This window comes from Bufo bufo, chromosome 8 (assembly GCF_905171765.1).
Source record: "Bufo bufo chromosome 8, aBufBuf1.1, whole genome shotgun sequence".
Lineage (NCBI taxonomy): Eukaryota > Metazoa > Chordata > Amphibia > Anura > Bufonidae > Bufo > Bufo bufo.
This window is the reverse complement of record NC_053396.1, coordinates 11,591,337-11,651,807: the sequence shown is the minus strand read 5'-3', so window position 1 is coordinate 11,651,807 and position 60,471 is coordinate 11,591,337. Positions and strand designations below refer to the sequence as shown.

The following is a 60,471-nucleotide window of genomic DNA, read 5'->3' as shown; positions in this document are numbered from 1 at the left end:
CTGCACCCACTAATGTCCCCACACTCAGTGTGGTACCTGCACCCACTAATGTCCCCACACTTGGCACTGTACCTGCACCCACTAATGTCCCCACACTTGGCACTGTACCTGCACCCACTAATGTCCCCACACTCAGCGCTGTACCACTAATGTTCCTACACTGGGTGCACAGTGCCTGCACCCACTAATGTCCCCACACTCAGCACTGTACCTGCACCCACTAATGTCCCCACACTCAGCGCTGTACCTGCACCCACTAATGGCCCCACACTAAGCACTGTACCTGCACCCACTAATGTTCCCACACTCAGCACTGTACCTGCACCCACTAATGTTCCCACACTCAGCACTGTACCTGCACCCACTAATGTCCCCACACTCAGCACTGTACCTGCACCCACTAATGTCCCCACACTCAGCACTGTACCTGCACCCACTAATGTCCCCACACTCAGCACTGTACCTGCACCCACTAATGTTCCCACACTCGGCACTGTGCCTGCACCCACTAATGTCTCCACACTCGGCACTGTACCTGCACCCGCTAATGTCCCCACACTTGGCACTGTACCTGCACCCACTAATGTCCCCACACTCAGCGCTGTACCTGCACCCACTAATGTCCCCACACTTGGCACTGTACCTGCACCCACTAATGTCCCCACACTCAGCGCTGTACCACTAATGTTCCTTCACTCGGCACAGTGCCTGCACCCACTAATGTTCCCACACTCAGCACTGTACCTGCACCCACTAATGTTCCCACACTCCGCGCTGTACCTGCACCCACTAATGTCCCCACACTCAGCGCTGTACCTGCACCCACTAATGTTCCTACACTTGGCATTGTACCTGCACCCACTAATGTCCCCACACTCAGCGCTGTACCTGCACCCACTAATGTCCCCACACTCAGCGCTGTACCTGCACCCACTAATGTTCCCACACTCAGCACTGTACCTGCACCCACTAATGTCCCCACACTCCGCGCTGTACCTGCACCCACTAATGTCCCCACACTCGGCACTGTGCCTGCACCCACTAATGTTCCCACACTCAGCACTGTACCTGCACCCACTAATGTTTCCACACTCAGCACTGTACCTGCACCCACTAATGTCCCCACACTCAGCGCTGTACCTGCACCCACTAATGTTCCCACACTAAGCACTGTACCTGCACCCTCTAATGTCCCCACACTCAGCACTGTACCTGCACCCACTAATGTTCCCACACTCAGCACTGTACCTGCACCCACTAATGTTCCCACACTCAGCACTGTACCTGCACCCACTAATGTCCCCACACTCAGCACTGTACCTGCACCCACTAATGTCCCCACACTCAGCACTGTACCTGCACCCACTAATGTCCCCACACTCAGCACTGTACCTGCACCCACTAATGTCCCCACACTCAGCACTGTACCTGCACCCACTAATGTTCCCACACTCAGCACTGTACCTGCACCCACTAATGTCCCCACACTCAGCACTGTACCTGCACCCACTAATGTCCCCACACTCAGCACTGTACCTGCACCCACTAATGTCCCCACACTCAGCACTGTACCTGCACCCACTAATGTCCCCACACTCAGCACTGTACCTGCACCCACTAATGTTCCCACACTCAGCACTGTACCTGCACCCACTAATGTCCCCACACTCGGCACTGTACCTGCACCCGCTAATATCCCCACACTTGGCACTGTACCTGCACCCACTAATGTCCCCACACTCAGTGCTGTACCTGCACCCACTAATGTCCCCACACTTGGCACTGTACCTGCACCCACTAATGTCCCCACACTCAGTGTGGTACCTGCACCCACTAATGTCCCCACACTCAGTGTGGTACCTGCACCCACTAATGTCCCCACACTTGGCACTTTACCTGCACCCACTAATGTCCCCACACTCAGCGCTGTACCTGCACCCACTAATGTCCCCACACTTGGCACTGTACCTGCACCCACTAATGTCCCCACACTCAGCACTGTACCTGCACCCACTAATGTCCCCACACTCAGCACTGTACCTGCACCCACTAATGTTCCCACACTCGGCACTGTGCCTGCACCCACTAATGTCTCCACACTCGGCACTGTACCTGCACCCGCTAATGTCCCCACACTTGGCACTGTACCTGCACCCACTAATGTCCCCACACTCAGCGCTGTACCTGCACCCACTAATGTCCCCACACTTGGCACTGTACCTGCACCCACTAATGTCCCCACACTCAGCGCTGTACCACTAATGTTCCTACACTCGGCACAGTGCCTGCACCCACTAATGTCCCCCCACTCGGTACAGTACCTGCACCCACTAATGTTCCCACACTCCGCGCTGTACCTGCACCCACTAATGTCCCCACACTCAGCGCTGTACCTGCACCCACTAATGTTCCTACACTTGGCATTGTACCTGCACCCACTAATGTCCCCACACTCAGCGCTGTACCTGCACCCACTAATGTTCCCACACTCAGCGCTGTACCTGCACCCACTAATGTCCCCACACTTGGCACTGTACCTGCACCCACTAATGTCCCCACACTCAGCGCTGTACCTGCACCCACTAATGTTCCCACACTCAGCGCTGTACCTGCACCCACTAATGTCCCCACACTTGGCACTGTACCTGCACCCACTAATGTCCCCACACTTGGCACTGTACCTGCACCCACTAATGTTCCCACACTCAGCGCTGTACCTGCACCCACTAATGTCCCCACACTTGGCACTGTACCTGCACCCACTAATGTTCCCACACTCAGCGCTGTACCTGCACCCACTGTTTCCACACTGTTAATTCTCTCCCTGTGAAGACAGTACTTGTTCCAGACCTTCTGTATATTAAGCCCCCAGTCTTTACAGCAACGTCTCTTTGATTTGCAGTGTATGTACTAACCATGCACCTAACCTGCTTTATGTGACTCTCAGCTGTGCCCATGTTCACCCTGCCCTGGGGTCCGCTTTCTAAGTAATGATGTAGCCTCTTATCTTGGCTCTTATTCAGGCTCATTTATTCCACACAATAAGAAGCCACTCAGAGCAGGAGTTTGCCAGGCCAGGGCCGGGGGCTGCTTACAGCCTATTAATTCTGGCCCATCATCGTCGTGGCTGTTATTACTGCCTCAGTGCCTACTGTAAGAACCTATGAAAAGTCAGTCCTCCCCCTAAGACACCTCTTGAATATTTCTTATGAAGTCTCTTTTCCTTATTTCAGATCTCTCAATGCAGGAGAGTGGAGGCTGGCCGTGTGTGCTATATGTGCCGATTTACAACAGATGCCCATGTCCAGTCTTAAGGAGTAAGGTATTTCACTATTTCTTATGTAGGGCATGGCTCTTCCTTCAGACAGTTCTTTCGAATTCCAATTCCTTACATCCTTGTATCCGCTATATGTCCCCTATGTGGTGGTCACTTTTAGATGCAAAATCTTACCTGAACCCCCATTATAATCCCGTTACCTCACCTGTCCTAGTGCCCCCATTATAATCCCTATACCTCACCTGTCCTAGTGTCCCCATTATAATCCTGTTACCTCACCTATTTTAGTGCCCCCATTATAATCCTGTTACCTCACCTATTTTAGTGCCCCCATTATAATCCCTATACCTCAACTGTCCTAGTGCCCCCATTATAATCCCTATACCTCACCTGTCCTAGTGCCCCCATTATAATCCCGGTACCTCACCTATTTTAGTGACCCCATTATAATCCCTATACCTCACCTGTCCTAGTGCCCCCATTATAATCCCTATACCTCACCTGTCCTAGTGCCCCCATTATAATCCCTATACCTCACCTATTTTAGTGCCCCCATTATAATCCCTATACCTCACCTGTCCTAGTGCCCCCATTATAATCCCTATTCCTCACCTGTCCTAGTGCCCCCATTATAATCCCTATACCTCACCTGTCCTAGTGCCCCCATTACAATCCCTATACCTCACCTTTCCTAGTGCCCCCATTATAATCCCTATACCTCACCTGTCCTAGTGCCCCTATTATAATCCCTATACCTCACTTGTCCTAGTGCCCCCATGATAATCCCTATACCTCACTTGTCCTAGTGCCCCCATTATAATCCCTATACCTCACTTGTCCTAGTGCCCCCATTATAATCCCTATACCTCACTCGTCCTAGTGCCCCCATTATAATCCCTATACCTCACTTGTCCTAGTGCCCCCATTATAATCCCTATACTTTACCTGTCCTAGTGCCCCCATTATAATCCCTATTCCTCACCTGTCCTAGTGCCCCCATTATAATCCCTATACCTCACCTGTCCTAGTGCCCCCATTATAATCCCTATACCTCACCTGTCCTAGTGCCCCCATTACAATCCCTATACCTCACCTTTCCTAGTGCCCCCATTATAATCCCTATACCTCACCTGTCCTAGTGCCCCCATTATAATCCCTATACCTCTTTTGTCGTAGTGCCCCCATTATAATCCCTATACCTCACTTGTCCTAGTGCCCCCATTATAATCCCTATACCTCACTTGTCCTAGTGCCCCCATTATAATCCCTATACCTCACCTTTCCTAGTGCCCCCATTATAATCCCTATACCTCACCTGTCCTAGTGCCCCCATTATAATCCCTATACCTCACCTGTCCTAGTGCCCCCATTATAATCCCTATACCTCACCTGTCCTAGTGCCCCCATTATAATCCCTATACCTCACTTGTCGTAGTGCCCCCATTATAATCCCTATACCTCACTTGTCCTAGTGCCCCCATTATAATCCCTATACCTCACCTGTCCTAGTGCCCCCATTATAATCCCTATACCTCACCTTTCCTAGTGCCCCCATTATAATCCCTATACCTCACCTGTCCTAGTGCCCCCATTATAATCCCTATACCTCACTTGTCCTAGTGCCCCCATTATAATCCCTATACCTCACCTGTCCTAGTGCCCCCATTATAATCCCTATACCTCACCTGTCCTAGTGCCCCCATTATAATCCCTATACCTCACCTGTCCTAGTGCCCCCATTATAATCCCTATACCTCACCTGTCCTAGTGCCCCCATTATAATCCCTATACCTCACTTGTCGTAGTGCCCCCATTATAATCCCTATACCTCACTTGTCCTAGTGCCCCCATTATAATCCCTATACCTCACTTGTCCTAGTGCCCCCATTATAATCCCTATACCTCACCTTTCCTAGTGCCCCCATTATAATCCCTATACCTCACCTGTCCTAGTGCCCCCATTATAATCCCTATACCTCACTTGTCCTAGTGCCCCCATTATAATCCCTATACCTCACCTGTCCTAGTGCCCCCATTATAATCCCTATACCTCACCTGTCCTAGTGCCCCCATATTTGTATTCACTATCCCTCCTGTGCCCCAGCACATCCATTCTTATGCCCATACCTCTTCTGAATCCTCTATATCCCTTCCTTGAAGCCATTTTCTCTAAGATCAGTGTGAACCCTTCAACATAAAACATATTTTGTGCCGCCTCTCCTATACCTGTGGCCATTTCTACCTGGGCTTTACCCTCAGCGCCTCTTCTGCATTTTACTGCACCCCCCACCATTTTGTTGTCATCCATGCCGCTGCCCCTGGCTGGAATATAATGGAAAAACAGCAGCTTTTGCCTATGGTAAATCTGTGCAGCTTTTAAAGGATTTAGTGGCACTCAAATCGTAAAGTGACCTCAGAGGGGGGGGGGGGGGGAGTGTGCACTCACATCCACAGCCCAGGATGTCAGCGCCACTCGGATGAATGGGAGACTCTGCGAGAGGGAGACAGGCGAAGAGAGGGGCACAGGGATGAGGGCAGACATCTAAAAGAGACATGAATAGAAAGCACAACCTAGAACTAGATTGAAAGCTTAGATATTTAGATTGTGGCGAATAGGAAAGGGTTATGTTAACCCATGCAAGTAAGGGGCCTGTTTTTATAAGGGGGTTAATAGAGATACTTCTATTTATTAGGAGCATCCTCCTATTGTCAGACTGAGAAATCACAAACTTGCCATCGTTCCCTAAACTTTCCAACATCTCCTGTAAGTAAAACTCAGGTACATGTGTTTATTGTGTTTATTGTGTATATTTGTATATTATATTGCATTGTGAGTTTATAATATGTACCACGTTCCATATTACCACTTAGATTAGATGCATTTTGTACATACTTGCATTGTATTTAGCATAATGTTGTAGATTTTTTTACAGACCTGTGTCTATTGTGTGCGTGTGATACACAGCCAGTGTAAAAACTGCAATATTTCCGAATTTTATTTTAAAGGGCTATGATCAGACCTGAGATGCTGATGACAAATGCTAGTTTTGTAAAAAAAAATACTTTCTGTGCCTATTTCTTAATGTTTTCAAGATCTCTGCTAGCTGTCACTCAATAGAAAACGGTATTGTTTACTTCCAGGGCATAATAATCTGTCCTGTCATCTGACAATCACACAGGTGGATGGCTTGTTCCAACAGATAAGCGGCATGTACTGTAACGAGCCCTGCATCTCCGTCCATGACCAGGAAGTAAGCAATGAAGGTTCCTAGTGAATGAATGCAAGCAGAGATCATGAAGGTATATTCTATTCATTTTCACTATACAGGTTTATTTTAGGCGGGAGATTAGGTTTGTAGCAGCGATAGATGTGGCTTGTGTGATTTTATTAACCCTTGTGTCTTATGGATATATATATTGCACCAAAGATGCCCTAAACGCTGATGGAAATTGCATGTTCATGATGTATTTATCATTCATATCTATAGAAATCAGCTCCCATTACACGGTCCCCACTTACTGCTTACATATCCATCTATCGACGTGCCTGTTATTTTGAGGCGATTGTACTTTCTCTGTTTGGTGGGCAATGCATTCACATTCATTAATGCTCTGAATTAGCAATGCTCGGACTGATGATTACTAACCTCAGCAGATAGAAATTACTCCTAAAATCCAGAAATCACCAATTTTCAGCCATTTTTCATCTGGTTATTAGTAAGTTGGTGACACCCACTGTCGCTTAGACATTTAGCTTTCCGAGACCCTTGAAATATATATATATATATCTTGCAAGTTATGGAACAAAGATATTTTGCAATAGGGTAAGGCTACATGCACACGAACGTTTGTTTGTTTCCATGTCCGTTCCGTTTTTTTGCGGATAGGATGCGGACCCATTCACTTCAATGAATGTGCTGTCCGCATCAGTATGTCCTATTTTTTCTAGTTTGCGGACAAGGATAGCCATTATTACAATGGATCCGCAAAAAAAAAGGGTGCCATACGGAACGTCATCCGTTTTTTTTGCTGATCCGCAATTTGCGGACCGCAAAACAGATATGGTCGTGTGCATGTAGCCTTAGTAAGGGATTTATCACTGATAACTAGATATTGGGAGTTTCCCACAGCTTGATAACAGACTCTATGGGAGCTATAATGGTAGCCATATTGGCAGCAGTGGCTGGCTCAGTGGTTAGCACTGGCGGCTCAGTGGTTGGCATTGGTTGCTCAGTGGTTGGCACTGACGGCTCAGAGGTTGGCACTGGGGGCTCAGTGGTTAGCACTGGCGGCTCAGTGGTTGGCACTGGCGGCTCAGTGGTTGGCACTGACGGCTCAGTGGTTGGCACTGACGGCTCAGTGGTTGGCACTGACGGCTCAGTGGTTGGCACTGGAGGCTCAGTGGTTGGCACTGGCGGCTCAGTGGTTGGCACTGACGGCTCAGTGGTTGGCACTGGCGGCTCAGTGGTTAGCACTGGTGCCTTGCAGCGCTGGGGTCCTGGGTTTGAATCCAACCAAGGACAACATCTGCATGGAGTTAGTATGTTCTCCCCGTGTTTGCGTGGGTTTTCTCCGGTTTCCTCCCACACTCCAAAGACAGATTGATAGGGACCTTAGATCGTGAGCCCCATTGGGGACAGCGTGGCGCTAATGGCACTATAGCACTGTGGAATATGTCAGCGCTATACAAGTGCATAAAATAAATAAGCATTATTTTTTTCTATGCTTTCCTAAAAATAGGTATAAACCGGGGAAAAAAATGGTTGTTTGAGAAAGATGCAGATTTACTAATAGTGTAAGCTGAGACCAGGCAGTCTAACTATGTACCTGAATGAATCACTGTATTTCATGCTGTATGGGGCAACGCTATTGTCTAACTTCACACACCCAATGCTTGGCATACTTTGCACCAAAATGTTGGTGCAAGTTGGGCCAATTTAAGCCACACCCCTTCCCCTATAAGCCACACCCATTAATAAAACAAGGGGGCTAAAAGTGTCTAAAGCACTGAACAAATGTGGTGTGGGGCAGATCCAATTCACAGCGAAACAGGATTCTAGCACGGTGAGATAAGTAAGACTTCCTCCTCCACTGACTTTTATTGACGGGCAAGTTTTATTATTTTTATTTTAGAGAGAAATGGCCCCTGTCCAATACACCTAATAACCAGTGTCTTCTTAATACCTGCAGTACTGCAACACAAAATGAGACAATTCTGTCATGAAGCCAATTTGGTGGTAACATTTAGAAGTAAAGATTGTATCCACGTTTCCAAATATTGTCACTAAGAGTCAGAGGAGTTATTTTACGAATGTTTGGTGTCCTGCATAAGTATCTATATTCAGTGTTGTGCAGTATTTCTGATTAGGATGCCTGTTGCTAATGGGAAACCGTCAACAATCAGCTTTTGGGTCTGGCATTATTAGGCTTGTGGTGTGGTGTTCTGAATGGTTTATAGGTCTCATTGCCTCATTAACAGCTTTAATATCTCTGTTCAGCTCGTTAATGTTGGAGAAGCATTCCTGATGAACCAGGAGGACCAGAGTCACAGATCAGATCATCTGCGGCCTTTTCAGCCATAATTCTTCTTACGTTCCTGAACACATGCCGTCTTAGGCCTCATGCACGCGGCCGTTCCGTGCATTGGGGACCGCAATTTACGGCCTGGGACGGATCGAGACCCATTAGACTTGAATGGATCCGTGATCCGTCCGCACCGCAAAAAAATGCCGCAAATCTTTGTGGACTGCAAAATACAAACGGTCACGTGAATGCACCCTAAGGCTGGGTTTCCATGCTCACACACGGCAGACTTAAATTACCTTAATGTAATTCATATAATTCAGTTTTACTGTGTGTTTTCCCTTCTTTTATATTTCCACGTCCTTTCGAATCCACTTCTGGCTTTTGCTGAAAAACCCTGCAGGGAAATCTGTCTCATAACCTCCCATGAAGCACTCTATGTGAACCTACCCTTAGCGAGAGCTTTATAGTTTAAGAGTTAAGTGACAAATCCAGCTCTGCTAGATCTGTATGTCGTGCTCTCTTTATTACAGCGCTGCAGTGACATTGGAAATATTTAAAGGGCTGTATATGTCCTCTCTGTACATATCAGAGGCTATATGTGTCCTGTGTCACATTGGTGGACTCATCAGGGGCTATAGATGCCCTCTATGATGTGTTCCTCTTGCAGTGTATATGCAGTTTTTCCATTGCATCCTGTTCTCTAGGAGATGTACATTTTTGTTACTAGATTTCAGATGAGCACTGTGTAGAAAGCTGTGCAGTCTGTGGGTTCTCTTAGTTATAAATAGGATTTAAAGAATAGATGCAGAGATGGCCTCGGGCACACTGTCACTGGCAGGACTTTGAACTGACTGTACGGCTCTCTCTACCCCCTCTTTCTGTATCCTCTGAAGGTTCGGATACATTTATTTTCATATTTTCCTCCATTTCTTTCCCTTTTTTCCCCATCTACTCATTCTTCCTACTGTCGAGACTTCACATGACCCCTGCAATTTTAATAACAACCCCCATCAGTCATCATCACATCTCCCTATCGAGTCCAGTTCATCATTTAGCCTAAAAACCCTTGTTTTGCAAATGTGAAGGACCTTCTTCAATGCTCATCTCTTTGTTCTCCGCAGACAGCTACCAATCGTACGTTATTGGATATAGCCTGAATGACAGATACAACAGGATTTTCAGTCCTCCTTGGAGGGGATCTCGGAAAGATATGGGACCGCCACCATTGCCCAGAGCACTCTTCTTTTTCTTCCTCTTGCAAAGGGTAGCTGAGGCCCAGCAGAATACTCAGCCTCACTCAATTAAGATAGATGGGGACATCACATTAGGAGGTCTGTTTCCAGTCCATGCAAAGGGACCTGCCGGAGTCCCATGTGGAGAAATAAAGAAGGAAGCCGGAATTCATCGAATGGAAGCTATGTTATATGCACTGGATCAAATTAATGGGGATCCCGAACTCCTTCCAAATTTGACACTTGGCGCACGTATCTTAGATACGTGCTCTCGGGACACCTACGCTCTGGAGCAGTCACTAACATTTGTTCAAGCTCTGATCCAGAAAGACACTTCCGACATTCGATGCTCCAATGGAGAACCTGCCATTCTCAGCCGTCCGGAGAGGGTTGTCGGAGTTATCGGAGCCTCTGCCAGTTCAGTCTCCATCATGGTGGCCAACGTGCTGAGACTGTTTGCTGTAAGAAATTCTTCAAAATTCTCTTTTGTTAGATCCAATTCAGCAGCTGAATGAATCAGTTCTGTTCTTTAAATTTGTTATACCTATACTATAACTTTTAGAAGGCCAGTGAATGCATAGCCATACGTCAGTGAATTACTGTAGATACCCATAGACCTCCTGTTGTATGCAAATAAAGCTTTAAAGGGCTATTTCCACCGTACTAAATGATTTATCAGTGAGTGTCCATCTGCTGGGACTCCTGGTGATTCCTAGAACTAAAGTGGCAGTAATTGTGTTGCCCTTCTCTGCCCCTGGTAAGGAATGGCTCTGCACATAGGAAAAGCTAAAGGTACTGCAGCCCCTTTAGGGTTCAGGGGGATCACACTTGGGGCAGTCAGATAGTAGTGATATATCGCAGTGATATACTATTACTTAGTTTGGTATGAAAACCGTTTTTCATCATTGTATAATGAAATTTAATTTGGGGGTCATTCATTAAGACCGTCGTTTTAGGCGCCAGTCTTAATAAGGCCCTGCGCTGGCCGTGGATCCGCTGAAGTTATGTGGAGGTGCTGGCCTTAACATGACTTCAGTGGATCCACCGCCACTTCTAAATCTACGCCAGCTCCCCTGCTGGCGTAGATTTAGACCATTTTCTATGCCTAAAACAGGCGTAGGAAATGATGAATGAGATGAGACGGGCCTGCTGGCCTTTTCCCACGTCGCGCCCACTTTTGTAGACCTGGCGTGAGCGGGGAAAAGAACCTTTGCGGCCCAAATCTGCACCAGAAATACACCTAATATAGACGTATTTCCGTTAGTACATAGCCCCCTTTGTGTTTTAACTTTTTGCTACTTACAGAATTGTTGCTTGCTGTCAGTGAATGTCTCCGGCTGAAAATGTACAAAGGCACATAGCTGAGATGGCCATATACAGTAATTGTCTCCAGTCTAAACCATGTTCTGTGAGCCATCCCAACCCAAACAGATCTTGAATATGATGAGGGACTGAAAGGCAAAGTATATAATGAATTTGCAATACAGCTATGGCAATTTTTTTTATTATACATGAACTACAAAACCCATGACATTGATCAAAACAAAGCAGAAGGAACAGTAGACGCACTTCTTCTTCTGACCAATTATGATGGTTTATTGACCGCATCTGCACAATGAGCCTTGAGAAAGGATCATTGTGGAGCCAAAATGTTGTGGAAAAGATTCGGATGATAAATTTTTGTACATGTGATACTAGATCAGCAATTATTTTTTTTTTAAATGCCCTTGTGGCACGGGTTATGTTGGGCAAACATCCCGATCGATGAAATTCACTGAATGAACATAAGTCAGCTCTTAAAGTATAGAAAGGAAAGAAGGTAAAACTGAACAACAAAAAATGGAAATATGGCGAAACCACTGTTATGAAACATTTATGGGAGAAAAAACACAATGTTAGTGAACTGATATGGCAGATATTAGAGCATATAGACTGCTGTGATGACGAAAGAGTTAACTCTAAGAAATTATTGCAGAGGGAGGTATTTTGGATTCGAAAGAGCCTAAATGAGATCTGTGATTTTAGTGTTTTCCTGACATTTAGTATCCATATTCACCCATATACTGTATATGTGACATTACTGTTATTTTTAAATATATATACATACACCATATTTTTCGCTTTATAAGACGCAACAGATGTATCCCAGGTTTTAGAGGAGGAAAATAAGAAAACATTTTTTTTATCAGACCTCAGATCAGGATCAGACCCCATAAATATCAGGACATCACATCAGACCCCCATATGAGACCTTATATCAGCCCTCCATGTCAGAACTCCATCAGACCTCAGATCAGCCCTCAATGTCAGACCTTATATCAGCCCTTATATCAGACCTTTATGTCAGACCCCCATCAGACCTCAGATCAGCCCTCAATATCAGACCTTATATCAGCCCTTATATCAGCTCTTTATGTCAGACCTTTATGTCAGACCCCCATCAGACCTCAATGTCAGACCCCCATCAGACCCCATCAGCCCTCAATGTCAGACCCCCATCAGACCTTATATCAGCCCTTTATATCAGACTCCCCAATCAGAGTTCCTTGCTAGAACACTATCAGACCTCAGATCTGATTAAAATAAAAAAAACTCCTCTCACCTCTCCTGCGCCCTCGGCTCCTCTCCACATCCGGTGGTCTCTGGAGAAGTCGCGTTCCCCTGTGTTCTCCAGCCGCTGTACACGGTCAGGACAGTGCAGCGCCGGCCCCAGGAAGGAAGACCAGGGTGGGTGAGCACCGGGCTCCTGGCCCCTAATGCGTGCTAGTGAGCTCTTCCATAATGGAAGCTCTCACTAGTATTCGCTTCATAAGACACACGGCTATTTTCCCCCCACCATTGGGGCCAAAAAAGTGTGTCTTATAAAGCGAAAAAACTATATATATGGTGTGTATATATATATATATATATATATATGTATATATTTTTAATATACTGAGATACGTCACCCAAGAGGGTATTTAAATATGCATGAAACCTAGTGATAGCATAAGCTTGATAAAGGGGGCGTGGCCCTTGAAGCGTTGCATGGCGAGGTGCGGTATCCTGCTCCTGCATGTGTGAACTGAGCTCAGAGACAGAACACCAGCCAAGTGCACATGGATGTAAATGCATGATAACGCGGCAATCCTAGAAAGAAGTTCGGACAAAGTGAATGGACCCGGGTTTTATTTATTATTCTTATATCTGTTGTGATTTAAAACTTGATTGGTGAAATTAAAGAGAAGTGTATAATAACATTTAGTGGCCCCAAAAAATTGGAATGGTGGATGTCCAGTGTATAGGGGAATAATTAGAGCCACTGCCGTACGTTCTGAGACGAAATGTTGCTCATTTGGTGAATAAACCGGCAAAACTGTTCAGAACAAGAAGTGTATGTGCAGATCCCTTCAGGAGACTGATCCATCAATGGAGATTGCTGTATTAATTCTTTTATTTGGATTTGCTCGCTATAACGGGGTAGCGTGCCTGGACTTGTTATGTGCTGTTTTGCCAGTATGGGAGGTGGATGAAGCTCTGTTCTGGGTATATTTTGGGTGTATATGTCAAGAGTATTTCCCCTGGTTTATACCTATGATGTACACCACTCTATAGCCATACAGTGGCATATGCTGTCCATTAGCCACAGTGGCAAAAATGTATACTGCATGGTAAAAAAAAAATTGTGGTGGACCACTGTATAGGAAGCAGTCTGCTTCACTTTTATATACAGTAAAATAAATGGTATTGGCATACATGTTAGTAAATTTGCCAGGGCCGTAGTGCGACTTAATACACGGCCAGTCAAAAAGAAGATTGCGACTATCTATAAGTCTAATTAATAGTCAAAAGTCCCTTGATAAATAAGCCCCAACGAGGGTAGCTTTAGACCTCTATCGTTCATTACGTCATGTTCTTTGTCTGCTATATATTTGGGCCTGGTTTTGTTGCTTTTAGAAGCCTCTGGTGCTTTGCTTGGATCGAGTCCTACAGGAAAAAAAGCAAACAAACATTTTTTTTCTGTGTCGATTTTGCAACTTGGCTTTATTGATTTTTATACATCATATCTTTTCCCTTCATTAACAACACAAGAGCAAGAAGCTGTTTTCTGTACAGAAAGACTAAAATATGATATTATTCCTTGAAGGGGTTCTCCGGGAAGTAAGAAAATGAAAATATTTAAATATTACTTTATTATAAATATATTCCCAAATATCTTTCATTAGTTATAATGGCTCGATCATTAGGTGAAATAAAATGGCCGCCGTCCCATTAGTACACACAAAACCAGTCCTAATCACACAGGAGGACAAGTTACCTCAGAGCACTGAGCTAAAGCGCTGCCTCATCCTCCTCTCTGCTTGTCAGGGATTATGATCCTGAATACAGTTTAATATGATCTTCCGCTGAATCTCTGTAGGAATGGAGTTCACGAGGAGACATGAAGTACAGAGAGGAGGTGGGGAAGTGGCTGATGAGCAGCAGCACTTGTATGCAGTCTCCATTACCACCGCCTGTCCTGCCCGTCCTCTCTGTACTTCATGTCTCCTCATGAGCTCAAATCTTACAGAGATTCAGCTGAAGATCTTATTAAACTGTATTCTGGACCATAATCCCTGACAAGCAGAGCAGAGAGGAGGATGAGGCAGCTCTTTATCTCAGTGCTCTGAAGTCACTTGTCCTCCTGTTTGATTAGGACTGGTTTTGTGTGTAATAGGATGGCAGCCATTTTATTTCTTCTAATGATCGCTCCCTAGATACAACGTGCCATTATAACTAATGAAAGGTATTTGGGAATATATTTATAATAAAGTTTAGACATCCAGCATGCTGGACATGTAAACGCAGCCTTAACGTGCACTTGGCTTGTAACATGCTGCAGTACAGCGGGAGCTAGAAATGGTCACAATACAGGAAATGGCGGTAAAGTCAAATTTGAAATTCTTTACATCTTTGTTGGACACATATGTCATTAGCCTCACTATAAATGCCGGTGGTTTTCATAATTTACAGGTAAAGACACTGGGGACTACTTGTCGTTAACTTGTTATAGAAGGGGACAAGTAGACGGTATTCTCTGTGCCTCCATCTTTTACTAGAGGAGACAGGGAGGTCTGTCTTTGCAGGGAGTCAGTACTTTCTGTGCCTTCATCATTGACAAGTATGGGTGCCTACATCATCTACGTAAATAGGTAGGGAGGTAGGTATTCTTTGCGCCTCCGTCATTTACAGGGGAACAGTAATATCGAGGCCCCCAGCATTTACGAGGAGGCAGAATGCTGTGCTTATATCTTGCTTAGGCTACTTTCACACTTGCAGCAGAGTGATCCGGCAAGCAGTTCCGTCGCCGGAACTGCCTGCCGGATCGGGCAAAACGTATACCAACTGATGGCATTTGTAAGACTGATCAGGATCCTGATCAGTCTTAAAAATGCCTGATCAATCAGAAAAATGCATTAAAATGCCGGATCCGTCTTTCCAGTGTCACCCGGAAAAACGGATCCGGCATTTATTTTTTTTACCTTTTTTTCGGTCTGCGCATGTATTTTGAATGACGGGTCCAGCACTAATACATTCCTATGGAAGAAAATGCCGGATCCGGCATTCAGGCAAGTCTTCCGTTTTTTTGTCCGGAGATAAAACCGTAGCATTCTGCGGTATTATCTCCGTCCTGATCATTTAAAAAGACTGAACTGAAGACATCCTGATGCATCCTGAACGGATTGCTCTCCTTTCAGAATGCATGGGGAAAAAACTGATCAGTTCTTTTCCGGTATAGAGCCCCTGTGACGGAACTCTATGCCGGAAAAGAAAAACGCAAGTGTGAAAGTACTGTTAGGGCGAGACAAGACGGCCGTACAGTGTGTGCCTCCATCATTCACAGGAGGAGACGGCGTGTCATCTATAGAGAGCGAGTGCTAACTACGAACACGTTTTGTTGGACAAGAATGTACTTCTCGCTCTAGCGGACTGGAGCCAATATTCTTTTTCTTAGGAATGCAAAGGCTTATCCTAAAATCCAGCGTTTTTGGATTTTTTGGGAAGATGTCCATATTGTGTTATGCAATCCCTAGAAGCTAGATTTATGGCATATCTTATGACAATTGCAGGGGCTTGCAAAAAAAACATCTAGGAGGTCATTTATGATGCGAAGTACGCCACGTTTTGCGTATTTTTGTTGCAGATTCAGTCGCAAAGGGGGGGGGCAGGCTGGCTGGTCTGTCTCATTTATAATTTTATACGCCAGTTTTTGGCATAGAAAATGGCCTAAATCTATGCCAGCAAGGGAACTGGCGTAAGTTTAAGCCTGTGGTACGCCAACAGAACATGCGCCTAAGTTATGTAGAGGCCAGCACCTCTACATAACGCAGGCGCATCCACCGCCAGCGCAGGGTTATTAAGACCCGCATATTATAAATCGGCGGTCTTAATAAATGACCCCACTAATGTCTACAATTAGCGTTACTATAGTATGTATATGGTATTCAGCATTCTTACACCATTAAGGGCCTTTTTGTGTCAGGCTGTAGATGACTATGTGTGTCAGGATAGAGACCGTGTCATGATTTAGGCTGGACGTGCTCATGGTAATCAAATTAAAAGTGTAAGGCTTCCTCTGGCTTCACTGGCAGGATGCAAGGTTAGAGATTATGTGGGTAGTTCATGACACCCACCCTCCATGTGCTAAACTAGGGATTATGTTTGTGTGTCAGAGAAGAGATACACATACAGATGCTAAAGCCTTTTTCTTTTTTTTTTGCAAGAGAATTATTTCCAGTCGTGATCTTTAATATATAAAAAAATCGGGATAAATAAAACCATAGAAGTATATGAGGCCATAGAAAATCAACCATATGCATCTTTCTATCCACAACAAATATTAAAGAGGTTGTCTCTTATTCTTGACCTTTTCTTTCAATCGCCATGTCAATATATGTTTTATATTCTTCAGTAAAAGCAGGTAAGATCACACAAAGACCACCCCTGTATATATGCCGTTTTAGGGACCCCTTCTATGAATCAGAATGGAAAGCTGAGTGTCTCCCATTCTCACAGACTCAAGCTGTTCTGACTATTACATTGATGGCCATTCATCTGAATGACTGCCATGTAAGCACCAAAATCATAAATCACAGCAGAAGGTTTCTTTCATTGGTTTTATTTGCAATGGATTGCGGCAAAAGTTGTGCAAACGTTTTCGGCCGTGTCTGGCCTTCGTCAGGCACTGTGCCGCTGGAGGTAAAAGGAGATGCTGGTAAAGTGCAGTGATGGGGGCCTATGGCCGCCGAGATGTATATAAGTGCACTTATGTACATCTCAGCGGCCATAAGCCCCCATCACTGCACTTTACCAGCATCTCCTTTTACCTCCAGCGGCACAGTGCCTGACGAAGGCCAGACACGGCCGAAAACTTTTGCACAACTTTTGCCGCAATCCATTGCAAATAAAACCAATGAAAGAAACCTTCTTCTGTGATTTATGATTTTGATGATAACGGGGCTGGGAACCCTATCTACAGCACAAAAAGGCAGACAGCCACAAAGTTTGGTATAAAACATATGCCATGTAAGAATTACATGCCTGGCCGGGCGTTGTTTACCCTGGTAAAATCATTGGTTTGTAAGGGCTATCGGAATTTTTTTGCTGTGATGACACAGACCCTTTGGTGGTCAGGTTGGAACCTGCACTTAGGCTGTGTTCGCCCCAGCAGTTCAATCTGCGTTGTTTCGCTTCATTTTAGGGTCCATTCACACATCCGTATGTGTTTTGCGGACATCGGCACATTTTGCGGACCGCACATCGCCGGCACTATAATAGAAAATGCCTAATCTTTTCCGCAATTGCGGACAAGAATAGGACATGTTTTATTTTTTTCGGGAACGGAATTGCGGACCCGGAAGTGCGGATCCGCATTTCCGGATCCGGACAGCAGTCAACGGAAGCGCTGAAGCTGTCAAATGATGGTAACGAACAGTGCCTGTCTTTTTTGAATATAATTGGATTCGTCGGGTTTTCCAGCATTTTACTGTCACATGCTGCATCATTTTGTCCCAGATTTTTTACAGAATCTGCAATGGAGATGTGAACATAGCCTAAGCGTTAAAGGGGTTTTCTGTTTATAATGATTTTTAGGCAAGGGCCCACAGCCTGCTGAAACTGAAGATTCATACCCGCCTGCTCCACGCCGCTCTGGTGCTCGGTGCCCCCTCTGCCGTCTACTTCTTCCGGTCCCCGCACTGTTTACATCCGGTGCTGCATGGGCACGGTCGCATGCAATGCTCCAGCCAATGACTGGCTTCAGTGGTGACGCACTGCTTATGGCCATATCACCGCTGAAGCCAATGATTGGCTGGAGTGGTGTATGTGACCATGATCAAATAGCGCAGGACTGGAAGATGGAGGCAGCAGAGGACTGGAGCGGTGTGGGGCAGGTAAGTATGACTCTTCAGCAGGCAGGCTGTGGGCACTTGTTTGAAAGTAAAAAAAAATGGAAAACCCCTTTAAATGATTTCCAGGATCGGGCACTGATATCTGATCAGTAAGGGTCCAGCACCCTGCACCCCCACCAATCAGCTGTTCCCTGATTGTGACAGGAAGCAGACAGCTCCGTTCAAAGTGTAGTGGCCGTGCCGGGTTACTGCAGCTCAGCTCCCATTCATTTCAGTGGTAACTGAGCTGCGGTGCTTCCTGCTCCATTCAAGAGCTAGTTCCTGTGCCGGAGGCTGCAGAAACAGCTGATCACCGAGGTGTCGGACCCTCACCGATCAGTAGCGAAGCCGCTTCGATATTTGGAGCAATCTAGCTGTGAGCGTTCAGTTCCACTGCAGAGCCACCACAGGGGAGATGAAATCTTACGTTTTTCTATGGAAATCAATGGGCTTTCCATTTCATAAATAAAATGGAAATTATTATTTTGACACCCCACCACCAGAAATCCCCATTAAGTGACTGTAAATTCTTCATTTATCACTGATGTCGAAGAGCTTGTATACTGCAGTTATTATGCCTCAGATATTTTCCACTGACCGTAATAATTGCACAAAGCAATCAGATAAACTACCATATATAATACGATATATTGCTTATAGTTGATTAAAATATGCCACTCATACATGTAAAAAGCTTGTAAAATGTAAATCTGGCATTAACTGTATTGCAGGTACAATTAGAATAGCTTAGCTTTCGAAAATTGATCTGATATTGCAGTGTAACCACCTGTTTTTATAACTATTCTGTGAGTTTGGGATTGTAACTATGTAGCAATGTACTCCATTTACATCCAGAAATCAGCTTTCCTTTTAGTTCTTCGGCTGCTGTACCTAACATTATATATATAAACGGGTTAAAATGTGGCTTTGCTTTTAAAAGGGGTTGTCCTATCTAAGATATTGATGGCATATCCCACCTCTGGAACTCCTGTCTCCAGAACGGGGCACCCAAAATGGAAGGAGAGCAGCCACGCATGCACAGCCCCCGCTCCCCCCCCCCCCCTCCCCCCTCCATGTTCACCGCTATAAGAGTTCTGAAAATACACAAGCGCTGATTTGGCTCTTTTCAGAGGTCTCATAGCAGTGAATGGAGAGCATGCAACACATGCGCCTAGCGATATGCCATTGATGTCCCAGATGGGAACACCCCTTTAAACTTTTTAGAGTCTGTCAAACGGTGGACGCCCTATAATCAGGTTATCATCTGGAGACCCTACTTGGCATTGTTCAGTGTGGCAACCTTTGGTGTCTGATTTTTAGTTCTGTCTTTTTTTAGATTCCACAAATAAGTTATGCTTCCACCGCCCCGGAGCTCAGTGACAATAACCGGTATGACTTCTTCTCTCGTGTGGTGCCGCCTGACTCCTACCAAGCACAAGCCATGGTGGACATCGTTAAGGCCCTTGGATGGAACTATGTGTCCACATTGGCATCTGAGGGCAATTATGGAGAAAGTGGAGTGGAAGCCTTTGTACAGATCTCTCGTGAAGCTGGTGAGTAGACAAACTAAACTGTCATTGTAGAAAGTAAGTACAATATCATTAATATTGTAAGACATGAACATACTATGTATTTGCTTTGTCCTGCAGGGGGGGTTTGTATTGCTCAGTCTATCAAAATTCCACGGGAGCCTCGTCCTGGAGAGTTTGATAAAGTCATACGACGGCTGCTGGAGACACCTAACGCCCGTGGCATTATTATCTTTGCCAATGAAGATGACATCAAGTAAGTTTGATATGTCCTTTACTGTTAAGTTGTAAACTTTTAATTAATCTGTTTCTTAAAGTGGCCATACACATTTGTATCAGATAGTTTTTATTCATTTTCATTAGGTACAAGTAAAAACTTAAATACCATTACACATACACATTGCAGCATGTAACATATACAATCTCTACCATTTGATACATATTTTCAAAGCAGTGTCACTTATTATGCATATTATCCAGCAACAAGGCAATATAAAAAATAAGATTACTTATCAATGGAGAATGGTAATTATCATAACCCAACCACACTTAAACCCTCAACTCCCCCCCCCCCCCCCTCCTTCTACCCCCAGGCGATGAAACGGGCACGACATCAGTTGTACAGTTGAATCCATAGGATAACTATCATTCCTTCGAGTACCATATCAGATCACCCATCATATCAACCCATCCATGTATGTCTTACATTCACCGGCATGAATACGTGTACACAGAACGCTATACTGCCTAGTTATAGAAGACAGCACCACCGTGAGAGGCTTAGTTACATTAAACCATTCCTATTAAAGTGGCCATACACATTAGATGTATGTCAGCCAGACTTTGTGATTATGGCGTGGATGGGCAACCATCTAATGTGTATAGTAGTGTCCCTTATGACAGATAAGGGTAAGTCCACACATGCGGCAGGCATTCAGGTATTCTGTTCCGGCAGAGGAACAGATTTTTTGGAATTGCCATATCCAGCATAGCCTGGGCCCGCCAGATCCCATTCACTGTAAAGGGGTATTATGGGTTTCCAGCATGAATACCGACATTCTGCTGGACATCTAACTGAAATGATTATTAATTCGCTTTTTCCCTCTAGGCGTGTCTTAGAGGCAGCCCAACGAGCAAATCAGACAGGACATTTTTTGTGGGTGGGATCTGACAGCTGGGGATCCAAGACATCTCCTATTTTGGATCAGGAAGAAGTAGCAGAAGGGGCTGTGACTATTCTGCCAAAAAGAGCATCTATTGATGGTACGTAAATGGTGTCCTTATGAATTTACTTTGATTTTTTTTCTCTTGATTATCTGCTCTTGATGCTACCTTTTTTTCTCTTCATGTTAGGATTTGATCAGTATTTTATCAGCCGGACACTGGAGAACAATCGGCGTAATATATGGTTTGCAGAATTTTGGGAAGATGATTTTAAATGCAAATTGACCCGATCTGCTCAACAGGAAGAGGCCAGGCGAAAATGCACTGGTATTTTGATATTTTCTCATAAAGCATATGCTGGGTGTCTGATGATAGTAAATGTCATCAGTATTTACCACTGTACCATTGTGTTATTAGTGTAATTAATGCAAAATTAAAGGGGTATTCTAGTTGTGAGACTTTAACCCCTATCCTTCTTTCCACATGGCTATGCCTTCAGCATTCAATTAAGTGGCTAAGCAGAGCAACTAGTGTCTTTGGAAGGTCACGTAAAGGAAGCATAAATTAAAGGGATATTTTAGTCGTGAGACGTTTTCCCCAATACACATGATAGAGGGGATAACTATCAGATCAGTGGGGATCCTACCACTGGGAACCCCACCAAGATCAGGGACCTCATACTTCCCCCCTTCCCCCAGAACGCCTCAAAATGAACGGATCAGCAGGTCAGGCATGCACACCTCTGCTCCATTCATCTCTTTCATCTCTTTGGGAGCTCTGAAGACAGCCAAGTGCAGCGCTCTGCTATTTCCAGAACTCCTATAGAGATGAACGGAGTGTGCACTGCCGCTCCATTCATTTCCGTGGGCTCCCAGATGTACTGTGTCCTCATGATCCGTGGCAGGACCGCCACCGACCTAATAGTTATCCTGTGAATTGGGGAAAAAGTCTCACAACTAAAATACCCCTATAATTTATCCTTCTATTTGCTCTGCTTAGCCTCTTAATCGAATGCTGAAGACATAGCCATGTGGAAGGCAAGGGCCAAAGAAAACATTTCGGTGACAGGGTAATGGGGTGCTTAGTGATAGCCACAAGTAATCAGGCCTCAAGAATACAGGGTTACATTGGCCCAGCAGAGGATCCTCATGTGGGCGCAGGTACTGAAGTGTTTATAGGGCTCCAATGCCAACATCAAGTCAGTGTTGGAAGAGACTGAAAAAAGTGCAAATCACTAGCTGCCGTTTTTATGGGTGCTGTCACACGTGCCGGCTTCGTTCATGTTGCCAAAATCAGGTGTGGATCATAAAAGGAAACATCAAACACCCTGTACAAAACCTGCACATTTGACACCACACTATATTTTTTGGATCACTTTACTATGAAATTAAAAATGAATATACGTACGTCCTGTAACGCTGGCAGGTTGGGAATCTAGTACTAATGGTTAACATTTTAAGCCCAAGCCCATAAAAAAATTAACAACCTAATTAGCCTTTTCAGAAATTATGGCACTGGGATTATTATTATGCCTATGAGGCACAGTGGGGAAAAGACACAAGAAGAGGTCAATTTAAGGAAAAACATTATTGTCGGGATGGAGAGCAATTTTCCTTTTTGCTCATTGGAAAGCACAAAGAGTTGTGGGGGAAGTGATTATTTATGGTTCTGGAAGTGGTCAAATACGTTAATCCAGTGTCGCATTTTTTATTGCAGGAGAGGAGAGGATTAGCAGAGACTCCATTTATGAACAAGAGGGAAAAGTCCAGTTTGTCATTGATGCAGTGTATGCCATGGCGTATGCCTTACACAATATGCACATCGACCTTTGTGCTGGAAGCATTGGCGTCTGTGACAGGATGGATCCTATGGATGGACGGCTGCTCTTACAGTACATACGCAGAGTTAATTTTAATGGCAAGTACTAGTTTATCATTCGTTGTCTTTATAGCTCCAGTTGATCAGTGCTTTGTGTGAGTGAGTGCTTGGCCCATGGCTAAGGTTACTCAGACATCGTCCATCTAAGATACAGTAGTAGCAGTTCTATAATTACAATATAAGACGGTTATGGGAGGACATTGGACCGTAGCTATCCTTAGTATAGGGTTGGTTATTAGCTCTGAGGGAGCTCCTGGCAACCTCTGGTTTCCAGTCATTATTTGTACAAATCAAGAGTGATCCAGAGGGTAAACGGCTTGTAGTGATCAATATGAGCTGTATTATATTGGCCCCATGGGACTAAGAATACAAATTAAAGCGTTTTTCCAAAATATAAAGATAGAGAGTTATCATTTCCTGTTGTCAAAACTCCAATTTATCTCTGTGATATAATGTCTCCACTGGGCTTGTTAGCCAACTTGCCCAGACATCTTAATTCAGATAAGCCCATGAGTAATGCATTGATGTATTTCCCACTGTCAAAGAGCTGTATAAATAGGCAGATTAGGTGCTCAGGACCGTAGACAGTAGGTTTATAATTATTGTGGGCAGTGAAAATGACCACACTGGTTGTCATCCAGCTTTCCAAGAAATACATATAGCAACAAAAGATGGAATAAGGAGGTTGTACACTTTAGACAATGTCTTTTTGTTAGAACATTGCCTCAGATCCTGCTACTAGAGAAACTCATGGCTGCACGAAGACAATACAGATCAATTGAAAAAACAATTTTTAGCTAAAAATGAGTACAATGCAATAATAAAAATTCACAGCCTTGGAATTGTATCCTGCTGCTGGGACTGCCAACAATCAGCTACAACCTATAGTATAAGGCAGGCATCCTCAACCTGCGGCCCTCCAGCTGTTGCAAAACTTCAACTCCCAGCATCCCCGATCAGCCTACAGCAGGGCATTGTGGGAGTTGTAGTTTTACAACAGCTGGAGGGCCGCAGTTTGAGGATGCCTGGTATAAGGTCTCATGCACAGGACCGTTGTGTGTTTTGCGGTCCGCAAATTGCGGATCCGCAAAACACGGATGGCGTCCGTGTTCGTTCCGCAGTTTGCGGAACGGCGCACACAGCCATTAATATAACTACCTATTCTTGTCCGCAAAACGGACAAGAATAGGACAGGTTATATTTCTCGCCCAGTTTCCTTGGGGGACACAGAAGACCTTGGGTATAGCTCATCTCCATAGGAGGCGTGACACTAAGTGAAAACTGTTAAGCCCCTCCTCCACAGCTATACCCTCAGCCTGGAGAGAGAGACTGCCAGTTTTTGCTTAGTGTCCAAGGAGGCAAGACACTCCCTGCTCTGCAGGGCTGTTTTCTCCTTGTTTAAATTTAGATTTTTACTTTTTTCTTTTCTTTTTGTTCCAGACCATCAGGGACAACAGAGACGCACTAGACCTCTCTGCTTCTCCCGGGGTTGAGCTGCGCCAGTGCCAGTCACCCGCACTGCTGCCTCCCCCACAGAAGGCAAGGTGGATCAGGGCAGCCCAGCTCCCCTACATCCCGCCAGCGCAAGGGTCGCCCGCATGCCAAGTCCCTCTTCCAGCGTCCTGCCACTACGGTGCCAGTAGCTGAAGGGGCGACCCTGCTGGAATGGACCGAGGGTGAAGACGGCTATGGTGAGAGATTGGCTTCTCCAGCCCTACGTCCCCCACCCCCCCACCCTGGTCTCCTGCGTGCCTGACCCCCATACTGGGCCTCTGGTCCCCTGCTGGATCTACACTGGCCCCTGGGGTGCCGCAGAGCGGCAATCTACTTCTGCCCCCCCCCTGCCTGGCTCCCATAGGACATGCAGCCAGTGGCTGTCTCCACAGCTAGCTGCAGAAGCGGCGACATAGTTTATGCGCGTCGCCTGCCTTCTCTATCAGCACAGGCACCTGGTCTCTGGGTCCCCCCCCCAATCTCCTTACCGGAGTGTTGCTCAGGGCCTGGGGCCCACTCCTGACGGCAGTTTTTGCTTTGGCATTGATATTCCGGTGTGGCCGGGCGCCGCAAAAATTATAGCCCAGGCTCCGCGGCCTGCTAGGCCGCCATTCCGGGCCCCCTCTCCTCCGGCCGGCATTGATATTCCGGTGCGGCCGGGCGCCACAAAAATCTTAGCCCAGACTCCGCGGCCTGCTAGGCCGCCATTCCGGGCCCCTGACTCTTCCGGCCGGCGGGGTGGGCTCCCGCGGCCGGCTTTGGGCTTGACTTCTAGGCTCCAGCAGGCCCCGGGCCGACCGTCGGTGCCGGTCGGCGGGGCTCCGCAAATTTTGGCCCAGGCTTCGCGGCCTGCTGGGCCGCAATTCCGACCGGCCCGCGGGGTGGGCACCCGCGGCCGGTTTGATGCGCCACTCCGCCTCAGGTCCCGGCGGTACATAACGGGCCGGGCGCCGCAAATTTAGACCCCGGCTTCACGGCCTACTAGGCCGCAAAATTCCGGCATCTGGTGGAGGGGGCGGGAACTTCTCCAGGCGCGAATTCTTCCCGCCGGGAGGTTCCTCCGCCCCCAGGGGATCGCAGCGCCGCCCTCCAGGCCGGATCCCTGTTAACCCTTTGGGTACAGGCCGGCTCCCAATGGGCCTGTATGGTTGGCCCCCCTTTTTTTCTTGACAATCTGTGCCCCTATATGGTGGCCCCCTTTAGCCTCAGAGAGGCTGTGTTTTAAAAAAAAAAAAATAATAATATATATAATAATAATAATGAATAATAACGGATTTCTTGTGGGCTGCGCAGGACGCTGCAGCCTCATCTCAGTAGTGCTGCATGTCTGCATGCCCTCTTTCCACAGGCGGCATGGTGTTGCGCTCCCAGCCTGCGTCGCTGCTAGGGCATTTCCCCTTTTAGGCGTTTTTTTTGCCCTCTTCCAGGATACGGCGCTGGCCAAGTGCATGCGGCCCTTCCGTAGGCAGCATTCATCATCTCTCCAGTTATGGTGCCTGCCATGTGCATCCCCCCCCTCCTAGGCGGGATACCGCACTCTCCCTGGCTGCCGGCTGGCCATGTGCATGACCCCCTTTTAGGCGGAATACTGCACCTTCACCGGATACGGTGCTGGCCATGTGCATGACCCCCTTCCATAGGCGGAACGCTGCACTCTCTCTGGATTTGCTGCCGGCCATGTGCGTGACCCCCTTCCATGGGCGGAACGCAGCACTCTCACTGGATTCACTGCCGGCCATGTGCGTGACCCCCTTCTCTAGGCGGAACGCTGCACTCTCACTGGATTCACTGCCGGCCATGTGCGTGACCCCCTTCTCTAGGCGGAACGCTGCACTCTCACTGGATTCTCTGCCGGCCATGTGCGTGACCCCCTTCTCTAGGCGGAACGCTGCACTCTCACTGGATTCACTGCCGGCCATGTGCGTGACCCCCTTCTCTAGGCGGAACGCTACACTCTCACTGGATCTGTTGCCGATCATGTGCATGACCCCCCTTTTTAGGCGGAATACTGCACTCTCACCGGATACGGTACTGGCTATGTGCACGACCCCCTTCCATAGGCGGAATGCTGCACTCTCACGGATGTGCTATGATGTACATATGTACTATGTTACTATGCTGCACTCTCACTTTTCGCTGCCGGCCATAGGCATGACCCCCTTCCATAGGCGGTATACTGCACTCTCATTGGATTCGCTGCCGGCCTTGGGTATGCCTCCTTCCCTCAGGCAGCATACATACATCCCTCTGTCTGTGGTTGTTTTCTCGCAGGTACGTTGCTGGCCATGTGCATGTACCCCATACATGGTGGGGTGCTTGCACTTTCGCTAGATCCGCTGTCGGCCATATGCATGACCCCTCTTCCGTGTGCGGTGTACGCACTCTCGCTGGATTCGCTGCCAGCCATGGGCATGCCTTCCTTCCTCAGGTGACATACACACATTCTCACTGACTGTGTTTGTCTCTCGCCAGTACGTTGTGTATGACTCCCATACATGGCGGGGTGCTCGCACTCTCCCTGGATGAGATGCTGGCCATGTGCATTACCCCCCCTTTTTTCTGGACGGCATGCTACACTCTCACCGGATACGTTGCTGGCCATGAGCATGGCCCTCTAACATGGGTGGAACACTTGCCCTCCCATTGGATACGGTGCTGGCCTTGTGCGTGACCACCCCTCATTCCATGGGCAGAATTTGGCACGCTCATGAGATTCACGGCTGTACTTGTATGGCTGTGCTGGACTTGTACATGTCCCCCTTCATTGGCAGAGTAGTTGCACTCTCGCTAAGTTCAGTGTTGGGTGTATTATTGCACACTCACTTAATGCTAGGATAACCCTGTGCATGTTCCCCTTTCACTAGGTGGATCTCCTGCGTTTATGCTGGATTATAGGGTATGTCCTGCTTCTCTGAAGTAAGTACGGCCTTAGGCATCACTCCCTTTTGGGACCGGCCTTTGCACTCTTGCCGACTGCAGTTTGCCAGGTACAATTTCCCCCTTTCGGGGCGGACTGCTTGCGTTCCATCGCATGCTATACTAGGCTTGTGCATAACTCCCTTTCAGGTTGCACTTTGCAATTCCGTACATGCTGTGGCACTCTGTGGCGAGCCCCTTTTTTGCTGAAGTAACCTTTTTGCAGTGAGCGGACGTTCTTGTGCGTTGTTTGGGCCGTGTATGCCTTCTCCTCCTGTAGGTGGGTTGGCCTTCTCACTGCTTACGGGGCTGCTCGTACGTATGCCTCACCTGCTTCCTGCGGCATACTTTTGTTTTCTTGGGATACGATGCTTGCCGCAAGCCTTGCACTCGTCTCTAAGGAGTTCATTCTGTCCACCTGACCCGGACGGGCTCTACTTGTTCTCTGCTGCACCGAGCTGGGTGGTACTCATTCATTTAGTTGGCCCTTCATCCCAGGGAGTGTTTGTGGTTCCTAGGTGCGTGCCCATTCGTCCTTCCGCGGCATTGCTTCCCTGCGCTAGTGGTCACATGGTCGAGAGTGCTGTTGTCTGCAGCGCCCCTCGAATTCTTCGTTAGCTCTGGCAGGACTGCGGTTCCCTTGCCTGCTGCAATTTCCTCCTCTTCGGATGCAGTGTGGTATGAGTCCTTCCTCTTGGCGCCTCTACGCTTCAGTCTGATCTGCTACCAGGTGCAGGCCGCTTTTCTCGGGAAGGTCACCCAAATTCTCTTGGGTGCTCGATTACCCAGGTCCGGAGGACCTCCACCTTGGGTTCTTCAGGGTATTCGCCTTCTGCGAGGCGGTGAACCGGGCATCTCACAGTGTAGCAGGGTTCTGCTTTTGAGCTGTCCTATGGCTTCCCTGTTGCCCACTCCTCCTTTCGGTTGGAGGGTGTTATGCCAGCCTCTGTCTCGACTACCTTATCTCGCCGGCTCTGTTTGGCTCCCGCTCGGTACAGATCACTCCGATGTGGCTTCTGCCCCGCCAGACTTCAGAGGCTGTTCCTTCACTGTCCTCCCCTCTGGGGAGAGCATGGTTGTTCATGTGGATGGTTCCGGTGTTCCTTTTGGCCTCGTACTGTCTCCCTTGTTCACACTGGCTGTATTAGCTGTGCCTATTTACCGAGTCTACCGCGTTCTGTCCTCCCGCTGAGTGCAGATTGCGTGGTCCATTCTAAGAAAATGGTCCTGCTGTAGACTTACCTTCTCGGTAACTTGGGGGGACTACCTTTCGGTCCAGATTGTCCTTTGATCTCCCACACCGGGACTGTAGAACATGGCTACATCAGCATGGACTTTAGCCTGTCTTGTCCTGGCATCTGGCGGATGCTGGGCGGACCCTTTGGTTCCTTTACGTCTGTCCTTCTGCTCCCCCACTCGGGTGGATACGGGACAACATTGCTCGGCGGCCGACGGGACCAGTTTTGTCGACCCTTCTGCCCGTGTTACTGGTCTGCGCCTGATCACATTGGGTTTTCGCCCGCTTGCCAGGCGACTCCAGCGGGTTCGCTAGTGTCCGCTCCTGGCTGTGTTTCGTCCAGGATCTGTCGTAAGACTTAGGGTTTTTTGTCTGGGGTTCTGTGGGAAGCTGTGCATTCCCCACTCTGACTTTCTCTCCCCATGGTTCTGTCTTTTTTCCAGTCCGGCCTGGACCTGGGACTGGGACTCCTTTACTTGAGGTGTCAAGTGTCGGCGCTGTTCTTCCTCTTCCAGCGTTCCCCGGCCCTCTGGGCCTGTCAAGACCTTCTTACTCGAAGTGGCTCCTTGGTTCCTCTGTACTGTCCTTCGGTACCGCCCTGGGAACTACATACTGAGCTCTCGGCGCTCCAATCTTGTCCTTGGAGCCGTTACAGAAGTTCTCTCTACCCCGTCTGTCCTGTACGGTTGTGTTTCCGTATCAGTCGTGTCTCTGACGGGTGCCTGAATGGCCCCTTTTTTGTTCCGAGCCTTTTGTCTTTTCCCAGGACAGGGCTGTTCTACATCCTGTTTCTTCCTTCCTTCCTTCTGAAAGTGGTGTTTGCCTTTCGCTTCAACACTTCACCGATTTGGACGTGGTTTGGGCCTTGCCGTTTTTACTTGGAGATCTCCGACTCTTGTCGACGTTCGGTCTCTTGGGTTTCCTGGAGGTCCGCGCTTAGGGTTGACGGACTCCAGGGTGTTTTTCCTCCGCTTTATCAGATTGGCTATTGCTGAGGTTACCGCACCGAGGGCAGGATTCTGCCTTGCTGTCACCGTTCATTTCACCAGAGCGGTCGGTGCCTCCTGGGCCGGAGGCATTGGGCTTCGGCCATGCATTTGGGCAAGGCGGCCACAGGTCTTCCTTGCACGCCTTACCGAGTTCTACAGGGTGCATATTCTGGCTTTGGCAGATGCTTCCTTGATGCCTTCGGGTGCTTCGCCTTGGAGCTGTGGTCCCTCCCCTTTTGGACTGCTTTTGAACGTCCCAAGATCTTCTGTGTCCCCCAAGGAAACTGGGCGAGAAAACGAGATTTTTGTATAACTTACCAGTAAAATCTCTTTCTCGCTCTTTCCTTGGGGGACACAGCACCCACCCATTCATTGTTTTTCTCTACGCGGTTTCCGAGTTTTTTGTTACCCGTTGGGTAGTTGGCTTGTTGGTTCCTTGTTGGACTTTGCCTTTTCTCACTACTTGGACACGCAACTGGCAGTCTCTCTCTCCAGGCTGAGGGTATAGCTGTGGAGGAGGGGCTTAACAGTCTTCACTTAGTGTCACGCCTCCTATGGAGATGAGCTATACCCAAGGTCTCCTCTGTCCCCCAAGGAAAGAGCGAGAAAGAGATTTTACTGGTAAGTTATACCAAAATCTCGTTTTTTTTACGGAGCAACGGATGCGGAAAGCGCACGGAGTGCTGTCTGCATCTTTTGCGGCTCCATTGAAGTGAATGGGTCCGCATCCAAGCTACAAATACTGCGGCTCGGATGTGGACCAAAACAATGGTCGTGTGCATATGGCCTAACTCTGCAGCAAGTGTTCAAATTTCCTGAAGCTCCGAAGCAGGACAAATCAAGCATTGTACAATCTTCATTACATCAGACAACCTCTTTAAAGTAATATTTTCTGGGCTTTACTTTAACCTGAAACATTCTTTTAAAGGGGCTGTCTCTTCACAGAAAACCCCTTTCCGAGTGCATCCTCCAGGGCGACCAGCTGATTGTCCTGGGCCCTTTTTTCGGCACCCCTGGCAAACAGCTGATTTTGCCAGAGAAGGCCACTTGACAACCAGGCATTTCCCCTGCAGCAGCCATTGCAGCGTATATGTAGTACTGTGTTGTGGCCATTCAGATGAATGGCTGTTCTTGTAATAGAAAGACAGCTTAAAGTCTACAAGAACAGGAGCCGTTCCTACTCATAGAAGGGTCACAATCAGGGATCCTCGTCTATGATGTTCATATGCCCCAATGTCTATATGAGATAACCTCTTTAATGTAATATGTCTTCTTAATTCTTTATGCATATGGAGGAGTTTATCGAGCCCTGCACTCTAGATTTCTGTCATAAAAAATCACCAAATAGGTAGTTGTGACTTTTTGGACTTATTTGCACAAAAAGTTAGTGACATTTAAACCACTCAATCCATTTTTGAAAAGTGGATGTGAAAATGGGCATGGTTAGCATGCCAAGCTGATTTATAACACATTTTTTCAATTGCAATTTTCTAGAGAGTTTCAAACAGTTTTGCCATAAAGGGGTGGTAAAGAGTGGAGTGACATCTCAAGACAGAAGTGTTAGACTTGAAGTTGCACGCAATTTATCAAACATTGTGCAGCATTTGACTCCTGCAAAATGGACTTTAAAAATTCCCCCTATGAAAAATCTTTCTTACAGAAAATATAATTTTGATCTTTTCTTCTCTATATAGGAAGTGCTGGAACACCGGTGATGTTCAACGAAAACGGGGATGCACCAGGGCGGTATGACATTTTCCAGTATCAGATGACAAATTCTTCTGCTCCATCCTACAGAGCGATTGGACAGTGGACAGAATATTTACGCCTCAATGTGAGTACAGAAATCTAATCCTACACTTTCAAGAACAAGGGCTATTGTCTGTAATAATAGTTTTTATAATATGTTACATACAGTATGTGATATGTGTTGAAATTTCAACAGTTGCTTTGGGTTCCAGTCTATTGAGGCAATAACTGGGTGGTAAGTACCAAGACTTTGAGGTGATGCTATATAAACATTGGGTATTAAATAAATATGATTTTTTTTATTTCACAGATTGAAGAGATGCAGTGGTATGGTGGCCAGTCTGACATCCCGTCATCTGTCTGTAGCCTTCCTTGCCAACCAGGAGAGCGGAAAAAGATGGTGAAGGGCGTGCCATGTTGCTGGCATTGTGAGCTATGTGATGGGTACCAATTCCAGCTGGATGACTTCAACTGCCAAGCTTGTCCCTATGACATGAGGCCAAATGTTAACCGAACTGCCTGCCGCCCAACACCAATTGTCAAACTGGAGTGGCATTCTGCTTGGGCAGTTCTGCCTCTTTTTTTGTCTATTTTGGGCATACTCAGTACCCTCTTCGTGGTGGGGACCCTGATACGTTTTAATGACACGCCAATCGTGAGAGCATCTGGACGAGAATTAAGTTATGTTTTGCTAACAGGAATCTTTTTAATGTATGCAATTACCTTCCTGATGATGGCAGAGCCTGGTGTCGCCGTTTGTGCCCTTCGGCGGCTCTTCCTGGGTCTAGGCATGTGCATTTCATATGCCGCTCTTCTGACCAAGACCAACAGGATCTACCGCATCTTTGAACAAGGAAAACGCTCAGTGACTCCTCCTCGTTTTATTAGTCCTGGATCCCAGTTGGCCATCACTTTCAGCCTAATTTCTGTGCAGCTGGTGGGAACAGCAGTGTGGTTAGGAGTTTTGCCCCCACACAGTGTAATTGACTATGAAGAGCAGAGGACACCCAACCCTGAGCAAGCCAGGGGGGTATTGAAATGTGACATGTCTGATCTGTCCCTTGTTAGCTGTCTAATGTACTCAATCCTGCTGATGGTCACCTGTACTATATATGCAGTGAAGGCCCGTGGGGTGCCTGAAAACTTTAATGAGGCAAAACCTATTGGTTTTACTATGTATACAACTTGTATTGTGTGGTTGGCATTTGTCCCCATCTTTTTTGGCACTGCACAGTCTGATGAGAAGGTGAATTGCAAGTTTTATAATTTTTTCATAGTTTTACATGATGACATTTTGACATGTCCGAATTTAATTTAGTTTGGTGTTACATGACCATGCATATGCCGTATCCATTACCTCTGTGGTCAGTGGAAAGGCCATTGTTCAGTATTCACGTTCATCTGCCACGTTTTTCGGAGGCCATAACCTGCATGTACATGTACATCCATGCTTGTTTGACATCCTGTACTTGGAATCATCTCAGCATATTCAGCATCCAACTTTCAGTAACAGAGTTGACGTTCTTATTTTAACCCATTCACTTAGATCTACATCCAGACTACCACGTTAACAGTGTCGATGAGTTTGAGTGCATCCGTCTCACTGGGAATGCTTTACGTGCCGAAGGTTTATATCATCCTCTTCCACCCTGAGCAGAATGTACAGAAACGCAAGCGAAGCTTCAAAGCTGTGGCAACAGCAGCAACTATGTCTACCCGTCTGTCTCAGAAAAACCAGAATGGAGAGAGCAAACCTCCCGAAAAAAGCCTACCTGAGAGTAAAGGTTAAAGGTATGTACCGATGTAACATATTCTACCAGTACTTTGTCAACAGGTGTGCCAGGGGACAACATCATTGTTTACGGATGCGGCTTCCAATATTCTGCCACGTGCTAAGTAGCCTTAAAGGGGTTGTCCGGTTTCAGAGCTGAACCCGGACATACCCATAATTTCACCAAGGCAGCCCCACCTGATGTTAGCATCGGAGCATTTCATGCTCTGAGGCTCTCCCCTGCCCTGCGGTGAATCGCGCACGGCAAGGGCTCTTTTATTTACAATAACACACTGCCGGGCGGAGGCTTCAGTGTGTTCTGTGACGTCACCGGCTCTGATGGGCCGGCTTTAGCCCTTCCCTAGCCGTTTTACAGGCTCGGGCAGCGCTAAAGCCCGCCCATCAGTGCCGGCGACGTCACCGGGCTCACTGCTGGGTGGAAGCCTCCGCCTGGCAGCCCTATGGAGAGCCCGGTTCGTCCAGAAAACGCCTTTGCCCTGCGCGATTTAGCGCAGGGCAAAGGAGAGCATCGAAGCATGAACTGCTCCGATGCTCAAGTCATGGGGGCTGTCTGGGTGAAAATGGGTGGAAGCCTCCGCCTGGCAGCCCTATGGAGAGCCCGGTTCGTCCAGAAAACGCCTTTGCCCTGCGCGATTTAGCACAGGGCATAGGAGAGCATCGAAGCATGAACTGCTCCGATGCTCAAGTCATGGGGGCTGCCTGGGTGAAAATGGGGATATGTCTGGGTTCAGCTCTGAACCTGGACAACCCCTTTAAAGGGGTTGTCCAGTACTTTTAGGCCATATTCACACAATCAAGTTTTCCGTCAGGGTGTGATGCGTGAAGCAAACGAATAGCATCCGGACTGAATCCTAACCCATTCATTTAAATGAGTCTGCGCACATGAGTTTTTCACACATCTTTTTTGCATTCAGGAAAAATCACAGCATGTTCAATATTCTGCATTTTCAATGCAGCTCTGGTTCTATAGAAGTGAATGGGGTTTCAATGAAAAACAGATTGCATCTGAATGCAATGCATTTTTCACTGATGGTTTCTAGGAGATGTAGGTTGTTTTTCCTCAGGTTTTTTTCACGCATCAAAAATGGATTTCACCCGCGCGGAAAAAACTGAAACACTGAACGCAATCGCAGACAAAACTTACTGAACTTCCGTGCAAAACCATCTGTTTTTTCCTGAACAGACCCTGAGAGAATCCGTAACTCTTGTGTGAAAGAGGCCTTATACTGATGGCCTATTGGCCATTGATATCTAATCGAGGAGGGACTGCACAATAGATAGAGCTATGTAGTTCCAGATCCACTGCGGAATTATGTGCAGTGGTGCAGGTTGTCAAACCACTGGCAGTCAGATATTGATGGCCTACCCTGAGGACGGGCCAACAATATAAATACTGGACAAAACCTTTAAGAAAATATTTAAAGGGTAACTGTCATGTTTTCATTAAAAAAATCTATTTTAGCATATGTTACTGCTGCAGCAGCATTATGCATAAAGCAATCTTTAGTTTCTTCACTTACCACAGTTTTCCTTGAGGTTTCCCCTTACTTACGGCTGTTTAAACATTTACAATATGAAGACCTTCTCAAGATGGCTCCTCTGCCAGTTCTGAGGCCAAAACTGTCTTCCCTCACTTCACATACACACTTGCTGTAGCCAGCAGCTTCCTGCCAGCCAATCAGATTGGATTACTGAGAGACACGCCTCCTCACTCTGAAGCCTACTGCATGCATGCAGTGTTAAGGACCGCCCCTCTGTCTTCTGTTTATACTAAAAGGAAGACAGACAAGCCCTAGCAACTAGCAAGGGAGAAGTGAAAAGGGACAGAGGACATTAATGAAAGCTGTTATTATAAGGTAATTACTGATCTTTTGACAATCATTGACAGACTAACTCAGATATACATGCCTAGCTCTAATAAACTAGCAAAAAAAAAAAATAATATGACAGTTACGCTTTAAGGAATATACTTCAGAATTCCTCTTTCAGAGTAATCTTTTTTGTTTGTGCCATTCATTCCATAGAGTAATGGTGACTAGAGACTTTATGCAATAATTGTCTGACTATAAAAATTTAAGAAAACCTGTCACCAGTTTCCTGTCTAAGGGCACCATAAATTGATGACAGAGTAAAACGCAGGGTCAGTTAGTCATTTTTCTAAAATCTGTATTGAGCAGCTCAGTGCAGAGCGCAAGCGCAGGGGTTCTCATATTCATGATCTCCCAGCCTCTTCATAAAGAGGGGGGAGCCAGGAGCTCATGAATATGAGGACTCCTGAGCCTACGATCTGTATTGAGCGGACTTAATACAGATTTTAGCAAAACGACCGATCCAACGTTTTGTTGCCCTCAAATAGGACAGTTACCTTTTAGGGCTTGTTCACACGACCATATGGCTTTTTCAGTGTTTTGCGGGCCGTTTTTAACGGATCCATTTTTCAGTTTTATGTTTCAGTATTGTTTCCGGTTCAATTACGTTTTTCCGTTCCGTTTTTCCATATGGCATATACAGTATACAGTAATTACATAGAAAAAATGGGGCTGGGTATAAAATTTTCAATAGATGGTTCCGCAAAAACGGAACAGATACGGAAGACATAGGCCTCTTTCACACAACCGTATGGCTTTTTCAGTGTTTTGTGGTCCGTTTTTCACGGATACGTTATTCCGTTTTTTTGTTTACGTTGTGTTTCCGTTCCGTTTTTCCACATGGCATATACAGTATATACAGTAGAAAAAATTGGGCTGGGCATAAAATTTTCAATAAATTGTTCCGCAAAAACGGAACGGATATGGAAGACATATGGATGCATTTCCGTATGTGTTCTGTTTTTTGTGTGGACCCATTGACTTGAATATAGCCACGGAACGTGATTTGCTGGCAATAATAGTACATGTTCTATCTTTGAACGGAAATACGGAAACGGAATGCATTCGGAGTACATTCCGTTTTTTTTGCAGAACCATTGAAATGAATGGTTCCGTATACGGACCGTATACGGAACGCAAAAAACGGCCAGTAAACTGAAAAAAAACCTGTTGTGTAAAAGAGGCTGTCACGGAACCATGAACCAGACGTACAACAAGAGATAAGTGAAAATAAGAAGGCTTTATTGAAAATAAAGCTGTAAAGCAAAAGTCCAAACGGATGGTGAAACCGAGCAGAGTCTTTGCGAAGCCAGAGGTCAGGAACCAGAAGGGTAGTCAGACGAAGCCAGGATCAGGAACCAGCAGGGTAGTCAGACGAAGCCAGGATCAGGAACCAGCAGGGTAGTCAGACGAAGCCAGGATCAGGAACCAGAAGCAGCAGCAGTCTTAGAAGCATGTGAACACAAGAGGACCAAGCAAGGAACTGAAGCCACAGACCTCCTATATATATGAGCTAGGCATCCAGCTCCTCCCAGTGGGAAGGAGGAGCCGCAGGGTGGAAGGCTACAAGAAACCCAGAAACCAAGATGGCCGCCAGCACATGTCAAACGAAGGAGAACAGCAGGAAGGTAAGACCATGACAGTACCTCCCCCTCAAGGGCCCCTCCTCCGCGGAGCACAAAACGGTTTCTGAGGGAAGCGTGCGTGGAAGGCTCGGAGCAAGGCAGGAGCATGGACATCTGCGGAGGGAACCCAGGAACGCTCCTCTGGACCATAACCACGCCAATGGACCAAAAACTGCAACCGACCGCGGACCAGGCGTGAGTCCAGGATATTGCTCACCTCATATTCCTCACGATTGCCCACTTGGACCGGACGAGGCCGAGGAAGTGAAACGATTACACACCAGTGGCTTCAACAGGGAGACATGAAACACGTTGGAGATCCGCATGCCAGGAGGAAGCGCAAGGGCATAGGCTACCGGGTTTACCCTGCGAAGCACTCGGAAGGGACCAACAAAGCGAGGCGCCAGCTTGGGAGTGGGCACTCGAAGGTTGAGGTTGCGGGTGGACAACCATACACGGTCTCCGACCTGGTAGGAAGGAGCAGGCGCTCGTCTGCGATCAGCCTGGAGTCTCTGGCGCTGCGCAGAGACCTCAAGGGACTTCTGGATCTGTACCCAAGAAGCACGTAGGACGGAAAGGTGATCCTCCACAGCCGGAATATCCTGGGGAGAGAATACCTCCGGTAACACGGCAAGTTGGAACCCATAATTGGCCATGAAGGGAGACCTCCCAGAGGAAGAGTTCACCGCCGTGTTCCTGGCAAACTCAGCCTAAGGCAGGAGGTCAACCCAATTGTCTTGGTGATCGGAGACATAGCAACGAAGGAATTGCTCCAAGGCCTGATTGGATCGTTCTGCAGCCCCATTGGACTGAGGGTGGTAGGCCGAGGAGAAGGAGAGATGAATCCCCAACTGGGAGCAAAAGGCGCGCCAGAACCTGGACACAAACTGACTCCCCCGATCCGACACAATCTCCTTGGGCAAACCGTGCAACCGGAAGACCTCCCTGGCAAAAATCGTGGCCAACTCTTGTGCAGAGGGTAACTTCTTGAGAGGAACACAGTGGCACATTTTGGAAAACCGATCCACAATCATGAGAATGACCGTATGGCCTCGGGATGCAGGGAGGTCCACAATGAAATCCATCCCCAGGTGTGACCATGGGCGCTCCCCGGTGGCTATGGGTTGCAGAAGGCCCAACGGAAGGTGCCGAGGGGACTTACTCTGGGCACAAACGGAGCATGCCGCTACATATGCGGCGATGTCGGAACGTAGGGAAGGCCACCAGAACAGACGTGAAACAGCCCAGGACAGCTGATTCTTTCCAGGATGCCCCGCGGTCTTGGAGTTATGGTAGGTTCGCAACAACCGAGTGCGCAACTCCTCAGGCACAAAACATCTGCCGTTGGGTCTCCCAGAGGGAGCACCAGATTGAGCCGCCAAAATCTGCTCACCCAGGGGAGAGGTCAGGCTGGTGCGAATGGCGGCCAGGATCTGATTCGGAGGTATGACCGAAGTCGGAATCGACTCCTCCCTGGACAGCTCGGAGTACTGCCGTGATAAGGCATCCGCCCTGATGTTCTTGGAACCGGGTAGGTAGGAGACCACGTAATTAAAACGTGACAAGAACAGAGCCCATCTGGCCTGACGTGGTGTCAATCTCTTGGCCTCAGAAAGGTAGGTCAGATTCTTGTGGTCCGTCAGGATGAGAACCGGAACCACCGAACCCTCGAGCAAGTGCCTCCATTCTTTAAGGGCCTGCACGATGGCCAATAACTCCCTGTCACCAATCTGATAGTTGCACTCCGCGGAAGACAGTTTCCGGGAGTAAAACCCACAGGGAAGCAGAGGACCCTCTGGTGTTCTACGCTGAGACAGAAGGGCGCCTACTCCCGTCTCAGACGCGTCCACCTCGAGGACAAAGGGCAACCCAGGGTTGGGATGCGACAGAATCGGAGCCGACACAAAGGCGGACTTTAGGGCCTCAAAAGCTCGGATGGCCTAGAGCGGCCAGACCTGGGAATTACTGCCCTTCCTGGTCAGATCCGTGAGAGGCTTGGCCAGCATGGAAAAGTCCCTGATGAACTTCCGATAATAATTGGCGAAGCCCAAAAAGCGCTGCAGGGAACGAAGACCACTGGGCTGGGGCCACTGTAAGACAGCCGAAACCTTCTCAGGATCCATGGAGAACCCCTCAGCGGAAATGATGTAACCTAAGAAGGTTACCTGGGATCGGTGAAATTCGCATTTCTCAAGCTTACCGAACAGCTTGTTCTCTCGTAACCGTTGCAACACTCGTCTGACATCCAGAATGTGGGCCTCCATGGATTCAGAATATACCAAGATGTCATCCAAATAGACCACCACACACTGCTGCAACAGGTCACGGAAAACATCGTTGATGAATTCCTGAAAGACTGCGGGCGCATTGCACAACCCAAAGGGCATAACCAAGGATTCATAATGACCGGTCCTGGTGTTAAACGCGGTCTTCCACTCATCGCCCGCCTTGATCCTTACCAGGTTATATGCCGCCCTCAGGTCGAGTTTGGTAAAGACCGTGGCCCCTTTAAGGCGATCGAACAGCTCGGAAATCAAGGGTATCGGGTAAGCGTTCTTGATCGTGATGCGATTGAGACCCCTGTAATCGATGCAAGGCCTCAACTCACCGCCCTTCTTTTTCACAAAGAAAAATCCAGCCCCTGCCGGGGACGAAGATTTGCGAATGTGTCCGCGTGAAAGCGCCTCCCTCACGTACTCCTCCATGGCCTCATTCTCCGCTACCGACAGTGGATAGACTTTGCCACGAGGAGGAACGGCACCAGATTGTAACTCTATGGCACAATCGTATGGGCGGTGCGGAGGTAGGGCAACCGCGCGCACCTTATCGAATACATCCCGGTACTCCTCGTATTCAGGAGGCAACAGAGAGTCCGAGGAAGTACACAGCAACTTGACAGACCCATGGATGCAACTAGCCCCACACTGCGGTGACCACGAGAGGATCTCGACCGATCTCCAATCGAAAGTCGGATTATGCTTCTGGAGCCAGGGGTACCCCAAGACCACCGAGTAGTGTGGAGACGAAATAACCTGGAGGCAGACCGACTCTCTGTGAACGGCACCAATGGCTATCCCCACTGGAAGGGTCTCATGAGTCACGTGTGGCGGCAGAAGGGGTCTGCCGTCTATCGCCTCAAGAGCCAGTGGGGAACCTCGAGCCTGCAGAGGAATGGAATTGGCGGCAGCAAACACACTATCAATGAACAAACCACCAGCACCAGAGTCCACCAACGCCTGGGTCGTCACCGAGCCCCCGACCCAGGAGAGGACAACAGTGATCAGTGGTTTGTCAACACGGGAAACCGGGGACGAGGAGACTCCACCCAAGATCTGCCCCCGACAGGATCTCAGGTACGAGCGTTTTCCCGGACGGTTCGGACATGCCAACCGAAAATGCCCACCGAGACCACAGTACATGCATCGGCCCTCGCGTCTCCAGAGTGCCCTCTCTCCCTCGGACAGGCGAGCAAACCCCAGCTGCATGGGTTCACCCCCAGACAAGTCATCCCCAGGAGGCGTGGGAGGAGAGGGAGGCACGGGTGGGACAGCAAACGTAGGCACCAATCTGTTAGAAGACCTCCGCAGGTTCTCCTTAAAGGAAGGTCTCTCCCTGAGTCTGGTGTCAATCAAAATCAGGAAAGAAATAAGAGACTCGAGCTCAACTGGTAGGTCCTTAGCTGCAACCTCATCCTTCAAGGCATCCGAGAGACCATGAGAGAAAGCAGCGACCAGAGCCTCATTATTCCAGCCCACCTCTGCTGCCAGGGTACGAAACTCAATGGCGTATTCAGCTACGGATCGTGAACCCTGTCTGATGGACATAAGGAGCTTCGCAGCAGAGGCAGCACGAGCCGGCACATCGAATACCTTCCGAAGAGAAGCAACAAAACCGGAAAACTCGGCAACCACCGGATTGTTGTTCTCCCATAAAGGGCTGGCCCAGGCCAAGGCCTTGTCCGAGAGCAGCGAGATCAAGAAGCCCACCTTTGATCTCTCAGTAGGAAAGGCATGTGGCAGCAACTCGAAATAAATGCCCACCTGGTTAAGGAAACCTCGGCACTGAGTTGGCTCTCCCCCAAAGCGCTGTGGAAGAGGGGCAGAACCGGTCATACCCCGAAACACCGCAGGCGCAACAGGTGTCGGGGTAGACTCTGGCGCAACAACCGGAGCGGCAGTAGGAGCGAGCCCAGGAGCGACAACCGACCCATCGGCAACGGGAGCGAAATGAGCCGTGCGTTCAAGCAGGGTTTGCAACGCCACAGCGAACCGACCCAACAGGTGATCCTGCTGATCAAGTCTGGCAACCAGCGTGGGTAGCGAGGATGGCCCTGTACCGTCAGAATTCATGGCTTGGTCCTAATGTCACGGAACCATGAACCAGACGTACAACAAGAGATAAGTGAAAATAAGAAGGCTTTATTGAAAATAAAGCTGTAAAGCAAAAGTCCAAACGGATGGTGAAACCGAGCAGAGTCTTTGCGAAGCCAGAGGTCAGGAACCAGAAGGGTAGTCAGACGAAGCCAGGATCAGGAACCAGCAGGGTAGTCAGACGAAGCCAGGATCAGGAACCAGCAGGGTAGTCAGACGAAGCCAGGATCAGGAACCAGAAGCAGCAGCAGTCTTAGAAGCATGTGAACACAAGAGGACCAAGCAAGGAACTGAAGCCACAGACCTCCTATATATATGAGCTAGGCATCCAGCTCCTCCCAGTGGGAAGGAGGAGCCGTAGGGTGGAAGGCTACAAGAAACCCAGAAACCAAGATGGCCGCCAGCACATGTCAAACGAAGGAGAACAGCAGGAAGGTAAGACCATGACAGAGGCCATACGGAGTACATTCCGTATGTGTTCCGTTTTTTTTGCGGACCCATTGACTTGAATGGAGCCACAGAACGTGATTTGCGAGCAATAATAAAACATGTTCTATCTTTGAACGGAAATGCGGAAACGGAATGCATACGGAATACATTCCATTTTTCTCGCCCAGTTTCCTTGGGGGACACAGAAGACCTTGGGTATAGCTCATCTCCATAGGAGGCGTGACACTAAGTGAAGACTGTTAAGCCCCTCCTCCACAGCTATACCCTCAGCCTGGAGAGAGAGACTGCCAGTTTTTTGCTTAGTGTCCAAGGAGGCAAGACACTCCCTGCTCTGCAGGGCTGGTTTCTCCTTGTTTCAATTTTAGATTTTTACTTTTTTCTTTTTGTTCCAGATCATCAGGGATAACAGAGTCGCACTAGACCTCTCTGTTCTCCCGGGGTTGAGCTGCGCCAGTGCCGGTCACCCGCACTGCTGCCTCCCCCACAGAAGGCAAGGTGGATCAGGGCAGCCCAGCTCCCCTACATCCCGCCAGCGCAAGGGTCGCCCGCACGCCAAGTCCCTCTCCCAGCGTCCTGCCACTACGGTGCCAGTAGCTGAAGGGGCGACCCTGCTGGAATGGACCGAGGGTGAAGACGGCTGTGGTAAGAGAGAGGCTTCTCCAGCCCTACGTCCCACACCCCCCCACCCTGGTCTCCTGCGTGCCTGACCCCCATACTGGGCCTCTAGTCCCCTGCTGGATCTATGCTGGCCCCTGGGGTGCCGCAGAGCGGCAATCTCCTTCTGCTCCCTGCCTGGCCCCCATAGACATGCAGCCAGTGGCTGTCCCCACAGCCAGCTACAGAAGCGGCGACATAGTTTATTTCTCTGGGTCCCCCCCCCCATCTCCTACCGGAGTGTTGCTCAAAGCCTGAGGCTCCTGACGGCTGTAGAGTAAGGCCTCACCTCCGGCCGACATTGGTATCCTGGTGCGGCCGGGCGCCGCAAAAATCTTAGCCCAGGCTTCGCGGCCTGCTAGGCCGCCATTCCGGGTCCCTGACTCTTCCGGCCGCGGGGTGGGCTCCCGCGGCCGGCAAGCCGCCATTCGAGCCCCTGACTCTTCCGGCCGGCGGGGTGGGCTCCCGCGGCCGGCAAGCCGCCATTCGAGCCCCTGACTCTTCCGGCCGGCGGGGTGGGCTCCCGCGGCCGGCTTTGGGCTTGACTTCTATGCAGCAGGCCCCGGCCGACCGTTGGTGCCGGTCGGTGGGGCTCCGCAAATTTTGGCCCAGGCTTCGCGGCCTGCTGGGCCGCAATTCCGACCGGCCCGCGGGGTGGGCACCCGCGGCCGGTTTTGATGCGTCACTCCCCTCAGGTCCCGGCGGTACATACCGGGCGCCGCAAATTTAGACCCCGGCTTCACGGCCTACTAGGCCGCAAAATTCCGGCCTCTGGTGGAGGGGGCGGGAACTTCTCCAGGCGCGAATTCTTCCCGCCGGGAGGTTCCTCCGCCCCCAGGGGATCGCAGTGCCGCCCTCCAGGCCGGATCCATGTTAACCCTTTGGGTACAGGCCGGCTCCCAATGGGCCTGTATGGCTGGCCCCACTTTTCCTGACTATCTGTGCCCCTATAGGTGGCCCCCCTTTAGCCTCAGAGAAGCTGTGTTTTTAATAAAAAAAAAAAAAAAAAAAAAAAAAAAGAGAAATAATAATAACAGATTTCTATTGGACTGCGCAGGACGCTGCAGCCTCATCAGTAGTGCTGCATGTCTGCATGCCCTCTTTCCACAGGTGGCATAGTGTTGCGCTCCCAACCTGCGTCGGTGCTAGGGCATTTCCCCTTTTAGGTGGATATGGCGCTGGCCAAGTGCATGCGGCCCTTCCGTAGGCAGCATTCATCATCTCTCCAGTTATGGTGCCTGCCATGTGCATCCCCCCCCCTCCTAGGCGGGATACTGCACTCTCCCTGGCTGCCGGCTGGCCATGTGCATGACCCCCTTTTAGGCGGAATACTGCACCTTCACCGGATACGGTGCTGGCCATGTGCATGACCCCCTTCCATAGGCGGAATGCTGCACTCTCTATGGATTTGCTGCCGGCCATGTGCGTGACCCCCTTCTCTAGGCGGAACGCTGCACTCTCACTGGATTCACTGCCGGCCATGTGCGTGACCCCCTTCCATGGGCGGAACGCAGCGTTCTCACTGGATTCGCTGTCGGCCATGTGCGTGACCCCCTTCTCTAGGCGGAACGCTGCACTCTCACTGGTTTCACTGCCGGCCATGTGCGTGACCCCCTTCCATGGGCGGAACGCAGCGCTCTCACTGGATTCGCTCTCGGCCATGTGCGTGACCCCCTTCTTAGGCGGAACGCTACACTCTCACTGGATCTGTTGCCGATCATGTGCATGACCCCCCTTTTTAGGCGGAATACTGCACTCTCACCGGATACGGTACTGGCTATGTGCACGACCCCCTTCCATAGGCGGAACGCTGCACTCTCTCTGATGTGCTATGATGTACTTATGTACTATGTTGCTATGCTGCACTCTCACTGGTTTCGCTGCTGGCCATAGGCAGCATACATACATACATCCCTCCGTCTGTGGTTGTTTTCTCGCAGGTACGTTGCTGGCCATGTGCATGTACCCCATACATGGCGGGGTGCTTGCACTCTCGCTGGATCCGCTGTCGGCCATATGCATGACCCCTCTTCCGTGGGCTGTGTACGCACTCTCGCTGGATTCGCTGCCTGCCATGGGCATGCCTTCCTTCCTTCCTCAGGTGACATACACACATTCTCACTGACTGTGTTTGTCTCTCACCAGTACGATGCTGGCCATGTGTATGACTCCCATACATGGCGGGGTGCTCGCACTCTCCCTGGATGAGATGCTGGCCATGTGCATTACCCCCCTTTTTTTCTGAGCGGCATGCTACACTCTCACCGGATACCTTGCTGGCCATGAGCATTGCCCTCTAACATGGGTGGAACGCTTGCACTCCCATTGGATACGGTGCTGGCCTTGGGCGTGGCCACCCCTCATTCCATGGGCAGAATTTGGCACGCTCATGAGATTCACAGCTGTCCTTGATGGCTGTGCTGGACTTGTACATATCCCCCTTCATTGGCAGAGTAGTTGCACTCTCGCTGAGTTCAGTGTTGGGTGTATTATTGCACACTCACTGAATGCTAGGATAACCCTGTGCATGTTCCCCTTTCACTAGGTGGACCTCCTGCGTTCCTGCTGGATTATAGGGTATGTCCTGCTTCTCTGAAGTAGGTACGGCTTTAAGCATCACTCCCCTTTGGGACCGGCCTTTGCACTCTTGCCGACTGCAGTTTGCCTGATACAATTCCCCCCTTTCGGGGCGGACTGCTTGCGTTCCATCGCATGCTATACTAGGCTTGTGCATAACTCCCTTTCAGGTTGCACTTTGCAATTCCGTACATGCTGTGGCACTCTGTGGCGAGCCCCCTTTTTCGCTGAATTAACCTTTTTGCAGTGAGCGGACGTTCTTGTGCGTTGTTTGGGCCGTGTATGCCTTCTCCTCCTGTAGGTGGGTTGGCCTTCTCACTGCTTACGGGCTGCTCGTACGTATGCCTCATCTACTTCCTGCGGCATACTTTTGTTTTCTTGGAAAACGATGCTTGCCGCAAACCTTGCACTCGTCTCTAAGGAGTTCATTCTGTCCACCTGACCCGGACGGGCTCTACTTGCTCTCTGCTGCACGGAGCTGTGTGGTACTCATTCATTTAGTTGGCCCTTCATCCCAGGGAGTGTTCATGGGTCCTAGATGCGTGCCCATTCGTCCTTCCGCGGTATTGCTTCCCTGCGCTAGTGGTCACATGGTCGAGAGTGCGGTTGTCTGGAGCGCCCCTCGGATTCTTCGTTGGCTCTGGCAGGACTGCGGTTCCCTTGCCTGCTGCAATTTCCTCCTCTTCGGATGTAGTGTGGTATGAGTCCTTCCTCTTGGCGCCTCTACGCTTCAGTCTGATCTGCTACCAGGTGCGGGCCGCTTTCTCGGGAAGGTCACCCAAATTCTCTTGGGTGCTCGATTACCCAGGTCCGGAGGACCTCCGCCTTGGGTTCTTCAGGGTATTCGCCTTTTGCGAGGCGGTGAACCGGGCATCTCACAGTGTAGCAGGGTTCTGCTTTTGAGCTGTCCTATGGCTTCCCTGTTGCCACTCCTCCGTTCGGTTGGAGGGTGTTACGCCGGCCTCTGTCTCGACTACCTTATCTCGCCGGCTCTGTTTGGCTCCCGCTCGGTACAGATCACTCCGATGTGGCTTCTGTCCCGCCAGACTTCAGAGGTTGTTCCTTCACTGTCCTCCCCTCTGGGGAGAGCATGGTTGTTCATGTGGATGGTTCCGGTGTTCCTTTTGGCCTCGTACTGTCTCCCTTGTTCACACTGACTGTATTAGCTGTGCCTATTTACCGAGTCTACCGCGTTCTGTCTTCCCGCTGAGTGCAGATTGCGTGGTCCATTCTAAGACAATGGTCCTGCTGTAGACTTACCTTCTCGGTAACTTGGGGAGGACTACCTTTCGGTCCAGATTGTCCTTTGATCTCCTACACCGGGACTGTAGAACATGGCTACATCAGCATGAACTTTAGCCTGTCTTGTCCTGGCATCTGGCGGATGCTGGGCGGACCCTTTGGTTCCTTTCCGTCTGTCCTTCTGCTCCCCCACTTGGGTGGATACGGGACAACGTTGCTCGGGGGCCGACGGGACCAGTTTTGTCGACTTCTGCCCGTGTTACTGGTCTGCGCCTGATCACATTTGGTTTTTAGCCCGCTTGCCAGGCGACTCCAGCGGGTTCGCTACTGTCCGCTCCTGGCTGTATTTCGGCCAGGATCTGTCGTAAGACTTATGATTTTTTTATCTGGGGTTCTGTGGGAAGCTGTGCATTCCCCACTCTGACTTTTTCTCTCCCCATGGTTCTGTCTTTTTTCCAGTCCGGCCTGGACCTGGGACTGGGATTCCTTTACTTGAGGTATCAAGTGTCAGCGCTGTTCTTCCTCTTCCAGCGTTCCCCGGCCCTCTGGGCCTGTCAAGACCTTCTTACTCGAAATGGCTCTTTGGTTCCTCTGTACTGTCCTTCGGTACCGCCCTGGGAACTACATACTGAGTTCTCGGCGCTCCAATCTTGTCCTTTGGAGCCGTTACAGAAGTTCTCTCTACCCCGCCTGTCCTGTACGGTTGTGTTTCCGTATCAGTCGTGTCTCTGACGGGTGCCTGAATGGCCCCTTTTTGTTCTGAGCCTTCTGTCTTTTCCCAGGACAGGGCTGTTCTACATCCCGTTCCTTCCTTCTGAAGGTGGTGTTTGCCTTTCGCTTCAACACTTCACCGATTTGGACGTTGTTTGGGCCTTGCAGTTTTTACTTGGAGATCTCCGACTCTTGTCGACGTTCGGTCTCTTGGGTTTCCTGGAGGTCCGCGCTTAGAGTTGACGGACTCCAGGGTGGTTTTCCTCCGCTTTATCAGATTGGCTATTGCTGAGGTTACCGCACCGTGGGCAGGATTCTGCCTTTGCTGTCACCGTTCATTTCACCAGAGCGGTCGGTGCCTCCTGGGCCGGAGGCATTGGGCTTCGGCCATGCATTTGAGCAATGCGGCCACAGGTCTTCCTTGCACGCTTTACAGAGTTCTACAGGGTGCATACTCTGGCTTCGGCGTATGCTGCCTTGGTCCGCCTGGGTCTGCAGGCGGCGGTTCCTTGATGCCTTCGGGTGCTTCGCCTTGGAGCTGTGGTCCCTCCCCTTTTGGACTGCTTTTGAACGTCCCAAGGTCTTCTGTGTCCCCCAAGGAAACTGGGCGAGAAAACGAGATTTTTGTATAACTTACCAGTAAAATCTCTTTCTCGCTCTTTCCTTGGGGGACACAGCACCCACCCATTCGTTGTTTTTCTCTACACGGTTTCCGAGTTTGTGTTACCCGTTGGGTAGTTGGCTTGTTGGTTCCTTGTTGGACTTTGCCTTTTCTCACTGCTTGGACACGCAACTGGCAGTCTCTCTCTCCAGGCTGAGGGTATAGCTGTGGAGGAGGGGCTTAACAGTCTTCACTTAGTGTCACGCCTCCTATGGAGATGAGCTATACCCAAGGTCTTCTGTGTCCCCCAAGGAAAGAGCGAGAAAGAGATTTTACTGGTAAGTTATACAAAAATCTCGTTTTTTTTGCGGAACCATTTAAATGAATGGTTCCGTATACGGACGGTATACGGAACGCAAAAAACCTTCGTGTGAACGAGCCCTTAGTAGCACAATTCTATAGATTTCAGTTTTTTCCTGCATTAGAGTTCCATCACACCCCGTTCAGACACAGCTCATTTCATTAAAAATGCAGGTCCACAAGTCAAAGCAGCATAATATAGTGAGTCAAATGATTGATGCATCTGAGGAGGAGAAGAGAAAACTTGGCATTCTCTGTGCTGTGAGAATATATGCCGGGATTTATTCTTATGAAAGGATGTAAATAAAGAATTGAAGGTATCGTTTGAACCAAAGGAACTTTGAGTAGCAGTCATTTGACTCACCATATTATGCTGCTTTGACTTGTGGACCTACATTTTTTAATTAAAAAAGGCTTTTAAATAGGACACCATAAAACTGGTGACAAATTCCCTTTAAAGCGGTTAAAATTGTTGGAGTATCCATAGGAGCGGACAACAGTATAAGATTATATGGGGTCCCACTCCCTGCCCTCTCGCCCATAAGCTGTTGAATGGGGCTGTGCCCCTTTCATTGTTTATCGGGCATATCAACTACTTCAAGTAGCAGTTCACCTTCACATGAAAATGGATCCTCTCAGTGCACAAAAGGCCTGGAGAAAATTGGCTAAAGTCCAATGTGAAAAAGGTCCAGCAGGTCAAGAAGGATCCAATAAAATATAAATATTATCCAAAGTGACTCAAGCTTGAGTCACGCTGTAGTCTTAACAGCTATGAACACTACACAGTTACTCAAGCTGGAGTTTTTAACTTTGAATAATAAAGATTGATATTTTATTGGATCCTTCTTGACGTGCTGGACCCTATTCACATTGGACTTTGGCCAGTTTTCTTCAGGTCTTATGTACACTGAGAGGATCCAATTTCATGACCTTGTTCACGTCCCAAATTAATGGAACTGATCTGCAATACCAGGCACAGCCGCCACTAAAAGTACAGAGCTGCGCCTGGTTAAGAACTGGATCCCAGCTGATCTAATATTCATGGCCCATCTTAAGGATAGGCATCAGTATCCTGAAGCCCAAAAACCCATGTAACAATTATCATTATGTGGTAATACAATGATCAGTTTCAAACAAAACAAATTTGCTCATTGGCAGGAGAAAATACAGGACTTGTTTGAAATTTTTCTCAGCTATGATTGTAGTGTTTTACAACATTTTCCACAATACTATTGAATGATATTTGCAGAGGAAACGGTGTACAGATATCTTTCAGTGTATACCCCTTTACCTTCCAGTATCCCAGTGGTACAAAATATCATAACACTAGAGATTAGAGCAAAATTTCCCTATACGCGGGACAACGATCTAGCAGATTCCTTCCCGACAATCTGCTGATCGCTGATGGAGGAGTCCGGTGAATTTACATGCAGCAATCTCCTCTAGAGTATGAGGAGGAGTGATCGCTAATGCCATCGCTCTTCCCCATACTGTCTCGTTGTTTCCCAGCAGCAGATCGTGTTTACACAGCACAATCTGCCACTGGGAAACGATGATCTTTTGTGATGCACATAAGATACAATTACCTTGTGAACAAGCATTTTGCTCGTTTATCGGGTAATTGGCGGTGCATTTACACTTAGTATTAGTAATGCTGGTTAGCGATGATCTGTTCAATTGTCGGGCCCATGTACAGGGGCCTTTTGTGATGCCAGTAATACGTTTATATTCTTCAGCAATGGTCTAATTACTTTGGAAGTGATACAATGATGTGGCTGTAATATTCAGGTTCAACATTTGTCTGACATTCCTGGTTTTGGCAGGTGTATCCCAGGATACAGTAGGATTTATGAATTGTCCCCAAATATAGCTTTAGGATTTCACAGACTGCAGGATATAACAAGCACTAAGGGCTAATAATGGTTGACACAAAGGGTTGTTTCTGATCCGATAATCAGCCTCCTGTGACCATCATGGATGGATAATAAGTGAGTGTAGGATAAGATGATATACCGAAGAGTGATTGTTTTAGCAGTGATGTAAAGACCTGTCAAGCGTGTACACTTGTGGATTTATGCAATACAAAATACATGGATATCCTCAGGAAAACCAAACAGCCTTTATAAACCTGCATTTGGCCTGAGGATTCCCCATTGGACATTAATGACCTAGGAAGAGATCTTACTTCGACTGTGTATTGAGACATATCCCGTAGACCAGGTATGCTCAACCTGCGGCCCTCCAGCTGTTGTAAAACTACAACTCCCAGCATGCCCGAACAGCCTACAGATATTAGCCTACAGTAGGGCATTGTAGGAGTTGTAGTTTTACAACAGCTGGAGGGCCGCAGGTTGAGCATCCCTGCCGTAGACCCTGGCAGTCACACTACTTCTTATCTCTCACAGAAAAAGGTCACTTATGAAGTTGTAATAGGAATATGCAGCAGAATAAAACTGCTTGTCTTCATTGTGCATTTTTTTAACGGTCTGTTTCACAAGACACTTTACTCAGCATCTGCAATTATCTGGTCTAAAAATGTCATGCATATTTACTGTCAGCTTTTGGTGTTTTTACTTGTGGTGACTTTGTTAAAAAAAAAAAAAAAAACTTTCCCCAGAAAGTAATTGGGGGACATTTATCAAGACTGGCGTTCCCATACACCAGTCTTGTTTCCCGGCAGATGCCTCTTAATAAAGTAGTCGCATTTCTGGCAGTCCGTGCGGCAGAAACTGAAGTCTGTGCCAGCTAGGGGCTGACGTAGACATCAGCTATAACTCAAGCCAGTTTCTGGCGTAAGTTACAGTCAATTGGGCGGACAGCGTAAAGCCTACCCCTCACAATAAGTCATGCCCCTTTTCGTGCCACTTTAGAAAAGTGGTGAGAAGCATAAAAAGTTGCAAATTATGTCGGAAATATGACGTACACCATAATTTGTGACTTTTTTTACCCCACAATAGTGACAAACACTTCAGTAAGTGACCCTCATTGAGTTGCCCTCTTCTGCCATATTGATAACTTTTCAGTAGTATTTATTTTTGGAAAAACTAGTTGACACCCACCGTTACTAAGAGCTTCTGCTCTGGTGACCATCCACCTCTGCTGAATGACACATTGGCCTAGTAATGCACTGCAAAACTATATTACTTGTGGAATTGAGAGAAGTGCAGAAAATGGGAAAAGTGAGTTTTCAAACTTCTGGTTTGAGGTCTTTAAACAACGGAGATTTGGCCTGTTGTCTGTAAATGGGGGGGCTTTTGTCTAGGGTCTGTAAAGGGGGGGATGATCTTGAGTATGTATTTTTTTTTAGAGACTATAGGGCCTGTCGTTTTTAGAGGGTCTGTATTTTTAAGGGAGATCTGAAATTTAGGGGGGTCTGATTTGTGTTGTTTATTAGTTTAGAGCAGTGGTGACTAACCTATGGCATGGGTGCCAAAAGCGGCACTCGGAGCCCTCTCTGTAGGCACCCGCACCCTGCAAAAAATATAAGGCATACCAATATGCCTTAGACTTTTCCTGCCATTCATCAGCGCAGGGCGCGCTATGAACAGCACAGGCAGCGCATTGACTGTAGGCAGGCTATTACAGCTAAATTATAAAGTACAACAAGGAAGATATCCTATACTGGACTGTACTATTCAGGTTAAATTGCCGTGTTGGCACTTCGCGATAAATAAGTGTGTTGTACGGTTGCAGTTTGGGCACTCGGTCTTTAAAAAGTTCGTCATCGGTGGTTTAGGGGATCTTGGAGAATCTGTAGTGATTTATGGGTCTATATTTGTATTCCAAGGAGGTGCCAGGCCGGTGGTCTGTATAAAGTTGGGGCCTGGTCAGGATTCTTTATTTGTTCTGTATTCATTTTAGGGTGTGCTGTAAGGGATCATATGAACTATTTTTTATTTAAAATATGATAGTTGGTGGACGTACCCTGTAAAAATGGACGGCGCAAAAAAATAAATATATTTTCTATCCCATCTTTAAAGCGAACCTTTCACCTGCATTTCACTTAATAAACTATCAAAAGTACCTTATAGATCATCCTCATTGTGTTATCATACAGTCTTGTCACGCTTTTCTGGCATGTATATGCATGAAAAAATCGCCTTATAAAGTACTCTTCTCCAGCTCCAGAAGTCACGTTAGAAGTCAAGGGGGTAGCCCTTCCCTCACTCCAGGCTGTAACTCCCCTGCCCTAACCCCGCCTCTATGCAGTCTAATTGACACCCGGCTCAGTCACCGGGACCGCGCTTGTACAGGCGGGGCATGCGCCGTCGGACTCAAGCGCGATCCTGTAACTGAATCGCACATGCGCCGTCCCCGATGCTTGCCTGTCTTCTCTTCCTCACGCGCGCGCGCACCCTGATCTTCACGCTCCAGAGAAGACAGGCAGGCATCGGGGACGGCGCATGCGCGATTCAGTTACAGGATCGCGCTTGAGTCGGATGGCGCATGCGCCGCCTGTACAAGCGCGGTCCCGGTGACTGAGCCGGGTGTCAATTAGATTGCATAGAGGCAGGGTTAGGGCAGGGGAGTTACAGCCTGGAGTTGACTTGTGGAGCTGGAGAAGAGTACTTTATAAGGCGATTTTTTCATGCATATACATGCCAGAAAAGCGGGACAAGACTGTATGATAACACAATGAGGATGATCTATAAGGTACTTTTGATAGTTTATTAAGTGAAATGCAGGTGAAAGGTTCGCTTTAAAGTCTCCCTGGTGCCCCTTTTCACATGAATAATAGCGGGATTCATATAGAACAGAATACCCTTGTCATGCACTGCCCTCTCATTCCATGTGCTAGCCTTAGTCTTGATCTATGTGTTCATTAAAGGACTGACTGGCTCTTAAACAGCACAGAGTATTTCAGGAGATGTGTTTATTATTTCATGTGCCCAAATCAGCATTTGGTGAGCAAAATTGCATCCACTTAGTCTAATTTTCATAAAGCCTTACAAATACCTATTGTAATTTACATAAGTCACATTCTTAGAGGATACATCATAGACCTCATTCATTAAAACCCAGGCATACACATAAATATTCATATTTTTTTTATAATGAACCAAATCAGGTTTATTACGCTCTTCAGGAGTGCGGTAAGATATCAATTCCGCATTCCGCTCACTATCCAGTTGCCTAGCAACTGTTAGTTTCTGTACTGCCAAAGCTGCACCAAGTTGGTCCCTGTCCTGCTTACATGTACTGAAAGTAAGGGAATGGCAGTTCTAGCCCTTTATGCACTCGAATAAATATTTCAGTGAGAATAAATGAAATAAGCAACCTAGTTTTTTTTTTATGGTTCAATCCAGGGCTGCAGAACAGATAAGGATTGAAGGTAACACCAGTTTAATAACGAATGCTTGACTTCTCTATGTGCCCACAGGTATATGTGATGGGTCACGCACCTCCTCCTCCGATGATGATGTGCTAATGAAACCGATAGCACAGGATTTACCGGGACTACACTACAGGACTTGAACGTCAGCTCATCCAGGTACATAAAAGCAGACGGGGATCCCACAGGAGCGCTCGTCAATGTGGCAGAACGCAAATGAACCTCGAAAATACTCTGCGCAGTATTACTTAACACCGCTCGTTTTCACAAGATTTTTGCACAGCAATTAAGCCCTTCTCCTGTTAAATCTATGCACGGCAGCACTTAAAATTTTTCCCAACCAAGCACCTCCCCCCCCCCCCCCCCTTTTATACCCTTTAACTGTCAAAATCCTTTATAGTGTCCCTAAACCATTTCCCTGCCACAATCCTTCATATTCCTCCCTAATTCAAAAAATAATGCAAAATTACATAATACTAATTGTGCTGGAATGCCGCACAGAATCATTTACACACTTTCTTGTTTCCTTTCAAGTTAAAAATTTAATTCAGTCATTTTTTTTGCTTATATCGTTTTCTTTAAATAATTGATTTAGGTTCCATAGGTTTTGTAATAAGCTTTTATAGAAATCCTTTAACAGAATAAGATCTCAGGCCTTTCATTTACTGGTAATTTTCTTATTTTAAGAGAGGATCTTTCATGTTTTTTTTTTAAATTCTAGATAAATACCTTTACTTGCGGGGTAAACCACCTGATGCTACCACCCTGCCGTTTTTTTTTTTAAATATCGCTCGTATGCCCCGCTGTGCCCCCCTGTAGTTTTCCCACTCAGTATGTTAATACTGAGCATTGGTACAGGGAGGAGGAGACGCCAGGGTTTCTCAATGGGCGTCTCCTTCTCCCTGGCTATGCCGCAATAAAATCACAGTGGAGAGCATCACAGCAAGGGAGAAGATGAGATTTCTTTTTTTTAACCCTGGCTGTGACGCTCTCCGCTGTGATTTTATCGCGGCACAGTGAGGGAGAAGGAGACGACCCTTGAAAAACCCTGGCGTCTCCTCCTCCCTGTACAGATGCTTAGTATTAACATACTGAGCGGGAAAACTACAGGTGGGCACAGCGAGGCGTAGGTGCGATATAAAAAAAAAAAAAACAGGCAGGGTGGCAGCATCAGCCTCAAGTAAAGGTATTTATCTAGAATAAAAAAAATATATATGAAAGATCCTCTTTAAGCTTTCACTTGTCTATATACTATCACTGCACTTTAAGAAACTTAGAAATTTATTTTTTTGCTATTTAAAGGGTTATCCAGTTCTGTACAAATGATGGCCTATCATTAGGGTGGGCCTTCAGTATTAGATCAGTGATCACGACACTTCTGCTGATCAGCTGCTTAAAGGGGCTGCAGTGCTCCAGAGAGCAATATGTCTTCTTTATGGTTCACCCGGCACAACTCTGTACGTTTAGTGGAAGCCGTCCCTGGTATTGCAGCTCAGTCACATTCACTTGAATGAGACGAAGCTGTAGTAAACCGTACAACCTGATACAGCCTCTACTAGAAATATAGAGCTCGTCTGGTAATCTGTGTAATCTGTGAAGGGGATGTGAGAGTCAAACCCTACTGAACTAATATTGATGGGACTATCAGATAATCCCTGTAACAGTCAATAAAAATTATACCTGAAGTTAATGACACTGTTAATGTTAGTAATAGCAGAGTCACTGCACAGGGCAATATATAAAGAAGTGGGGTGCTGGGTCAGACCACCGTTTTCGGACAGGAAGGAGGCCCTGTGACTTGGCCTGTCTACCTTTTCCGCTTATGTAGCAGCCTCATGTCTGTTCACGCTCCCAATAGGAAACAGCTCAAAACGCCCATAGCAGCCACAGTGGTTGTCTCTGTGATATCTATGAAACATCTGCTTTAAATACACTAAATAGAAATGTAATGCTGAAATTATATTTACTAAATGGACAGGCCATCGTTACATTGCCACAATTACTTATATAGTGTACTTTAATACATTTCCACCATTCAGAATTATCTAATTTTATTATCAATAATATTAATAAGACTAGATGATTTATCATGATACAAGGTACATTGTTTCTTTACATTTCCCTCAATTTCAATTCAGTAATAATAAAAGAGGAGGGTGCCCCTGCAGGATGTCAGTGGGTACTGCAGGGCACTTGTAACTAAAAGGCCAAACCATTCCTTTGCATCATAATACCTTTACTACATGGGTCAGTAACCAATTGCTCCATTGCCTGGGACACAAATACTCTCAGCTTTGCTGGGATTTGCAGTGCCTCAACTGATGAAGGCTCACAGGCGACCACTTTACACCCTTAGTATTGTACTAATACCATTTCAATGACGTTCCCTGACTCTCCCTTACCTTCATTCCAGGTTATATAATTTACTCATCGGTTCTTGTTCCAATTATGTATTCTCTAGCCTCTTACACAATGGACGCCTGGTATAGTAGATGACAATTAATATAAAATAAACATAATAGAGTGGCTTTTTGTATTGGAAATGATCTCCCAATGATAAATGACGAATAAACATACTTTCTTCTCTTGTTTCTTTTGTTATGTGATGCAACAATGTAGTGAGTAAGGCAGTTAATACAGTATAATTGCAATGGAGATTGCAGACACCCCTGTGTCCAGGTGCTTATCGCGTCCCTTTCACGTAAGTGGGCAAGAATACTACGTTAAAAATGGCATGTGATGTTTGGAAGGTGGTCAAGGAGCTTCAAGTTAAAGGATTGGTTTGACTTTGCAATGGCATCTCAGGTCCTTGCCTCATAATTGCCAGTGTCACCTTAATTTAAAGTGTCGTTGCTTTTAGGCATACCATCCCTTTAAGAAACATGTCACAACTGTAGTCTGATAAATAACTATGCCGATGTGGGATTCGGATATATGAGTTCTGAGTACAGCCATTAAATTGGCAGAGAAAGCCATCTAACCAGTACATTTTGCACATTTAAATGACGTTTCCATCTCATTTGTGCGCCTTTTTATGTCTCAGTGGTAAAATCAGGTGTGAACATTTCCAGGCTAATGACTTATTAATGGGCATTCTTATTAGCTATGATTTAGATGAATGAGCCAGGCCTGCAATATTCCTGAATGATTTAAATGCATAAAAACATTTTTATTGCACAGTGACATTTGCCTAAAACGACTCAAATGCAGATCTCCCATCAGCCTCATAAACAAGAGGCTGAAAGAAATGCTGTATTGAAAAGGTTTACCCAAAGGAGCCCATAGCAAGTACCCCACCCCCCAATCATTGACACCATCCATCCTTCTCCTACAAGGAATGGGAGGAAAGACCCTTGAAGATGGGGCCCTGCAAAGGTGGATATTGCTTATGGAAAAGCTGTGTGGCCCTTTAACATTTGTAGGTACGTGTGCCCTCGGCTGGAGACCCAGTTAAAATCCCCAATAATAAACATATATATTAAACAAGCAGCATGATCCCCCTATTATAGTCCAATAATCATCCATTTATTGTTTGACCTACATAAATTATATTTTCTGAACTTTTGCTATCCTAGCAAAATACCCGTGCAGAGTTCAAACAATTAATAATCTCGACTTCCATCTGGCACAGAGTATCGTAGAAGCTTGAGTCACCAGGTTTTAAAAGGCTTTTGCAATAACATAGTAACTTATACCCTACACAGTGACATCAGATGGCGTGAGATGATCAGCTGACTGATCCTCAATGTCAAAACGGCCCTTCATCTCCATGGGGCAGACAGTGGCTGTCAGCCCCATAACCACTGTCCCAATAGTCTGCCCTTGTATTTGTGAAAAAAATATAGATTTATCAGCTTTTTTGGACAAAAAAAAAGGAAATTTTTGCTAAATAACTATTTCCAGGTCTAAACATTCAGGCTCATGCTGCTACACTTATTGAACCCTCTCTTAGCCTGGGCTATGACTTTCATCTAATGGATTCTACATGTCTTCCTGCAAATTACTCAATAAGTTTTATGTGTCTGGTTTCCTTTTTGTGCTTGTAAGACGTACACTTATAACACTGCAGGGAGTGGTGGTTTATTCTTTTTATTTGTCTGGGACACAGTTGAGCTTTGTTGTGCTGTTTGTATCACATATTGCAATTTCCAGAAGAGAAAAACGGTTTTGTTTTGTCTCATAAAAAAGAAAATGAAAAAAAAAAAAAAGGACAAAACCCTGTTGAATAGACTGCCAACATAGACAAGTCAACATTAGGGTCTATGCACACAGTGCAAATTACACACAGTAGCAGTTAAGTAGATCTACACTGTGTGGAAATTGACCTACAGCGCAGATTTTGAAAGCCGCACCATGTCAATTGTTTTTGTGTTTTCTCAATGCAGATTTCACCCTTTGCAATCCAGAGGGTGAGATCTAAGGGCAAATCTGCGACAAAATTTGCAAGTTAAGCCTGTATTACAGAGGCAGAGTGAGCAAGCGATTGTTCGGAGGGAAGCATTCCCTCCCAGCAAGTGCCTGCTCGCTAGCGGAGGAGACCACTGATATTACATGCAACAATCTCCTCCATAGCATGGCGAGTAGTGATCGCTATGCCATCACTCTTCCCCATGCTGTCTAGTGGTTTCCAGCGGCAGATCGTGGTTAGACAGCGCGATCTGCCGCCAGCAAACAATGATTTTTAAGCGTGCAGACGTTCATTGGGCAGTGAGTAGCAGTATTACACTGCCAGATGATCGCTAACGAGCGTTCATATGAACGCTCGTTAGCGATCATCTGCTGAAAAATCGGTAGGTGTAATACAGCCTTAACACATGGAGACTGTGGTATGGAAATTTAGTGAAAATCCACACAGTCTGCATAAACTACTTCTGTGTGCCACACTTGGCCTTGACTTAACCCCTTCCCTTCTCCCCCCAAAATAGTTGAGCACCAAATCTACTGCCTCTCGTCTATAGGAATTTAACAACTGGAGCACATTGGTTAGCACTGGAGTCCCAGATTTTGAAATAGTAGGATTATTTAAACATAATTAAATCTTGGATACACCTAAATTGCACTATTTGGATAAAGCTTTTTGGCCACAGAGGGGACCTCAAGTATCTAAAAAAAGGAATTCCTCTGTTTTGGTTTTCCCGACTAGAGTATACAACTTGCGTCCAGATGCATAATATGAGGATATACACATCACAATCCTATTGGCTCATTTGTATTTTTAGGTTGTAAGATAAACACCCAGGTTTTTTGCTAATAAAAGGGTCTTCTGCTGTTTGAGAGGAGGGACAGAAAGACTCAAATATCATGTCTTCTCATTCTTTTACCCCTAGACTAAATTTTAAGATTTGGAGCATTGAAGACAACATGGTTAGATCCCTTCTTTAGGGATGAAACAAAAATTCTACCATGACAGTTTGAATCTCACCAAGGACAACATGCATGGATTTTGTATGTGCTTTCCTTGTTTGCGTGGGCTTCATTCACGTACTTTTGTTTCCTCCCACACTCCAAAGACATACTGATAGGGAACTTAGATTGTGAGCTCCACTGGAGACAGCAGGTGATGATAATGTCTGTAAAGCGCTGTGGAATATGTCTGTAAGTAATATAAGTAATACTGCTTCTACATACAAGAATATAAGCACTATAATAATGCTCCTATCTACAAGAATATAACTACTATAATACTGCCTCTATGTACAAGAATATAACTACTATAATACTGCCCCTATGTACAAGAATATAACTACTAAAATACTGCCCCTATGTACAAGAATATAACTACTATAATACTGTCTCCTATGTACAAGAATATAACTACTATAATACTGCTCCTATGTACAAGAATATAACTACTATAATACTGCTCCTATGTACAGAATATAACTACTATAATACTGCTCCTATGTACAAGAATATAACTACTATAATACTGCTCCTATGTACAAGAATATAACTACTATAATACTGCCCCTATGTACAAGAATATAACTGCTATAATACTGCTCCTATGTACAAAAATATAACTACTATAATACTGCTCCTATCTACAAGAATATAACTACTATAATACTGCCTCCTATGTACAAGAATATAACTACTATAATACCGCTCCTATGTACAAGAATATAACTACTATAATACTGCCTCCTATGTACAAGAATATAACTACTATAATACTGCTCCTATGTACAAGAATATAACTACTATAATACTGCCTCCTATGTACAAGAATATAACTACTATAATACTGCCTCCTATGTACAAGAATATAACTACTATAATACTGCTCCTATGTACAAGAATATACCTACTATAATACTGCCTCCTATGTACAAGAATATAACTACTATAATACTGCCTCCCATGTACAAGAATATAACTACTATAATACTGCCTCCTATGTACAAGAATATAACTACTATAATACTGCTCCTATATACAAGAATATAACTACTATAATACTGCTCCTATATACAAGAATATAACTACTATAATACTGCTCCTATGTACAAGAATATAACTACTATAATACTGCTCCTATGTACAAGAATATAACTACTATAATACTGCTCCTATGTACAAGAATATAACTACTATAATACTGCTCCTATGTACAAGAATATAACTACTATAATACTGCCTCCTATGTACAAGAATATAACTACTATAATACTGCTCCTATGTACAAGAATATAACTACTATAATACTGCCTCCTATATACAAGAATATAACTACTATAATACTGCCTCCTATGTACAAGAATATAACTACTATAATTCTGCTCCTATGTACAAGAATATACCTACTATAATACTGCTCCTATGTACAAGAATATAACTACTATAATACTGCTCCTATGTACAAGAATATAACTACTATAATACTGCCCCTGAGTGAAAGAATATAACTACTATAATACTGCTCCTATGTACAAGAATATAACTACTATAATACTGCCTCCTATGTACAAGTATATAACTACTATAATACTGCTCCTATGTACAAGAATATAACTACTATAATACTGCTCCTATGTACAAGAATATAACTACTATAATACTGCCTCCTATGTACAAGAATATAACTACTATGGGGGGGGCGTGGCTAGCTGCAGACCTGAATGGCCACACACTAGGAGAGCTCCAGCAACACCTCAGCTTTTAATCAGCTTATCCCCTTCAGATCGATCCGATTTGTGGATTATTTTATTGGGAACACACCACATGATGACCAGGGGCGAAGAGGGAGCACACTGCGCAAAGCAAGCTGGACTTTTATTTTGACAATGACCGAGAGCATAATTGCGCAGCTGCAGAAGAAGGCGCGAACGCACATACCACGCCACCAGTGCCTCTGTTCCCTGCAAAGCCGACAGAGATAGAGCGCGGGAGTGAAAAACTCCAAGCACCAGCCACCAGGTCTCCGTTTTCCACATAGAGTGGATCCAGATACTGCCCGCTAACCTGGGGATCAGAAATCGCGGGAGAAA

At 47.0% G+C, this 60,471-nt stretch overlaps 1 protein-coding gene across 1 annotated transcript; it reads left to right on the top strand.

The window, feature by feature from the left end:
* Positions 1-6,515: 6,515 nt before the first annotated feature.
* On the top strand, positions 6,516-53,685 carry LOC120977683 (metabotropic glutamate receptor 6-like). The gene is made up of 11 exons (XM_040405721.1): positions 6,516-6,577; positions 9,925-10,496; positions 19,780-19,996; positions 20,093-20,228; positions 21,081-21,235; positions 21,326-21,463; positions 22,853-23,053; positions 31,345-31,484; positions 31,710-32,645; positions 32,946-33,190; positions 53,030-53,685. The coding sequence occupies exons 1-10, from the start codon at positions 6,553-6,555 to the stop codon at positions 33,186-33,188; spliced, it is 2,763 nt and encodes a 920-aa protein (XP_040261655.1). The 5' UTR covers positions 6,516-6,552; the 3' UTR covers positions 33,189-33,190; positions 53,030-53,685.
* Positions 53,686-60,471: the final 6,786 nt, after the last annotated feature.

Coding starts and splice junctions, on each gene's coding strand:
- LOC120977683 (XM_040405721.1), top strand. CDS start 6,553: ATGAATGCAAGCAGAGATCATGAAG. Junction 6,578..9,924: donor TGCAAGCAGAGATCATGAAG/GTATATTCTATT, acceptor TGTTCTCCGCAG/ACAGCTACCAATCGTACGTT. Junction 31,485..31,709: donor CAGAATATTTACGCCTCAAT/GTGAGTACAGAA, acceptor TTTATTTCACAG/ATTGAAGAGATGCAGTGGTA.